We start from the raw sequence: 72,089 nt of genomic DNA, 5'->3' as shown, positions 1-72,089 counted from the left end.
CTGATAGCCCGTTCCCCCAAGGGCACAGGCCCCCCCTGCTCTGTCTTAAGGTTATCCTGTGAAGATAGCTTTTGTGCAAAGTTTGGCGTGCAAAACTTAAGAACTCGTTTCAAAGTGGAGTTCTCCAAACTGGTCAGGATATTAGTGCTCAAATGAGAGTCTGAGAGGAAAATGGAGTTTAGAAGTGTGCTGACAAAAGTTTCATTTCTCAGTGCCCCCTCCACTTTCACATTGTACCATTTGGGTTCCTTTAATTCGTTTGAATTCTGTAATCACCCCCCCCCCCCCCCGCAAGCAGCTCCTTGTAGTGTGAGGACACTTGCAGGACAATACCAGGCTCTTGAGTGCATGACTCAAACTAGGTGGGTCTTAAGTGCATACATAATTAAGGCCTAGTCTAATCAGGCTCATCTGCTTAGGAAAACTTAAAAATGCATTTTCTCCTGTTCTCTTTGTTGTGCCAGATGTGCGGGTTTTGCTTCTCTTAATATCTATGAAAGATATGCCGATCATCACTGAATTATTCATTGCATACATGCCTGATTAGATAGCAGCTCATACTGATTAATAAACGCACTGTTAGCCTTTTGCAGATGGCTCTGTCACCAGCTATTTAAGCCCTGTATGCTCACCTGCATGGAAACACAAAGGGAAATGGCTGGCATGGAACCTGAGTAGAGGTCGCTGTATGTAGCCTTCATTTTAATGACATGTCACCTCTGCAGGGCCTGCACAGTTCGAACCTGTTGACGATTTTTGATAGGTGAAAATGGATGAACAACTGTGGGGAATCTACTGAGGGCCAAATGAACCCTCGTCTCCACCGCTAGCAGCCCCTTCCCACTATGTGCTGGTGGTCTTCTCTTCCAATTTTAAAGCTTGCACTTAGAAGGGGGCAAAAAAAAAAAAAAAACAGGTTAAAAAGCATAGTGATGTATTTTATAAGCAAATACCTCATCATTACATCACAACTATTATTTAAAGTTTTTAAGAACAAGTGCCAAATCTGATGGATAATAGGGTTTCTATTCCCAGTAACCAAAAAGAAGCAATTTGATTAGAATCGTCCTACTGTTGTCGCTCTTTCTTCCACACAAGCAGTCCTGCATTAAAGCAACTGGAGGCCTTGGGAGGCTCAAACTTGATAGCATTTGACCATGACAAACAAACCCTCATTCTCTTCTTTATCTACTCAATGAAAGTGGAACATTGCTGAAATTTTAGCACTGATAAAAATATTGTTTATAAATTTATAACCTTTAATAAGTTTACAAAAGTGGAATTAATGTTCACACAGAACATTCATAGGGGAATCATAGCTATATTATAACATGACACTATATACAGTCAGAACAATTTCTTTTGAGCTTTTTTTGGATGAAAACTTACCAGTTATATCTTTAAAATCAGTAAGTCACAGTTTTATCATTTTCTATGCAGAGAATGCTTAGATCAGACAACTGATCTTGGGACATTGTTGACCACAGATGATTCTTTATCCTTTTTAGTCTAGAAAATAATCTTTCACCTAGGTATGTCCCTGATTTTTATCATTACAAATGAAGTAAAATTAATGGTAAGTTTTTTTAAAAAAATTGGCAGGAGGCTGAGCCCCACTGTCCCCCAGATCATAAGGCCTTGGGCTTCAGCCCATCTGTAAATCCCGCACTACACACAAGTACGTCTTGTAGGTTTGGCTGCTGCTGCATTTCCATATAATCTATTCTATTCTGATAATCATCAACTTGATAATGTCCAAAACCTCATTGTTATGGCTCCTTCCATTTGTCTAAATGTTGCTCTTGATCTAGCACTCTGCATCTTTGCCATAAACCTCACCATAAGGCTTCTGAGACCTTGTGAGCATATGCTGTCATCTCGGCATAGAAGATGACCCCTGAAACCAAAAAATAGCAGAGCAAAAATTGGAGACCATGTTATACACCTGACATATAACAAACACCAGAACAGCCCAAAATATTGACCTCATCTTATACATGCGTCACCTTATACCCCAATATATACAGTAAGTGAAACCGTGGCATTCCCCCAGATTTTGGGGTCTTTGTGAGCATAGCTTGGTCCTGAGCTACCATTGTTAGTTTTATATTAGACTGGGGGACAGGGCAGGAGGAAGATGGATTGTGTGGTTCTATGTCAAATTGACTGCATCCCATTCGGCAATCTTTAAATAAACAGTTGCTTTCTTCCCCTCCTGGTACCTTCTTGACGCTTTGGACTTTAGCTCCCCTCAGCCAGCATGGCTAGTGGTCAGGAATGCCTAGAATTGTGAGCTCAAAGACCTGGAGGGCACCTGGTTGGAGCAGGCTGTCCTGCAAAGTCCTGCAGTCTTCGGGATGCTAGGTTCAGGAGCCAAGATATACATCCGGTCCATAGAACATGAAACACTCAAAAGTCATGAGTTTGAGTCCAGTAACTGCATTGCAAGTCCAGTAACTGCATTGCAAGAATTTGTTTCTGGGAGAAGACTTACAGAATTCAGATCGATAATGGTGGAGACCAAAATGAGGCAGGGAGAGAAATCAAACTTCTGCTTGTTAGCACACTCCTAACTCCTTTCCCCCTCAATTTTCCAGATTCCTTTCTGGTAACTCATGGATTCCCAAAGGTTATATCCCAAATCCTTCCTGACTTGTTGCAGAGACTTGTGGTTCTCCATCTATTATAAAGTATTTCTTTAAGGGATGGTGCACAGTGCCACAGACTATATTTACTGAGAAACAGGAGCACCAATAAACCTCCTGTGCACAACTGGCTTCTTGGGTTTTGTGCCTCCTGCTAGACTTACTTTTAACGCATCACAGAGACATGGCAGCCTGGGCCGGAGTGCCTTGGGTCATCTTCAGGAGACCTCCTCTAGATGCCCTCACCAAATGGTGTTTGGCACTCAGTAACACAGTAGCATCATTGTGCTTAAACCCAAAAGATCTGAATTGCAGCACCCAGACAATGCCTAGTGTGATCTCACAACTTGACCACTGGCTTTGTACCAAGGTGAAATATGGGAATGTAGAAGATCCTTGTTGGTGGACATCAAATACTGGGACAAAAATCCTCTTGATGGTCTTCTCCCCTATTGACAAGGCAGTGGTTGAAGTCATTTGTAGCAAGGGTTGTTGACCTCAAAAACTTACTGCTAATTAGGAAGGAGAGAATGAACTGCAGTGAATCATGAGACAAGAGCTCCCCTCATTAAAAACAGCCAGTTTCCACAATAAGCAACTTAAGAGCTTAAAGCTCCTGCTCACTGTCCATTTATGTTTTTCATTTATAACCTGCCTTTCAAGATAAAATCTTTCCAAGACATCTTACAGCATGAGTCAAAGCCACAATAAGGAGCATTTTAATAAGAGTATCGGGGAAGAATCATTTTAAAAGCCACAGTTCTTCTTATCACCGTCTGTCATATTGTCCAAATGCATTTGTGGTATTGCAGCATGGCATGTTTAGTTCTTAGAAACCAGGCTAAGAAACAATGGGCTGGTTCACATGACACAGCAAGCCATGGTGAAATCCCACTGTTGCGAGTCTCTTGAGGGTTTGGATGAACTCTTTTGGAATCCATCCCTCAGGTGTCCACTCACTTCTTCTCATTCTTGGCCTGGTCCTGCAAAGTGAGCTGAGTCAGGAGAAAGACTGAATGCTCACAGACGCCTGGCTGCACAACCAGCTACCTTGCCTGTGTGGTACAATCACCTAAAGAGTGGTCGCAGGGCATGGGGGAGGGGTGCTGCAAGTGGGCATGCCTGGCACCATTCCTGGTGACTGACCTTCCCTGCCTGGTTCAGATGGCGGGGGTCGCCCTGGGCGCAGAAGAGGTGCTGCTCAGTTCCTGGTGAGCGCCCCATGAGCATTGGGAGTGCTTGCCAGCAACTTGGACTCTGGGCCACTGAGCTCAGGGAATCCGACAGATCCCCACTCCCAAATGGATCCCTCGCACATCCTTAGTCTCATGCATAGTCCGGTCCCAGTTCTGAACTTCCTGTGTCATGGGAAAGAATCTGGTAAGCTTTCCAAGTTTCACTGTGGTTTCTCAAGTTGTCTGATTCCAGGATCTCCTTTTCAACATTGTCCGTAAAGAAACACCATGGAATCTTTTGGCAAGAGTGGCTGCAGAAGTGGACACTTCTAGCCTTTCAATCTTTATTGCCCTCAGCTCCCTAGCTACAGTTGCATCATTGCTTGCTTCATTCCCATTGGCTGAGCGATGTGTCTGCTGCCCTGCTTACTCTGGGAAATGAAGACAATGCAAAAATACATGGAATAAAATGAAGTGGAGACTGGTAGGGAGGGGCTGGAGGAAGGTGGGAGCCAGTATGATCATCACAGTGCTGGACTGGGGACCTTGGAAATCCGAGTTCTAGTTCCCATGTGCAATGATTGAAGGCAAAGGGTGTTGAAGGAGGAGATGTTGGATAAGCTGACAAAAGGAAGTCTCCATGTCTGATTGTTAATACAGGGTGAGGTGGGGGAGAAGACATTTCATGGAGTGAGGTTATAGAAGGCCCGAAAATAATGGCTGGAGGCAGGGTGGAGGAGGCAGAAGGCAGTCTGTTCTCACACGTGCTTTCTGTGGAAACAAATGCATTGGGTGGGTGGGGGACCTAATTGTCATGTTTGCTGTTCCTGTACAAAGTGAAGCCTCAGTAAATCTTCAGCAAGGTGCCGGGGGGCGGGGGGGAGATAGGAGGAGATGTGGGTGAAGCTGCTTTGATGTGAAGAATTGCAGTAGGAAACATGCGTTCTGGGGTCACTCATTAAAAGGCAACTTTAGCTGGGTAATGTAGTGGGGGTGGGGGAAAGGCGGTGGCACAGAGAACATGCCCAAGGACCTTTGTGGACCAATTAGGGTGAGGCAAGAAGTAATGCAATTTGGGACTGGATTACAGGTGTGGCCAATGGGATATTCGGCGAATGGGGCGGCATAAAAATGTTTTAATAAATAAATAAATATTTATTTATTTAATAAAATAAATAAATAAATAAATAAAAGCAGGAAGTATGAGTGGGGAGAATGGGAACGATGAGAACATGGAAACCACTTAATTATCTGTCAGATAGGTTGGGATAAAAAACCACAAGCCCTGGCAATACTGCAGGGTTTGCTTGTCGTAATGTGTGTGCAGGGGTCGGAGAGAGCACAATCCTATACAAACTTCCGCTGTGAAGGACACCAGTTGAGTTCAGTGGGGTTTCCTTCCAGGTGAGTATACTCATAAACAGCCTAAAATCTTTAGGGTGCATCTCAAGGCAAGAACAGAAAGGACCTGTCATATTTTCCCTGGTACAGAATGATACACTGTGAAAACAAATCCATGAAAAAAACATGGCCTGAGGCAGCCAAAGTCCCATTTTTGCCTTTCATGCCCAAGAGGAGTGAATTTTGGCTGTACAACAGAAGAGTGAATCTTGGCTCTACGACGTTCTCACAACTGGGCTTTTGCAGTTGCAAAGTCTTACTACATTGCATTTATATCTTACCTTTTTTTCCTCTCACAGGGAAACCAAGGGGGCTTACATAGTCGTCCTCCACTCCATTTTAATCCTCACAACAACCCTGTGAGGTGGGTTAGGCTGAGAGTGAATGACTGGCCCAAAGCCACCCAGTGAACTTCATGGCTGAGTGGGAACTAGAACCCAGATCTCTCTGGTCTCTGGTCCAGTGCTTGGGTCACCTCTCCACAGGATTGTACTGAGATGCTCACCGCAGGTGTCACATCTGTGAGCTACACTAAGAGTATTTTTGTTTTTTGGAGGGCAGGGCATACAACTCACACATAAAACCAATATATAGAAACCATGTTTCATGTTCTTAAGTGTTTTTCTTTATAATTGCCTAGAAACATGGGAAGCTGTTGACTCATGGCCCATCTACTATGTGAACCAGTTCTGCTATGGATGTTGCATGTATATGGGAACGCCCATGAGTGCTTGGACATGGGGTAGAAGAATCCAGTAGCATAGCATTAGGACAGGCTTAGTATGAGCAAGCTCCCACAGAATAAGACTACGTTGGCTGGGAAAACAGGGAGCTGTGGTCCAATCTGAAGGGTGCCAGGCTGGGGAAAGCTGGATTTAAAAATTCAGAACTTCACAGCCCTTTCTGGTATAACCAGCATGTAATGACTGCCCTCTAGTGGAGCAACGTTGGAATGCATTTATTTACAACCACATTGGTGCTTCATTCTGTGAAACTGAATGATATTCATTGTATATAATTAAGCCTAACCACACATACTGAAAAATAATGATACATATTTAATGCCACCCTTTTCCTGCAAGGAATACAAGGCAGCTTTCAGAGTCACCCTCTTCAATTTATCTCCACAACAATTCTGTGAGTTAGGTTAAGCTCTGAGTGTGACTAGCCCAAAGCCACTCAAGTGAAATTTATGACAGAGTCAGGACTAGAATTCAGGCCTCCCAACTCTCAACCCAACACTCACATGCATCCCACTGGCTTTAAGCTAAATTTTAGAACATTGAAACATCTGAGATATCCAGAGTACTTCTAAAATAATCTAGGCTCCAAGTTATTTACATACATGCCCCATTTTCCCACTAAAATCAATGCAACATGAAATCGCTAACATTGGCTGAATCATGTTTACCCAGAACAAAACCTGGGTGTATTTAGCTTAAAGGACATAACTTGTGCTGGAGAAAGGAGGAGGAGGAGAACTTGAACAGGTTGAAGGCATCAGGGTTTCAAGCTGTAGGGAAATCAATGTAGATTTAGAGAGAGAGCTCAGAAAAACACATGGATTCCACCTGATTCCTATTTGAGGATCACTACTTGGTTGGCAGGACCATGATGCAATCGGAGGGAGGCATCGGAGGGAGGCTCAAGTCCCAGAGCTCCAGGTGAAAAAGCTGCTCTAACAAAGTCTAGGATCAAACTAAAGTCTCTTATTCCTCCAAACCTGCCAAGACTCTGTGGGGATCTAGAATGTCTCTTCTTGTCTTGAGCAATTTTCTCCAGGCTTAGTGCCTATACTCATGGGCTGTCGTGGGATCCCTGGTGTGGAGGATGGATATTACGGGCTGCAGCTGCCCAGCAATGCGAAGGGCCCCAAATCCAGTAGTTTCAGACCCAGTCATGATACTGGAACCTAGATCAGTTTCCAGAATCTCTGTCTCTGGTACTGGGATCACACAATTGTATTGGCCAGTCCCAGTTGGTAACTTAGCAGCTTTCTTTTGCACATCTCTGAGGTTTGTGAACCATCCTCAAAGATAGCCCTGTGTAGAGTGTATTGGAGTATTCCAATGGGACACTTGCCAGGGTTTGGAAAGCTGGCGCCAGGCTCTCTCTGTCTGCATAGCTCCCGGCCAGTACCTAAACTTTTGATCAAAAGTGCTCCTAGACACCAAGGCATCAAGTGACAATGACTGATCTACGTGCAAACCCAAGATGCATGGCTGATCTTTCAGGTGGAGTGCAACCCCCTCCAGCACAGGTTGAACACCTCTCAACTTGTTGATTGAGCTTGTCGGGTGGTCCTCTTCCTGACCATTACCCTGCTCCAGCACTGATTCAGGACACCCACTGCCTCCTCTTAGTTTGATGAAAAGGAGAGGAAGGGCTGGGTCTCATCAGCATATGAACAACACCTCAGGTCACACCTTGAGACCTAAGCTTCTTCGTCGTGGCCTCTGCGCATCACACATATGGGTGCTGCGCCTGCGCAGTGCCTATGGCTGGAAAGATTCAAAGCTTAACAGTTTTGGCGGGAACTCCACACCCCTCCCCCACATGGTATAAAAAGGGCGGAGTGCCCGCCATTTCCTCAGGCTTCTTGCGACCGCCATTCGCTGTGCCTCGAGCCTTTTGTCTCTCAGTTTGTACACGTTTATCCAGTTGCTATTATCTCTCTTAGACGTTACAATTCCAAGTTTTTCCCTCCCTGTTAGAAGTTTTCTTCTCAATTTCCCCCTTTTCCCTGTTAACCCCCCCCCCCCCCAAAATAGTGTTCCTCTTTTTCCTTACTTGCTATCTTCTCTTTCTTCCTCAATGGTGCAGTGTGCGGCTTTACACAAGTGCTCCCAGTGCAGGTCCAAAATGTCACCTACTGATCCACACGATCTGTGCCTTCTCTGTCTTGGAGAAGGGCACAGGACTGATAAATGCGGCCATTGTCAGACCTTTACTAAGCCGGCGAGGAAAAATCTGGAGAACCGCCTGCGCAAACTTTTGTGGGACCAAGCCCTACTCCAGTCAGACCAACTGGCAGGCAAATCTGCTCCTCCGTCTTCCTCTTCCACACCTCTGCCCTGCCCATCGGCTGATGGTGCCCTTTGCCAGCAGGCCAACGCTCCTCTACATCTCCGCATAAACAAAAGGAGAAGAGGAAGCATAGTGGATCGGACAAGTCCTCAGGCCATAAGAAGCGTAAGAAAGACAAGACGGATAAGTCGGCTCGCAAGCCTAAGAAACCCGACCACTCCAGGCACCGTGACTCGGGTTCGTCCACCCTGTCAATTCCGACAGCTGCTTCGGTACCAACACCGACTGGACCAGCCCTCCAGTTGGCCATGCAAGTGACCCCGCCTGGGTCTCCAAGACACGTTGCACCTTCCATCCTGTCCTCCCCTGAGCATCGAGATGTTCCCTTGCTGGGATCAATCTCCGATGGAGAGATTTGGGACTCTCCTCCAATGGCTCGTTCACCTACTCCCCAACCATCACTTGAGCCTTCCCAGAGGGCTGCGCCTCAGCAGGTACAATATCAACAGCGTGCCTCCATCCGACCCTCGGAAGAATGGGTGCAACCACCCCATAAGCCATCTCATTGCAAGCCATGGGATGACTATCCACCCTACAGTTACTACCCGTCAGTGTGTGATCATGCCCTCTCTCTGGTACCGAGAAATGCTCCTTCGACTTTGAGAGCGGCTCAGTCCAGGCGTCCCACTCTTCTTCTAGTCCCCCACCTTACTACGATACGGACTCAGAGGACTCTGAAGTGGCGTCTACTTCACCAGACGTGGTGATCTCTACACTGGGTCCCAGCTCACCGGAGGAACCCTAAGTAACCTTTGGGGAACTAATGGCGAGGCTTACGAGGTCACTTGAGATCAAGGCCTAGCACTGCTTTGATCCAAATACCAACAAGTTCTATAACATTGTCAAGGGTTAACAGTTTGCCGCCATCATTTTGCTGCTGATTACTACCCTTCGCCAGGCAATGATGGAACTGTGGAACTACCCTAATCAGCCTCAGCCTACTTCGTGGCGATACGAGTCCATGTATCGAGTCCGTGAGCAGGATATTCCATTCCTCCTGCGTCACCCGAGACCAAACTCGATCGTCGTGGAGTCCTCTCAAGGATGTGAGTCAAGGGAACACACTACTCCCCATGACAAAGAGGGCCGTAAGATCGACATGTTGGCTCGCCGGATCTATGCCACTACAGGACTTGGCCTCCATATTTCTAATTATGAGGCCATGCTGGCTTGATACCAATATTTTCTAATGCAAAAATTAGAAAATATTACAGCCTCACTTCCAGACCAGCAGAAAGACCTGGCTAGAATCCTCATTAAAGAAGCTATGCAGGTGGCAGTCCAGCAGCTTTCCACAGCAAGACACCATGTCGACTCTGACTCCAGAGCTCTTGTCGGCGCCGTAGCCCTCCGTCACCATGCCTGGCTCCAGAATTGCAACTTCCCAGACGAGATGAAGCACCGGATTGAAGACATGCCCTTCAACAGTTCAGGGCTCTTCAATGCTAAGACGGACCACAAGATGAAGACTATCCATGAGTCGAGGGTTACAGCTTGCTGGATGGAAGTCCCTAATCAATCGCGCCATCTTCTAGATACCAGCCCTACTCGCAATTTGCGGGCCATCAGCAGTTCCAACCCTGCCAACAGTGTCGGAAGCAACAACAACAATCTTCCAGCAAAACCGGCGTCACTCCGATTCCGACAAATGTCAGCATTGATGGAACAAGCAAACCTCTCCTCTCCTCCTCAACCCACTTTCCCCTCTTCCTTTTGGGGATCGACTGCAAAGTCGACTCCCCATTTGGGGGTCCATCACATCTGATCAGTGGGTTTTATCCATCATACAGCATGGATACAGAATTGAGTTTGATACCGTGCCCCCGCCAGGACTGATCCGATTTATGCCTCAGTCATCTGTTCTCATTGACGAAGTTCAGCAGCTTCTTCGTAGAGAAGCGATTCGACAGCTTGCATGCTCCGAGGGGCTCCAGGGCTTCTACTCAAGATATTTCACGGTCCCTAAGCGTGATGGCGGTCTTCGTCCAATACTGGACCTACATGGCATCAATAGGTTCAAAACCAAAAAATTTCGGATGGCTACCCTTCAAAATATACTTCCGTTGCTTAGGAGAGAGGATTGGTTTGCTTCTCTAGACTTGAAAGATGCCTATTTTCACATTTCCATTCACCTGTCCCACAGGCATCTTCTCCGATTCACTGTCGGCTCCGACCTGTTTGAGTTTAACATCCTTCTGTTTGGACTGGCTACTGCCCCCCGGGTTTTTATGAAATGTATGGCTCCGCTGTGTGCACATCTTTAGCTCCAGGGCATTCAAGTGTACCCCTACCTGGATGACTGGCTGATCATCTCCCCATCTAAGGAAGGCCTTCGGTCATCAATTCAAACTATTTGTACCCTCTTGGGCAATTTGGGACTATGCATTAATCATGAGAAATCGTGCCTTACTTCTTCACAGGTCATCGACTTCATTGGAGCCCATCTCAATTCCACACTGATGAGAGCCTTTCTTCCACAAAGTCGACAAGACAATCTGTGTTCATCGATCCATCGAATCCACATGGACAGAGCTGTTCCAGCACTCTCGGTACAGAAACTTCTCGGCCACATGGCCTCTACAGTCTCCACTGTTCCCCACGCCAGGCTACGGATGAGACCACTCCAGTTGTGGTTCAACGGACTGTTTCAACCTCAACGAGACTCACCTCACCGTCTCCTCTGCCTTCTGACCTCTGTCCTCCAGACTCTATCGTGGTGGACTATGTGGCACAATCTGTCCGTGGGCGTCCCATTTCATCCACCCCACCCGACCTTGACTCTGTTTACCAATGCCTCCCTGACCAGGTGGGGAGCCCTATGTGCTGGTCTCCGAACGCAGGGCACCTGGGACCACCAGGAGACCACCAGACACATCAATTACCTCGAACTCCTGGTGGTCTTCAAGGCCTTTGATCATTTGAGGACACTCTCCGGTGACACATTGTGCAAATTGCCTCTGACAACACTGTTGCTGTATTCTATATAAACAAACAGGGGGGACAAAGTCTGCCCCCCTGGCCCGCCTGACGATGCAACTGTGGGACTGGTGCATCCCCAGGGAGATCACCCTCCACGCGGTTCACCTGGCCGGTACTGACGAGGAGGCCGACGCCCTCAGCAGGCAGATGTCGATGAGCCACGAATGGGAACTGGATCGTCCGACCTGCCATCGCCTCTTCCGGACTTGGGGCTCTCCAGACATAGACCTGTTCGCCACTCACTCGAACAAGGTGTACAAGGTGTTCTGCTCTCGTGCTGGCATCGGCCTGGGATCAACAGGAGACGCGCTCATGATCCTTTGGTCCAACACATTCTTTTATGCATTTCCCCTGATCCCACTCATAACAAGGGTCCTAGTCAAGATCGTCTATGATAGCGCCTTGGGGATCCTGATCACCCCCTGGTGGCCCTGTCAACCATGCTTCCCTACTCTTCTCTGTTTATCCGGCAGCACCTTTCTTCGCCTGCCTCTCATACCTCATCTAATAACTCAGCAATGCGGAGCTGTTTGCCACCCGGATCTTCCCTCACTCAACCTGACAGCCTGGCTCATTCGATGAACCACGGGGCCCCTTCGGTACTGACGGATTCAGGGACTCCTACACTTGGCTGCCACCATCCTGATACAGTTTCTTCTTCCCCGATACTGGTAGACTCCTCATCGGATCCGAGCGTTCTCCATCCAGATATTCAATTCATTCTTCAGTCTGCCCTGAGACCTGCAACTCGCCAATCTTATGCGGCCAAATGGAAACGCTTTGCATCCTTTGCTGAATCCAACAATTTTGCCGCTTCTTCAGCCTCTGTTGAAAATATCCTTCAATTCCTCTTGTTGGTCCATCAGTCAGGACTTAAGCCATTGTCCATTAAAGTTTATATAGCTGCAATTTCCCACTACCATGGACAAGTGCGGGGTTCTTCGGGTTTTTCTCATACCCTCATACGTCGATTCCTCAAGGGTTTACAGAACCTCCAACCACCACTTCGTCCAGTTATCCGTACTTGGAGCCTTTTGGTTGTTCTTCAAGCACTCACCCGAGCTCCCTTTGAGCCCCTGGCAACTACTGATTTATGCCTCCTGTCTTGGAAGACTGCCTTTCTTGTTGCGGTCACATCTGCCAGAAGGGCTAGTGAACTCTGCGCACTTCAGATAGATCCTCCTTACCTTAACTTTCATAAGGAGAAAGTCGTTCTCCATACTGATCTGACATTCTTGCCCAAGGTTGTATCTCCTTTTCATATTAACCAGGACATTGTGTTACCGGCCTTTTTCCCTATGCCCACTACACCAATAGAACGGTCGTTACATGCTCTCGATGTTCGTCGCTGCCTTGCCTTTTATAGGTCTCGCATGGTGTCCTTCCGTAAATCTAACCGCCTCTTTGTTAAATACTTGGACTATGATAAGGGCTCTCCTGTTGGTTCGCAGAGACTTTCAAAGTGGATTGTGCAGACCATCGAGCTAGCGTATCAACTTGCCAAGCCTGACTTACCTGTCATGCCCAGAGGGCATTCCACGAGGGCGGTAGCTGCTTCCTTGGCTTTTGCTGCTGACATTCCGATCCAGGACATTTGCAAAGCTGCCACTTGGACTACTCCTTGCACCTTTGCCAGACATTACCACCTTGATGTGCGTGCCAGATGTGCGTGCTTGATGTGGGTGCTCATTTGGCTGGGAAATCCTTTCTTCTGTTCTTCAGTGATGGCACTGCCCACCTCCAGGTCTGGTAAGCTTGCTAATCACCCATATGTGTGATGCACAGAGGCCACGACGAAGAAAGGCAGGTTGCTCACCTGTAACTGTCGTTCTTCAAGTGGCCATCTGTGCATTCACACAACCCACCCGCCAGCCCTGCTCAGTGTTGGTGATTGGGTTTATACGTACTGTTTCTCCTTGATAATGGTTTCACTGATTTTTCTCTTGGGTTCAGCAGTTCCCTGCAATATCTCTCAGTCTTCAGTAGACTGAGGAAATGGCAGGCACTCTGCCCTTTTTATACTGTGGCGGGGAGGGGCTCCTGCCAAAACTGTTAAGCTTTGAATCTTTCCGGCCATAGGCACTGCACAGGCACAGCACCCATATGTGTGATGCTCAGATGGCCACTCAAAGAATGACAGTTACAGGTGAGCAACCTGCCTTTTTTCAGGTAAACTGGAACTCTGGCAGAGAGAAAAGGTACTGGACATAAACTGCACATTGACACTTCATGTCTTCATCTGATCCCATACTAACACCTGGATGGATGAATTCCAGATTTCCACTGAATGCAACAGCATTTCTAAGGGGGCTGGGCCAATTTACAAGTGGGCTTCAGTGATGTAGCCAACACGCCAATCTTCCAGTAGGGACACAGGCATGCAAGAAACCAGCGGTAGGTGCGTGGCTGTGGAGAGGAACATGCAAGAAGAAACAGAAGATGAGTACTTTGAAGAGAGATGTGGGAGTAGAAGCAAACAGTGTTAAATCAAAAGTCCTCCTTCTAGGGTTCCAGGATCGACAAATTCTGCCTGAAATGGGTAGAATGAGTAGTGATAGTTCCAGCACCCATTTCTTCACTGAAATTGAATAAAGTGGAATTTGAACTCCCTGCCACAAGGACTTCGCTACCAATATAAAATCGTATCAGTAATTGCTATCTGATAATGCCAAGCTGCACCTCCATTCCCACCATTCTGTGACTGGATCCACCCCTGCACTACACTGCTTATTTTCAGCACAATCCGGAAAAAATGGTGTTATTATGGGCTTTCACTTGTTTGAGTGGCAAGATGCTCCAGGGTCAGTGCTACCCCTGCTTTGCTTCCTTCTGTAGTAGAAATCGTGGGAGATGCCTGTCATTTGTAAGATTGGATTTATTTACACATATGCAAGACAGTTGATAGGCGAGCACTCCTAGTGCCACTGCTGTCCTGCACCTGGTCAAATCCCCAGAGATCCTTCACAGTTGCAATGAACTCTCATCTGTCTGTTTCTGTCTTGTGTGTCCTACTTGTTGCACAAGTAAGCCTTAAGATGTGCCCTTACTTTGTGCACAGATGGTATGGGATTGAGTCACCCTCCCCAGATGGCTCTCACATTCCAGGGCTGATGAAGAAATTATTCTCTAGCATAAAAAAATCAAAAACAAAGATAGTTGTGCTGATCCACAAAATGGAAAATGTGAAGTACAATTGGGGATTCCTGATCCTAGTAAAAGTATTGCTCAATTGTGAATTTTGGAAATTCTTTCACAATTAGTTCTGATGAATATCTTGGGCTATTGGCACAGTATTTCCCCAAGAAAGGATATGGTGGCATTGTCTTCGTAACATTACAAAATCTTTTTGTAGTTGTAATCCTGCCATATGGCTCCCCTGGGCCTTCAAGATAGTTTACAACACACCAAACATAAAAATGAAACCAACATTAATCCATAATTATCACATTCACCAGAAGCAAAACAGCCCATTAAAATAACATTAAGTGAACTTCTTTCTCTCAGCAGCTGACAATAAAAAGTGCTCCCAGAAAGTTGCCAGCATAAAAAAGTTTGCCAGTGAAGAGGAACAGAAACCTTGTGGTGACCAGCTTGTGGTTCCTTCTTCCTGTTTGAAGAACTCTGAAGACAGTCAGCGTTACGTTCTGAAGATGCATGATAGAACTAAATTTTGTTTAGCTTTGAGCCACTGTAGGTGAGGTTAGCTATGAACTGAGGTGCATAAAACTGGTTTACGCTGGAACTCCCTGGATTGCACAACAGGAGCATTGTCATAGTAACGGTTGGTGCAAGGAATTGTGCCTGGCAAGGGTGATGACAAAGTTCTCCTGAGGTTCAAGGTGAAAATGTCCCAGCTATCTAACCAGACACCGTATTTTGATTGCTACAGCAATGGCCCTGAATCACAACTGTCAGGCAAACTTTCAAGCACTGTAGAAGTAGCTAACATATAGGGGAGCAATAATCTGTGGACCTATGGGTACCCTTTAGAACAATAGAAAGTAATGTAACAGTTCAGTAGATGTAAAACACAGTTTAAATTTTTTTTTCAATTAATGTTATTTAAAAGATTTCTAGATTGCCCTCCATCCAACCAGGATTTTACAGTGGTGTGTATAGCCTCCTCTGAAACTCTAATCATCTTTGTTTTCTATGGTATACTTACTAACTTTGAATTGCAAAAGCAGCACCAGCCTCACAGAATGAAGATTTCAATAACCAATAGCAGTATTTTTTAAACTTGTAGTTAATGTGAAACTGGAGAGGCTTGCAGGCTTTTTGGAAGACAGGATTACAATTCACATTAATCACAAGACTTTATACAAGGCACTAGAAAATCCCAAGATGAGAAGGCCAGAAATCAGAGGTTAGACAGAAGAGCTATTGGAAGGACCAAGGGCTCCCATTAATAAACAGCACAGCCAGAATCTGATTAAAACTATAAAGTATTTCATGAAACCAGTTCAGAAAGTGATAACTCTAATCTGCCCCCATGCCTACTTAAGTAAGGAGTGCTTATAACTGGTGCTACCAATAGCAAATCTCTTGCTACCTTAAGCTGTCATCTTATACATATTTGCCTGGAAGTAATTCTCATTGAACATGGTCAAATTTATTTCTGTGTGGACTTGCATGTGTACACTTTCCATGTGCCTTGTTTCCCAGAATATTGGCTTCTGCAGAAAAACATGGCATGCAGAGAATATACACTTTGCTTCTCAGCAGAATGGGCCTTTCCACATTCTACCAAATAGCTATGGAGACCTCACTTCTGCAGGGAAACAGGGAATGTTCCCCTTGTGCACCTGCTTTCCCAGCAGAATTGCTGGGGTTGGAATGCAGTCTTCCAGGAGGTTCTAGCAGGGGCAATGTGGCTTATCACCCCAAATTAGATTACTTGGACTGCCTGAAACAGTTGCGATACCTTACCACATAAATACCTCGGAGAACTACAATTCCTGTGACCCAATATGCTCCTAGAAAGGGGAATGTGTCCCTCAGTCCTCTGAGATAGCTCATCCTTGCTTTATTATGACCCATGCTTTCCTCTGCATTGCAAGCTGGCACCCCATGGTTTATTAACCAGACTTGCCAGTTTCACACCTGGACCACAGTCAGTATTGCTCAACATCCAATCTCTTCTTCAGCTGCCTCATTCTCCCCCATTTCCTTTCCTTGCTGCACCATGTTCCACCACTTCCCTTCCCTCATCACCAATGTCATCTACACTATAATCTAAGAGAATAAAATAGTAGTCTGCAATTGTGAAATGCAGAATTAGGAACAAAAAGAAAAGGTATGTTTATGTGGTGGACAGAGGGGAGGGTGAAATAAGACAAGCACAAGTGAAAGAGAATCTTATCAAATCTCATATATTAGCAAAATACTATCTTTTGAGACAACCAAATAACCAAAATCATAATGTGTGCAAGAAAACCCCTTAAAAGCAGTTAACCACATGCCATTTCTTAGCCTGGTTTAGTAAATACCAGTATTTACCAGTAAATGACAGGAGTAAAGTTTATTGAATGCAATTTGGTGCTTAATGGCACAATTGTATGCTAGTTTACACAACATAAAGGCCTACAACACCCAGGAAACCCCATCCCACCTTCCCATTAAGGATAATAGTTGGCAACCATTTAGAGATTATTATTTTCAGTATCTGTGTCACTGTCCCATCATTTACCAGTAAATGACAGAAATGAATATAACCCACACTTACCAAAGGTTCTTGTGCATGGCCTTGACATTTGCCAATGATAAAATTCACTGACATTTCCTGCCAGCTTCCTAGAATCTTAAAATCTAAAAGCTTTATAATTCGAGAAGATCATCACTAAATGTCAACATTCACTGAGGTTGTTCAGATCAGTGCACTATAAGCATCCATTGTGGTTTCTCAGTGAAACCAGGAAAGCACCAAACCATCAATGGTCCTAAAGGGGTGTCGCCACCTGGAAATCGGTGTGGGTGGGAGGCAATGTGAAAACCCAGGAGGGTTGGATTTAACGTGCAGGTCTGAAGTCCTGCTGCCTTGCTTTTCCATGAGCCACATTCAAGACCTGCAGTCAGGCAAATGCCTGCCTCAACCACACTCTTCTTTACTGCAGTAATCCCATATGACCTGCAGTTTCTTCATTCCAAGTGTAACAAAGGAATACCTCTTAGAATGGAGCTGCAAGTTTTTCCTGTCTTTATCTAAAACATTTTTTTAATGTGAGTGTGCATTCCCAGTGGGTTAGATCCAGATTTAGTCATCTACGTCCCATTAATTTCAGTAAGACCTACATGGGAATAATTTTGTCTGGATGCAACTCAATCTTATCTACAGATGGTAATGCCCTTGTCTCAGAACCTAAGATACACAGTAGCTACAACTCACTGACTGGGGAATATTGCCAGGAAACTGCCACATCAAGATTGGCACCACTGTTAAGACAGCCTTATGCTTCCGGAGAAATCGGATTCCAGTTCATCGGTTGTCTCCACTGGTATATTGCTCTGGCTTGGATTGGATGAATACGGCCATGGCGACTGCCATGCAATTAAACTATCTGGAGTCATACTGCAATGGCACTTTGCTGGCTGCAGAACACTCCCTGAGCAAGCAGGGCTCGACTGGGGAAAGCCTGCGTAGGAACAGGGCTGCTGACTGCAATGGCAGGCGAAATGTCCGGCTGCTTCGGCACCAGATGACTGAGCAAAACAAGGCCTGTTGGGTCCAGAGCAGCTCTGCATACAGCTGTTCTTCCGGAATCCTTGATGAATGCGCAGTTTAGCAATGAGTGGCTTGCCGATGTTAACCACCTGCCTTTCTTCCACAACATCATCTACTCCTGTGTATTCATAGTGTAGGCAAATCAAGAAGGTTAAGTCTTCCTGTGAATTAAAAGGAGATAATAATAATGATGTCACTCTTATGGCATAGGAAAAAATCTCCAATCAGATCAAAAGCAACATGACTACTGTGATCAAAATGCTTTTATCATTTCATTGAACTAATTCACAAGTTTGACATATAAAGTCTCTTTCTAATGTCTTTCTGTCACCTCATTACACCATATTCAACATTAGCTTCTAAATATCACAATATATAGATATTAGAAGCTGTGGTTATAGGCAAGAATAGTCAAGGTTATAGTCAAGAATTTGCATTAAGAGTTTGTTTTTCAGGTATGTATATGTAACTTATAACCATTTGCATCACAGTAAATTAAAAATTCCATGATAATTTGTTTTGCATGCTGACTGAACCAACTGCACCACCCATTTTATCAGAAGTAAACACAAAGGTGGGTATGTCTCCCTCAATATATCCATTTTTAGCACAAGCTAGACCAGAGTAACAAACTTGCACCCTCCCCAATATTGCTGAACTACAATCTCTGTCAATCCTAGCCAGCACAGTCCATGGTAAGGGATGATGGAAACTGGAGTCCACATCTATAGGGTTGCAAGTTGCCCACTTCTGTGCTAGATCAATTCAGAACACCTGCAGGCTCAGGGCCTTCTGCTCACACCTCCAGTACTGGGCTGGCTTGGCTGAGCCCCTGTTGCATAAGTAGTAACTGAATACTACCAGTGCTGCTCTCAGCTTGTAAAAGACTTCACATCATACAGGTAGCTGATATGAATCAAAGTGAGCTTGCAAGATAGAGGTATCATGAAATGACCTTTAGCTTCTGTAGTGAACTTATTCTAGTGTAGAGACAATGTTTGGGCAAGTCCTTTGAAAGCAAATAGCTGCCAGTTTCCTCAGGAGTCCCCTTATTTGCCTCTTTAGGGTCCACATCCAAGTCCTGTTGAAATTTTAAAAAAGCAAAAATTAACCTTTCCAAGTGATTTGCAGTAGATTGGAAGAAATTTCTGATTTTCAATCATTCAGCGACAAGGGAAAGAGAACAACTCTGCCACCCTCCAAATTATACTGTTGAAATGAAGAAACCATGAGAATAATCAGGAATCAATTTTTCTACTATGTGTTCCATTCAGTTCTGGGACTGGGAACAAATGCCTAGGCCCAGAATGGAAGTTGGGTACTTACCACAAATTTTAATTCCAATTCCATGTGCAGGAAACATCTGTCAAGGGTTAGCTCCCCTCACAAAAGAAAAGCCACATGTGATCATGTCTTGCACCTTGGCCCTGGCCTAAGGAGGGATCCAAAGCAAATCCTTACAGAATGTACAGAGGTGGTCTCTCATGAAGAGTGCAGACAACACTGAAACTCTACCAGATGGGAGAGCTATAAGAAATAAAACTTTGAAGGAGAATAAACAGTTCTAAAGGGCTTACAGGATAGATAGGTGAGAGCTGAAAACTATCTGCAAGTTCCAGTTAAGGAATTGGTGCACAACTGGAGAAATGATCCGTTTTACCCCTGTAAGGAGTTGTTTAAGGTACAGGAAAGGCTTGCGAAGGACAGAAGAAATAAGTGTGAATTGCCCATGAAGAGTGTTTGCCTTGAGACCCGTACCTAGTCCTGTTTGTAGGAACACAAGTAATTGCTTGATTCCTACCATTTAAGGATCTAAACATTTCCTGCTTCATCAAATTAATGCTGTTCAGATTGTTTCAAATATTTGATTAGTGATTAGTTTCCTGAAATGTAGCCTAGTGCTTACTACGTTGGCCAAATAGCTTAAGAAGAGGAAGATGCAACACTCAGTAGCCAGGCAATTAGATGTAGCCATTCAGGGTCTGGATGCCACACTGGGCCTTGCATAAAAAGGCTGGAAGGAACCAGGAGATGATTCTTCCAGGTACAGAATTTGGGTGAACCACAGCCACTTGGCAGCCAAAAGTGTGCCCTGAGTGCTTGAACCTTGATCTTGAGAATCCTGGCCTGGAGTGGGAAACACGTGGTCGGCCCTTGAGCCAGGAGGTAAGGAAGGCAGTTGTTGGCTTCTGCTACTTCAACCAGGTGTTAAGAAAGTAAGTGAAGTAGTTGACTGTGAAGCAGTTCATCTGAAGTGATAGCAAAGCCTCTGGAATACTGTTGGCTTGAGGGACCACTTGCCTTGATCAAGTCATTGCTGACTTAGGAAAGCTGGCTTCTGTGTTGAAGGTCCCTGATGTTTTCCACAGCGATGTACAAAAAGTTGTGTTCTGCCCAGAGGGGGAAGGAAGAGGCCTTCTTGTGTAGTGACTGAGATTTCATTCCTCTTTGGTGACTTCTGTGGACTAAGGCTGTAGCACTATCCGTTCTGACTAGGAAATGAACAGTGTTTAATTGTGAAGTGTCTTGCTCCAACCAATTGACAGTATGGTAACCTCAGACCACATCTCTGGAATGATAGTTACAGCAAGAGTGATGGATATAGACTTTGCAAGGGCAGCTCCTTAAATGTTACTTGTACTGTGAGAAAAGGAAAACCACAGGACAAATCCCTTGCTCAGCCAAGCAAGCTTCAGTGGCAGCCCTTAAATGCTGGACTTATCCAAGACAGACAGAATAGAATTCTAACTTGTTGCTAGGCAACATTTGAAATTCCTTCCCCTACACAAACGGGGGGTTTATTCCACTGAACTGTGGCCCTTGACTACATGGAGAGTCTTGGTTTCTACCTTTGCTTTTTCTCTAGACTACACATGCTGTCCTTAACTCTTCAATCTAAAAATCCTCACTGCAAAGTCCCTATCTTCTCTTAACATGCTCCAATACTCAAGGGGACAGCTCTGACGGTCAGCCACCCACCTCTTCACAGACTGGCCCGTCATAGCAATGTTGCAACGGGTGTGCCCTTTGTGATGTTCTCCATCAGCTGTTTCGACCAAGAGTGACTCTGATGCACTGTTTATGGATTATTTCAGTCTCAAAGGGAAGAACCTGCCACTGCAGTATTCTAAAATCTAACCTGGCCCTGGTAGGATCCCTAAACAGGCTTTGATGAGACCCAGAGGTTGAGCAAGCAAACAAGGATGACTTAAAATTTGCATGTTTTGCACATTTACCCTTAGTGGAAGTAAAGTTTTGCTATGGAAGTTTCTTTCCGATCCAGCTCTTGTGCTACATGGCAGAGCCCAAATGTGTGATGCAGAGAGGCCACAATGAAGAACTAAGTTAGAATTTGATTCTGAAGCAGATGAGATTTGTGAACATAATGTTGTGTGACTGAAAAATGAGCTGAGCAAAGGCCTGAAGGGATAAAAGGAAGGAGGAGGAAAGCAAGCTCATTGGTTAGAGAACCTTTTCTTATCTCTCTTTGATGAATAATTCATGGTCACATTCTTGTCTTTCATTTCCACTAAAATGGTAAGGAATTCTGAAGAGACACGATCCTGTTCTAGAGGATATGCTTACATTTCCCTTGAAGTAAGTATCCATTTTCCACTGATTGAATCATAGTGAATGGCTGGATTCAGATAACATGACAAGCTATGAGAGATTTTTTGCCACTGTTTGTCTGTTGTCTGATCTGCCAGTTGTGGTATTTCATCATGGTATGTTTGATGATAAACTATGATTAGAAATAGAGGTTGTTAGATGGTTTCTCTGTACCACCATGGTTTTCTATGTTGTCTGAACCCAGAATCTGCTTTTCCACAGTCCAGATGTGCAACTATCACACAGACCTCTGGAAAGAGTAGCAACTGCAGGAGCCACTCTAGCTTCCAGCCTCTATGTGTAGAGGAAGAAACAGGCAACCAAAGTAGGAAGTGATGTACTTTGGGATTGAATTTCAGGCCCGGCAGATGATGGGATATGTTCCAACAGCAGGAGGACTGAACAGGGAAGCTGGAAACCAAGATAACATTGTTTTAGACTGTTTTAGACTCAAGGGACCCCCTTTGGTTTTCTTTGGGAAGCCACAATGAAAGAAGCACTGAAAGAAAAGTTTTTCTGCATTTTTTCTCCACCTCTCTGATCAGGGAGCTAAACCAATTCCATTCTAATGCACTGTGGTAGTTTTAAACAAAGTTCATCATGCTGAGAAGACTGTTGTTTAACAAATCTCCCTGTGGAAGAAGTAGTAGCAACTGGGAGGGATCGTTGTGGTCTCATATGATTGCTTAGAAATGACTGTGTTTGCAGAATGCAGGCCATGTCATCCTAGGCAAATGAAACTAATTGCTGGCAGGAAGTGGACAAGTGGCTCCCAGCTCCTGACCCCTCCAAAGCTGCTTCCATGTTCTTACCAACTTTTCTGGATTATCTTTGTCCAAGGCAGGAAAGGTGGAAAGGCCACCCAATCCCACATCATCGAGTCACACAAGGACCCCACTTCCATCAACCTCTGTTGGCAAGGCTGTGGGAAGAGCAGCGGGTGCAATGAGCACTTTGGTGCTTGCACTTTGGTGCTTACAGAGTTTGAACAACTCTGATTAGCCTCACTGACCACTACCTTTCTTTTCCTTTTCCAGACCTGGAGTTCTTCTTGCTTGTTAGGGCCATCTTGTGGTGAAAAAACAGACAAGCTAAAAAGAAAAGAGAAAGGCAGCTTGTCTTTCATTCCCTTTCTTTTTGAAAGGAAGAGCAGCTGTAAGAGAGAAAGGTTTAACCAGAAGGATTGACTGAAAGATGAAGCCCAAAATAGGAAATGAGTGAGGAGGGGATAAGAACAAGCTGTGTCTCGGGTAAAGGTGAAGAACTCACTGGTGGGAGAATAAGGTGCCCAGGACCAAGGCAAAAAATATAGCCACATGTTTCTTGCCTGTCCTGGGAAGTGGGAGGAGTTAATCTGTGATAGATGGCTCTTTGCACCAGATGGAAATTCCTTTGTTCTAACAGTGTTTATTCTACAGTATTCAATGTATCAGGCTTCAGTTGAGGGATCTCTAGTCCTAATAAAAAAAAGTAGAACCCACAAGTCTGCCCAATCCTAGATTAACAGTAATAGGGCTTTTGCACCCACGCCCTCCAGCCACCCCCAATCATTCATGTTTTATGGTCAATATGTGTCATTCAGATTTTTATCGCCTTCTATATCCATACAAACTTTTGACTTTAACTTACAAGGGGAAAATCTGTGACATAAGCATTGCAAACAGTTATTTCCTGTGGTTTCTTTATGATCCTTGTGTAGATGATCATGACATTGGAGAATTCTGCTGCAAACCCAAGCTGAATTTGAACACCACATTTAAACTGAAGGTACATACTTTCAGGAAGCTCTAGAAACAGACACATTTTGATTAATATTAAGACAAGCCTATTCTTTTTTAAAATTAACTATGCAAATTGCATATTCCTCATTATTCATTATCTTCCCTAAAATTTCAGAATTTATTTCAGTAGCCAAAACAGCTCTGCACTTTTACACTTGCTACTGGAAAGCAGACTGAATCATTCTTCAAGAGTTCCTCATATATCTTGCACTATTTTAAACAGAATTTTACCTCCTAGGAGCTACACACTGTTTGCCTTCCCCACTAAAGTATGAAGTACCTCAAGGAAATTACTTCTTACTTTACATCTGGAGCACCCCCTAAATGAATTGCAAGAGATAATCAAAAGAGCAAGAACCAACAGAGAATGAAAGGGGGAAGGGAAGCACTAAAGCAGGCCATTTGCCTCAATACTACTGGTCTGTTCTCACATCACACTGAAATTATAACCTTACAGATTAAGGTGAAATGATGAATTAACTAACATGGGCAATTATTGGGTTAACTCTGAATTGGTTAACTAATAAACAACCCAGAGTTTCTGGGTATGCACATCACAAAACAAGCCAGGAATTGCTGAGTGACATGCAAATTACATTTACTCCAGGGGCTGATCTCTGGGATTAGAACTGACACATGTTGGGTTAAACGAAAAGTGACAGAGCAAGAAAGGTGAAAGGGAGGTGAGTGTTCAACTGTTCTATGCAACACAAGTTTCCATGTGAAAAACCAAAGTGTATCTACTTCCATTTTATCTATTAACTTTGTCTTTATAAAGTAAAAATAATGGACTATAATGATGATTATCATTCAGATACAATTCTTCTTAACCTGAATTAAGTCAGGCTAAAGCAGAATGATGACAGTTTTGCATACAATTTCTCTGTTACGGAGAAGCAGTAAAACATAGTAAAGACTGTTCCAAAGAGGGAAAAATCAAACTATACTATAAAAAATAGCAAGTGTCAATTTTCTAGTGGGCTTAAAATCTTGTCCTAAATGTTATCATTTTTTTAATCTTTTACACAAAGAGTTCTTTGGGGAATGTGATATTTGCATGTCCAACTGGCCTGGAGACAAAGGATAGGTTAAAAAGGTCTAGCTATGGTATATCATACCACTGACCTTTCACTAAGCCAGGAAAAGAAACCAGAAAGGTGGTACCATGTTCCCTGTGGTTTCATGCTCTTCATTTTGATCCTTCTCTTCCCATATATCCTCTATTGCAATTTCAGTGCAGTTACATTTGAGATAGATAGCCCTATTATTTCATTACGTGCTGGAATATGAGGGGCTACAGATTAACTAGTTAAAACAAGGTATTTCTGTATTTGCAGTACCATGAGCTTTTGCCCACTGCAGATTCCGTGCCAATGTCTCTGCTGAAGTTACTGTTTGCTGAATAGGATCTGTTAATGCTCTCTTCTCAGATAAACTGCTGCGAATCTCCAAAGCCTGCTTGCCTTTGGTAAGGTGACACTTGCCCATATCTAAAAATAAAAGATGCAAATCATTTTCTAGGAATCAAAGCTGCTGAAAATTCTAATTAAAGCACCTACATTCCAGCAGTGCTACCAAGTTGCTATGGTTATAATTGTGTCAGCGTTTCCATGACAAACTCAATTTCAAAGAGGCATTTAAGCCTGGCTGTTCAAAATTCAGTACAGTCTGGAACATACTGTGCAAGTTCTTTTGCATGAGAATTACCATCACCACCAACACGCAAACACATGCACATTTAACATTCAACATGTCTCGAACGGAAAAGTTTCTCACTCCATATTTTTAATCCTTTTTCTCCCTTATATATCTCCCACATAAGATATATTGACTGGGTTTGCAAAATCACCTGGATCCAAAAGGTGCACTGAATTCTAAGCAGTGTATCAAAAGGCTGCATTTCACGGGATTACAGGACAAACTGTATCCTTGTTGAAGAGACAAATGGAGCAAAGGTTTCCTTACCCGGATTCCATCATGGCTACGTAAATAGTAGCAACAGAGCTAACCCTAACTAGTAGCAACAGAAAATGGCCATGCACCTCAGTGCAACTTCCACTGAAAGTAATACAGTGCATGTGGGTAGCCGCGGGGACACATTTCTTCTTTAGAGGAAGAGCTCTGGGTGAGCTCCCAATCTGACTGGAGAGATGACATTGACCTTATCATGTTTACTACACAATCACCAATTTTCTGAGATTATGCAGGGAGAAAGGCCAACAAGCTAACTTAAAAAAGGCACCGAAGTAGCAGCAAACCAGGTAAAACAAAGGCTGTGGATGGATGCAAAGAAAGCATGCACAGTAAAAGCAGCATTCTGCACCCTTCCACCATCACCACTTCCTGACCTCTGGAAAAAACAATCTTGGTGTCAAAAAACAGAAGCACATAAACATTCAACTTGGCAGTAATAACGCCCGAGTGGTTTTGGACTGTTTAACCTGAAAAATCCGCTGTGATTTAGAGCAGAGAAGTGACAGGTTCTGTACATACCCATTTAAACTTTTCCTCATCAGCATTTTTCTACTGACATATAAGCTGTTTTCACCCTGGGGTTGCAGATGCTTCTCTGAAATGTGCATTTGTATGCTCATGCGAGACACACAGGCTATAGCGGTGGCAGTAGAGTGGTAGAAAAAATTTCATCCTCTCTGCATGTGAATACTACAGTGCTGCAAGGGCATTTGAGATACAGGAAGGAAGCAGGCGAAGGAGGAAGGATATGAACAACCCAGGAATGAAGTAAGCAAGCCATGGTTTGTTCAGTCTTCTGCCAGACAAACTGTGGGTATAGCAATAAACCACAGGTTAAATTAACCATGGGTTAGTTTATGCATAAATTAGGGGCTCTCTCACCTTCAGCTACACCATCAAGCAGCACAGTAATCTTCTTGTCCTCTAATAAGCGTTCCTTCAAAAATTTCATGAAAATCCCATTGGCTAATCCAGACTGTTGAATTTCAAAAGCTTCTGCTCCCTGGCACCTTTAAATTATATAAATAATAACAGAAGTGTTAGGTAGGTAGCAAAGTAGCCATTAGTGCTCACCAGTATACATGTAAATTTGAACAAGCCGCTGTTATTTAACTTAAAAAAATATAGATGACACTGAAATTTCAGTTCAGATTTCATATTAAAGTGCACACAAGGTATATATTTACAAGATTTTTCCCCATTTGGTAACATTCTAATTCAGGGTCACTGTTTATATAGATTAAGATCTAGAAATATTAATGCTTGCTCACAAATGTAAAATATGGTCGGTTTGCCAGGAAGCAAGCCTTTAGCAAGTGGGAACTCTAATAATTCTAATAATAATTCTAATAATTCTCCTTTAGCCAAAGGACATTTCAAGGCAGTAGAGTAAATGCGGCTGTAATCCTTTGCAAACTTACATGGCAGTCAGGTTCACTGAAATCAGAGATTCTTAGTTCTGAGTGAATGTTTAGGATTGTGCTGTATGGATACTACTGCTATTGAGCGTAAGTGCTGTGTGTTGCGAAAGCAACTTAGAAATCATAATCTCTGAAAAAAGACTATTGGTACTTACACTGAAAAGTTCTTGGTAGGCATTCCACAATGGGTAATCCCCCCTCCCAATGTTCATCAAAAGCAGGGACCATCTGACTAAACATCTGAGTATTCCATTGATCCTGGGTTCTTTGTTGCCAGTTCTGCCAATGGCTGAACCTCAGGAGAAAAGTGTACAGACAGATCTCCTGGCTGAAGTAAATGTTAGATGCACAGAGGGACAGAAAAAGTAATGCAACTATCAATGTGCCACATGTTTCTTGCCTGTCCTGGGAAGTGGGAGGAGTTAACCCATATCTGCCAACCCACTCTGAGCAGCCAACCCACTCTGGCTCATTGCCAGTTTAGGCTGTTGTGATATACAGATGCTCCCATTATCTCCTTTTGAAGCAGAATAGGTTAGTAGTTTAGAAGTCAACACATTTTTCTGGGAATTTAAAGATGATAAATACATCAAATGTACACATTTAAACTGATTATCCTTACGTGGCATATCCAAAAACAATGTTGGCTGTAACCTTCAGAGCATCCAAGATGAGAATGGTATTGTCGTATTCATTCCTTCAAATAAACATAAGATTCAACATCAGAAGAATAGCCAGAAAATTTATTTTTCAAATCTTGCCATTTATTCTATCTCTTCTTTGACACAACCCATCAGTCATCAGTTAAAGCAGGACGTCAAACTGCTTCCTCCACAGTCATGTGCCACCCAAGCTGCAGAGTTTAACATAAGACTGCCTTTAGCAGCTTGTTGTCATGATCTGCTTGGAAGGAGGAGGTGGGGGGAAATGGTCTCTGAGATCCATTATGCTGCTATAAATGTGTTCTCAAGAAAGTTAACATGGCTATGCTGACCATAAGAACAAATTCAACTTTTTGTGAGTCTTGAATACAATTACACAGATTTTGGATTATGAATGCTATGCTTTAACAATGAATGGATTTTGGAGTTAGTTTGAGTTACGCTGAACATGATGATGTTGTTACAAATCACTTAAATCCAGATGGCTTGAAACTTGACACGGATGTTCTTCACAACTGTTTGTTTTAGCCTGTCTGTCTCTGCTGACTATCCAGCATAGTTGAGCTATACATTATGCTCACCATATAAGACTAATGAGATCTGCCTATTCATAAGACTAGATCCATAAGCAAGGAGAGCTGGGGTGGTAGAATGGTAGCTGAAGCCATGCACAAACAAAGAAAAAATGGGATATACATAACTAATGAATAAAGAGAACCCATGCTCTCTCTGTGCAACTAAACCTCTCCACCTTCCACTCATAACTGGATGGTGGTGGTGGGGGGGAAATATTGCTGTGACAAGATAACATCTACAGAAAAGGCTGGCTGTTACATTGCCTTCCCTATCAACATGATCTGAAACCTTCATCTAGTGGAGTTTCAGTGTTCTGAAGAGCAGCTAAGATCTGGTTGCATCTGGTAATCAAAATGAATTATTTGAAGCATGAGGCACAAACCCTTGAGCAGGAAGAAACCATATCTGACTTGAACCACCACTGTGTATTTTGTTCTCATAGGTTCTGCAAATTGATCCAACGGAAAAGTAATCTCAACTTATTTTGCTTTTGTTTTGAACTCCAAAACCTAGAGAAGAATCTTATAAAGGCTGAAAGGCTGTGACACTTGTGTACAGCAACTTAGTAAGAGTTCATCTTTCAGCTATTCAGCAGGTTTCCTTCTGTACAGCCAAAAAAGCTGCACATCTTGCAGCTTGGTTTACCACCAAAGAACAATTATCTGAAGTGATAAAAGCAGTTCATACCTTTTCCTGCACATGTCCAGTAAAAATACATTGAGACCAGTATCCTTTTCTTGCATCAGTTTGAGAATGTTTTGTACACATAGACAGTTTGCAGCTCGGTAAGGATTTGGGGCATCGATAGGAACCATAAAACTGTTACCATAGTTTTCATAGCCATGGCCAGCATAATATAATAAGCCTGAGAAGGGAATGAAGCACATTTAAAATACAATTAACAATGCTTTTAAGTCAATTCATTCATTTAAGTTACAAAGCCAACAAGCAGGCAGGCAGAGATAGAAGGAGCAATAGTCTGGCAGTTTCTTACAACCGTATAACCACACTTGCCACAAGTAAGAAAGGCCTGGATGTCTTAGTCAAACTCTTGTGGCTTTAGTGAGAAGACAATGAGGAGACAGGGTCAACAGCATTTTTTTCAAATTTTGCACTTGCATTCAGAAATGTCATCTTCTTGTCAGTAACAAATTTATGACAATATGGCAAGAATTGTTAACATTTATTTGTTCATTCAATCTCTATCCTGCCCATTAGCCAGGATGATTCTCTGGGCAGCTGACAAAATATAACAACAACATACACACTAAACAATATTAAACATACTGAAACAATAAAATAACCACAATAAAACACTGGAAAACCCCACAGCAGCCACAAGTCAAATAAGCACAGTAGCACTAAAATACAATTAGACTGCTTCAGGCCTCTTGGTCTTGAAACTGAGCTTGGAATGTATATATGGATTGTTTAGTTAGAAAAAATGCAAGTAAGGGGAAACATGCCATAGATGTTCAAAAGTATACATGGTGTGGATAATTTGGATAGGTGGGCATTTTCCCCTCTCTTTCATAATACTAGAACTCATGATCATCCCTTGAACATGACTGGTGGGAGATGCAATGCAGATAAAAAAAGTTCTTCATCAAACAACACATAGTCAAGTTACAGAAGTCACTTCCATGAGTCGTGGTGATGGCCATCAATTTGGATGGTTTTGGGAGCTGGACAAATTCATGGAGGATAATGCTATCAGTCTGGAGGACAACATGTAGGAAAAGGCCACTTTTTCTCCTCTTGACACCCAGTTTTCAGCACTGTTGTTCATTTAGTTAAACAAGTACATGAAGTATATTGTCTCTGCTTTCCCTCTGAACAGTTTAACTTTAAAGCCAATAATAATAAATTTCTTTAGGACACAACCCTGTGCATGCTGAAGCAGAAAAAAATCCCACAATTCCCAGCCATGTTGGCTAGCTGGACAATGCTGGGAGTTGTAGGACTCTTTTTCTAAGCATGCATAGGATTGCACCTTAATCATTTTGGAATAGCTGAAGCCTGTTTTCTTTCACTCTTAGGCTAAGAAAGAGGCATTTTATAGACCCTGTCAAGTCCATAAATGGCTGTGCCACTACAATTTTAGAAGTGGAAAGTATGTTGGGATTGCCATTTGTCATCACTTGTAACTTTTAAAATATTTTGGTTCAATGGAAAAAGAACTCAATAAAACAAAGGCAAATGCCACATACTTTTCAAGGCCTAGTAAGTGAGCAGCAGCAACAGTACAGCTGCAACTGACCCAAATGTGCCCGACAAGCTACTGCAAAGAAAAGGGTATGACAAAGTACCCGTCTGCCGTCAGAAAGTCTGCAGGAGCTTTCACTGCTCCAATAAATCTTTCTGTCAGTGTGACCCCTGGCTCAGATGTATAAAGGGCGAAAGGCATGCTGAATGTCAGATCCGCCAGCACTAAATGAATCAAGCATTAGGTATCTGATCAATGGGAAAACCGGGCTATGCAACAACTTCACCTTGTCCTGGCATCTATTCCAGGGACACCTGGAAACCAGTCAGTGGAAACCATTGTTTGGCCTGAGTTATCAGCCTCCTCCACCCCTGCCACCCCAGAACAATATGTTTATGAACACTGAAAAGTAAGTACAAATTAGGTCACACAGCTTTGTAACTTAGGAAAAAAGTTGACTGACATGTCAAGGTGGGGAGAGCAATGACTCAACATGTGCTTTGCATGTAGAACTGCCAGAATCAACGCACAGCATCTCTGGTTAAGGGATCAAGTGATGAAAAAGACTGAGATCTTTGATAGCTGCTGCTAATCACAGCAGATAATACTTGGCTAGATGAACTCTGTATAAGATAGCTTCTTTATGTTCATATAGAGGTCATTCAATTTAATATCAGACAGGCTGGGAAAGATTCTTTCCTGAAATCATGAAGAGCACGTTGCAGGAGACAGCACAAGGCTACGCAAACCAGTGATCTGACTCAGCATATGGAGATTCCTCAATTCCCTTGGAACTTTGATTTTTTTCCACAAAATGATGAGAGCAACCAATATTAATGTATAATGATTTTCTTAGATTTTCAGAGTTTAAATTCAAGGCAATGTCCCCTCCCCTGTTATTTCAAACACCAAACTACTGGTTATTAAACCTGTGCATCTCTCCCCCATTCTAAAAGGCTGAAATGCATCTGCTGAAGGTCCTCATAGGAAGGGCTTTAAGTTACACTGTTGTTGCTAATGTTGGCTTTAACCCTTTTCTCTACAGCTCTACCACCTTTGCCTTCAGACATGCCTATTACTGGAATGCAACCCCACAGTGCTTTTCTGAAACTGAATTCTCACCCCACGGTCTACACAATGAGCCACCACATCATGGCCTGTTGTGCCATATGAAAGCAGCCAGGTTGGACTGATGGTATGGCTAATGAGCCACCAAGGATGCACAGGATATTTTAGGGCTGTGGGTGTTTTGTTAGCTGTGTCACCAACCTGCCTGGCTTGGCTTGTACAATACAATAAGCTACATAACACCCCTGCCTTGACTCGCTTTTTAAAAATGCCAGCCAGCACATGACAAGAACCACTGATAAAGTAATCCATAGTGGCTTGTTGTGATGGGCAAACAGTCCCACTGTACAGGCTCAGGAAAAAAAAAGATATTCAACTTGATCAGCAGTCATGCCACTGGCTCTTACCATAGACTCCTTTGTCCAGAAGCAGTAAGAATTCGTCTACTGCATTTCGCATCTCAGGTTCAGTAAGATCTAGTAAGGAAACCACTTTGAAGTCCAGCTGCCTCAGCAAGTTGGTCAGCTCATAAACATCCACCAATGGAGCCTTGAGCTTGGGGTGATTACAATAGCTCATGTTGCCCATCAACAGTGCAACTTTGTCTACAGCTGCAACCACAAAAAACAACACAACATAGCATGTTTCTGTGTAAGGAAGTGTGTTCACAAGCATGCAAATCACAAACTGTATCATCCATACTTGGAGTCCCTTACATGCAAGTACTTCCCATGTGTAAAACATGTAGTCTACATGTAGCTATGTAGTCTTGGAGGACATGCTAAGTTTTATCACTAAGGTTACAAATAACTGAGACTATATACATCAAGAAGCATCCCAGTGATCTCACACATGATGAAAAAGATGTCTCGAGGTTCCAAGTACAGCAACAGACCTAGGAACATCCTTTGTCTTCAAACACAGGTAAACAGTGAAGGCTATGAATGACAGCTGCCTTTGAGCTTCTGAAATCTGAAACCCATGATTGTTTCAGTCTTGTTTAAACCCATCACCAGTCCATATAGTCATATATTTATTTCAACTTTCTGGGACAGCACTTTCAACAACAAAATACATGAAAATATTCTGAAGAAAGCACCGTCATGCAGTCTGTGGTGAAAGGGAAGATGGTGGTGTTTTATTAAAGTTCAGCACAATTTTATCTATTATACACATGCACACAATCAATCTCTCTATATATACACACATTTGGAAACAGCACATTTAGGGAGCAATCCTATACATACTCACCTGGGAATAGGCCAGATTAACCTCAGTGGGGCTTACTGCTGAGTAGATGGATAGCAGTGTTAGAGAATTATGAAGGGATATGTTTGTTATCATGAAAGAATAAGAGAAGCAAATAGAATAAGGAAATGTCAGAGCTTCAGTATGATTATGCTTCTTTTCTGAAAGGAGACTGACCAGTGAGGTTCTCCAATTAGTCACACAGTTAGAAGGAGGTGAGAGTGAGCAACTAAAACTTGAAGTAAAGGGGAGATATCTTCAGGCAAGTTTGCCATCATGACATCCCATCTGAGCAAAAAGGCATGGAGATTGCATGTTGTGTGAAAAACCCATAGCTTGCCTGTCAGGCCATCAGGCTCACCATGGGCTGGGTGCTCCCTTACTCCCACTTGCTGCTCCAACAGGACACTGCAGCAGGACTAATTTATCTGCTCTCTTCCACTATTACAAAACCTCTTACCCTCAAGACCAGTCTTTTTTCACACATTTTACCCCACTTCTCCCATCATGAATTCTGCCTTCACAGCCATTGTTCAGAACCTCCATGTTGACAGGCCCTTCAAAGATCCTAAGCAGCACGTACAAGGAGATGTTAGTGGCTAACATGCAAATTTCTTTAACATATATGGCTAGATACTTGGGAAAGTGTGGAAATGCATCTTGTTCCCTTTTCTGGGGAAAAGAAGTAGTGACAGCTTTAAAAGGGTAAAGAGTGTTTCTGGCACCCTTTTTCGTAGTCTTTGACTAAGGCCTGATTAGCTACCTGGGTTTGCAATCAAGTTAAAGGCACTTACTGTGGAAAATATAATATACTGTGCCTTGAATGATGTTAATTCCTGCATGATTAGGGCTAATAGCTGTCAAAGCAGTAACTGTTATTTTCATACAGAGGATGATACCAAGTAACAGAAGAAAAGCCCTCAAGTGGCAGCTCTGAGCTGGTAATACCAGTAATCCACCTCTTATACCCCAGGACAAGGCATCATGTAGCCCACCTTCTCTGCAGCCCTTCAGGGGCTTTTAGCAATCAGTGGTTACTCTCTAACAATTTTCCATGATGGCTACTGCTCACCCCCACTCTCCTCAAAGCAAACCTTTCCTTATTTGGTTACTTTATACTGAAAGCTTTTTGTAAGGAAGGGCCATTGCCCAGGACCATGCAAAGCTGCTACCATTTGGAAGAGACAGTACTGAACTAGGTAGCTTGTCTTTTTCCTTTCTGCACTTTGCTGTAATATAAATGGTACTATGTAACACAAATGGAAACTGCACTGTTTTCCATATATTTACAAGTGGTTAGAAGAATTGTGAGCATTAGCTATAAGAAAGAAAACTGTATCTGGAATAGTTTGATACTTTTAAAGAGATCTGGACATCAATCAATCTTCCTATTCTATTTAAACATAATGGCCAGATTTGGATGGAGTGCTTAGCCATGGTTTATGTTAACCATGGTTTATTTTTTCAGCATGAATCATCTTGTAAAAAGAATGTGGCTTTTTCCTATTTCTACTTCATTTCTCTCCCATCCATTCTGCCAGTCTTTATAGAAAATGCAATGGCTCCTGGAGGTGAAACAATAGCCATAACTATGGGCTATCAATTCAGCCATCATGCCATCCAATGGTTACCACAGACCATAGTTAGCAACTAGAGCTGAAACTGTTTTTTAAAATTGCAGTTTATCAATTCAGACAACATACTTAAGTGATGGTTAAATTGCCTTGATGTTACCTCAACTGAGATATAGTATTTCTTTTTTACATTTGATAACTATATTCAGCTATTCAGTTCAACAGACAGGCACGCACACACTTTATTCATATATAATAATATTTATCTGTTTTCCTGGAACAATCATGAGTTGATTTCTTTGCCTTGGACTTAATTTACTGTTTATGCTTGCAGCTTTAAAGACAAACACATCATTTATAGGTGAAATACAATCTGTCAAGCTTCATCACAATGAAAGCCATTTTAGAGAGACATTTACAAATGATTAGACACTGGCAAGGTTTCAGTGACCACCTGTTGGAGTGGGTTAGTACAACACAGTCATTAATACATGCCTATTTACACTGACAGCGCAATGTCTTCAAGCTGTTCTTATCCCAAGAGAAACTATAAATTAATAAAGCAATCTGCAAATTGTCAGGCTTAATATAATCAATGGCAGCATGAATCATGCTTCCATTTGAGAAAATACAAATCAGTCTTGTTACTGGAAAATCCTATGCTTTTATTCTTGCACTTTTATAAAAATCCTGAACTCAGATTCCAAACACTAAGTTCTACTTTTGAGTAGGAAGCATTCAATCCTTGCTTTCATAAATAGTTTTATAGTCATGTTGATTATTATAGCTTCAGTACATGCCAGTGGACCTTTATACTCTAACCTCAAAATTTAAGACCTTTATGTATGTATACCCCAGTAACTCCTTCCCCAAGGACGATCATCTGGTGCCTACTTCATGATCTTTAAGTTGGCATTTTATTCTCTATGGTATCTTCATGGTTTATACTTTAAAACAGCATTTGGAGGATAATAGATTTTAAATCACTGGGACTGAAACTTTCATTTTACACTTTTAATTGCTATTTTGTTTATTGTGCCAATCATGAGCAGTATCCAATGGGGCTGCTGTGCTCCCACCAATTCCACTGTGCACAAAGGGCTCAGTTCTTCATAATACAAGCCTTGAAATGTGCCCCAATACGAATAGACTGGGACAGGTCAACAGAGGTCCAGTTTGCAAGCTTCACCTCCCTGCCCTGTTCTCTCATTTTCAGTTTTTACAGGCTTGGTAAAAATCTGAATGGGTGACTTAAAAGTTGTGAGCCACCTAGAGAGCTTCAAGTTATGGGCAGTGTAGAAATATAATGAACAATAATAATAATTTTAAAAAATAATGATGTGTACTACTGGCATCCGTGCAGTCTTGGATACTTCCCAGTCTTGTTTTTATTGTATATTTTATTACTGTGCTGTGTTAAATTACATTGTAAATCACGCTGGCCTAAATATGAAGGACTGTATAAAAATACTTCCTGGACTCCACAGTTTGTATGGTACTCATAAAAAAAGATGCAAGAATGCCACCTCACAGTATGTTCTATGTGTGCTTTAATACAGAGCAACATGTCAGTATGAGACCCACACTCGCGCCAGACTAAAGTGATATAATCCTAGGCTGTACAGCTTGGCCTTATGTATTTCACAGTCTGCGCACCACTCTCTCCCCAGCAAAGAAATATCTTCTTCATTTTTTCCCAGGACTCATTTGAGAGGAGGGAGAAGAAGTGAACATAATCACAAGAAGTCTTGTTCTCCTTCCTCCAGATCAACAAAATTAGGAAAGTTGACCTTAGTCATCAGGTAGGCTGCTAGGTGACCCTTGCAGAACCATCACCCAGGTAGAATATTTCCATTTAGCTATAAAGTGGACCAGCCCAGAGTAAAGTGTTGAAGGTGTGCTAATAGCAAGACGAGTGGCAATTGATGAGGTACTATTTAATCTATAGCAAGAAACAGCCAAAGTCCTTCCACTGTATAAATACCTTGCTTTAAAATAACTGAGGAAGTCCAGCAGCAAATACAATAAACTTCCCACTGCACTGACCTTTCAATACAGCATGAAAACCCAGCCATCATGCAAATGGTTTGCATTTTGCTGTGCTAACAGAATGCACTGACCTTTTGTTGTTTAGGTCTATACTTTAATCCCTTTGATAAAGAATGTACTCTGCCAAAGAAAGAATCTAATTCCAGTGGAACCTTTCCCAGAATGAGTTCAAACACCCTCTGCAGAAGGCCAAATCTCATATATGGCAAGGAAGCAAGAAATTAACCTTGCCTGAAAGAAACTTAAGAAAAATTAAGCAATATGAACTCACTATTATGTTTAAGCCTATTTCAGATGTCTTTATTGTCATCTTCAAAGAATTATGAGGGTATCAGCATAAGACATGAATGTAAACCTCAGTACTTTCAGAAACACAGATCAATGATTAATAACCCCTTAAAAAATATTGGAGTAGCCTTTGCTGTTATTAAGCAAATTCCCACATACGATGCAAAATGGGGGAAGCACTCCAAAGCATGGGGACATAAGGGTTCCTCCTGCAGGTTCACTAGAGTCATACAATGACAAGAGATTTTGGTTAGGGTACAGTAGATACTGCCTAGATGTGTAGAAATACCTACCTGGTAATACCCAGAATCAAAGTGGTATTCAAATCTACAAGACTGTTTTCTCTTTTTGTTCACAGAACTTTCTAGCCCTAGCACATAGTACACCTCCTCACTACAGTATGTGTTACAAGATACAAAGAACAATCAAAACAAAATGTTGGCGAGTCATCCTATTGCAATCAATAAAATAGGCAGTTAAGTACTGAGAAACCTGTTGATTTCAAAAGAACTTGGCTGTGACCATCTTTCACCAGATCGTATGCATGTTTCTAAAGAAGCATTAAACTACTCACCAAATTGTCTTTCAGTTGACTCTTCTTTAAGAGCTGTTTAAAAAAGGGAACAGAAAAGATACAAATTCAAAACTCCCAATGTAATTCACTAACATTAAAGACATCAAAAAGTTCTCTAATTTGGCTCCTCCAGCTTTTGCTTACATGTTAAATGTCTCTGGATCTCCCCCACTCCATTTATAACACCGTTTGCAGATTTTTTTTGTGTAGGAGGACATTTCTCTTTTGCTCTCATTTAAGACAATTTAAAACTAAGTAGGCTACAATCCCTAGAATATGGAACCTTCTACCAACGTTGCTGGGTAGAATCATTATATTATAATGCTTTTGAAATGATGGGAACTTTGATAAGTTAGTGTGAATTTAACACAGGGAACAAGAAGGGGCTTTTGTTCAAAAGGGTACAGATGGAAATAAGAAGGCTCACTAGACATATGGAAAGCCTCTGGATCTACCCTACAACAGGTTAGAGTCAAAATCCAGGTAGTCAAATATAAATCTAGAACCAAATATGGCACACAAGAACAGCTGTGAGTGTTATGGCCTACGGTTGACATCCAACATTACATGAGCAGATCTACATTCACTCTCCTGAACAGATTTGCAGAGGTGGCAGGGCAGAAGGGAAATCTGTTCAGCTGACAGATGCTGTTCCGTCCGAGATAGATAGATCCTAAATATTTTCACTAATTCTAAGACATGCTGCCATGATTTCTAGTTAATTTAATGCTGTAAAGAAAGTTAGGAAACATAATTTTCAGGTTCAAGGTTTCTAGCATCAAGATGTTGATGGCCTACATAAATATAGATTGCAATTTGGATAAAGAGGCTAATAAGCATCCAGTGTGTAGACTTTCCAAAGGAAAATCAACAAAGGTATATTTAAAAGGTTCCAAGTCAAAGACATGATCACAAGAAGCAGTCATAACCTTGTTCCTTTCCCAGAATCTGAAAGGCAAATCATGTCTTATCCAGGTAAAGCACTGAGGCTCAGCACCACTTATGATACTTGCTCAGTTGATTTGATATATTCAAACTTCTGGCACATCCACAAGAATGTCCCCAGAGGCCTGCAATATGCAGATTAGAAAGCAGTGTTTTCATTCTTCAATTCAATCCATCTTTGCAATTTTCTTGAATACCAATGACTATGCCCCAGGAAGAGAGCCCAGCCAATTGTTTCTCCAACTATGACTGGGGTATTTCTAGACGAAAACCTCTTCTGAGAAAAATGGGAAAGTATTTTGTTTGTTGAATCACTCATGAGTAAATACAGTCTGATGATTTCAACGTATTATGCCAAAGTCTTGATCTGTCCTGGCTGTGTTGGGCTGTAACTAACCACATCCCCAGCAACATACATGGAGGGCACCAGGTTGGGGAATGCTGATACACGTGCACATGCATGCAGAAAGAACCTTGCTTGGCATTTGGTCAAAAGCAAGTATGCACTCCCTTAGCCAGGGAAGGATTGACATGACTTTTAAATAGACATTTTAGGTAACTAAATGCTGGGCACAATCCTTAATGGAGTCATTATTTGATACCGTGGATTTACCAAACACCTGATGGTTTACATCATGGAATCATCATTGTAACTATTTTACATTTGGCCAGTCAAAGCTAAATTATAACTCGATGCTGGCTCCAGGATAACCAGCAAAGAGACAGATTCTGTTTCATGCTATCTTTCCCAACTATTTGCTGGATACGCTTATGCATGAACAATGTATGGCTGATGTATATTAGAAGAGCTGATGGTAACATTCTGGCCGCGCAACAGGTGGCATAGGAATGACAAATCCAAATCGATATTTGTTTGCTTGCCTGACCCTCTTTAGCTTTCAAGTGCTTTCTGATTTTACAGTATACAAAATGGCATAGGAAGTCCTGATTAAGACATGCAGATGATATAGAAATTGCTTTGGAAGCATTCCGTATTTTTACTAGGAAAGAACCGGATGGAGAAAAACAAGAATGAAAACAATTTGTTTCTTCAGCAGCACATAATGTACAAGGTTTCTTCAAAAACTTTCCACACTTTTTTCAACTCTATTAAGAATTTCAGAAACAAATTACATCACTTTTCTACATAGTCACCTTCCTTTGCAATAGTTTTCCCAGCATCATACCAACTTTTAATGCCATCAGCAAAAAAATACATGAAATATATTTATAAAATATAAAAGTGAGGAAACTTAAGACCTCTCGTATATTATCTATTATGTACAACTAAAAATTAAGGTGTACTTACCTGGCCTTCCAAGGCCACTTAAGTCCTCTAAAACAGAATATAGAAAAAATGAATACATATTTATTAGAAAAACATAAAAAAAGAATTCAGAAGTAGGATTTTGCTATAACTAATAGAAGTTAAAGACAGAAAGATATTGTTTAGTGGTTATATTTTGTGATGATCTCTTAAATATGATGCATAGGTAAAGCAGCTCCACAATACAAAAAAAGGAGGAGAAATGAGAAGGCCATGCATGAATATGAAACTGTATTGCATCAGCATGCTGTATAGCACAATGATTTATCACAGCATAGGATTCTATTTTAGTGACAAATCCCTAAATCTTGTAGTGACAGAATCACACAAATTCCCAACATGCATTTGAAGCTCTACACCATCCAGCTGACATTACCTTCAGTGCATTCTACTGCAATAGATTTTCCACCTTGGGTTTCAAGAAAAAAAAAGAATGCTGGAATGAAGTGCTCGGTAATGAATACAAATGGGAAATAATTGTGCTGCTCACAATTTATGCACATAGATTTAAAAGCTTATAACTAATAATTATAGCATAATTAATTATGATGGAACAGCATAATTTAGGTCAGGAGTGGGAACACCCAGCCCACATGTGACTCATTCACTCCCAAAATTGGGAAAATTTGTGAGGTGGTTAGCAGGGAGTACAGAGTACCCAAATGACAAAATTAGTTTGCCTGTAAGCTAAATTTCACACTTTGGATGGATTTGCATTCATTAATTCATTATTTGATTTCTATCCCACTTTTTTCTTACAAACTCAAAGCAGCTCACATCTTTCTACTTCTCTCAATCTTATCCCCACAACAACCCTGTGAGGTGGGTTGGGCTGAGAGTCTGTGACTGGCCCAAAGGGAGAATGAAAATGGTCTCTGGAACACTCACAGTTGCCCACATTTGATTTAGGTGCCAACTGGACAACTTACGATATAATGCTGCATTACTATCCAGCCTTCCATTCAGTTTAGTATGGTAAATCTGTCATGACTACCCATGGTTTAAATAAACCCTGGTTAGCCTTGAACAAGGGGGAGCGAGTACACCAGCTGGCTCCCAGCCACTTAGGCACCTCTGCTGACTTAAACAACTGAGGCACACTCTGTCCCTAGGTTGTTGTCATGATTGAACCTAGAATTATTGTAGGAAGAACAACACACACTTGCAAGTCATTGTTTATTCTTGGTTTACAAATGTGGGTTGTTCCTCCTCTGATAACCCATGATTCTAGCAGGAGTGATCAGGTGGCTAGCATCCAGCATACTCACTTCTGCTTATTTCACAGTCCTTCCTACATATTTCATCTGAGGTATTTTTAGACCCCAACTGGAATTCCATTACATTTACAGGAAATTTTTTTTTGCCAAATACTATTTTTGGTTATTTTTATCATGGTGAAGTGTGTTTAAAATACTGAAACAGCCAGATCCAGAATAAGGCTAAATATCAGTTTAAATGCACATTAATTCCCATTTTTGCATACTGAATAACCAACACTTCTGATTCTGCAATGTATATTTTCCAATACAAACAAAACAAAACTTATTTTTTGAACCAAAGAGGCAGAACACAAATTTAAGCTGGCATGAACTAGAAAAAAACACATAATTTTAAATACTAGTATTTAAAACTAGTACTGTTTGTTATTGGGGTCAGCCAAGACACATGCTACAGGGAAAGGCAAAATAGCTTTTTTTCCAGAAGATGCATTACTTGTCCCCCTACAGGAATGCAGTCTTGCTGTACTTGTCCTTTGCTGTTAGCTGTGGGACATAATTGGCAGGCATCTTCAGCTGGGACCCAGGGCACGAGGTAATGGAGGCAGAAGAAGCCCCAAGGCTCACTCAGGTAAATGGTGGTGGACACTTGGGAAGACATAGTAGGGTCAGAGACAAAGGCTTAGTTGGGAACAAGCATGTGTCTGATACTGATGAGTTGTACAAGAGGCTACGGCAGAGTCAGGAATAAGTGAAGAACAAGGCATGGCAGAACCAGGCAGTCAGGAACAGGGAAAAATCATGACACAAGCCATTGCAGGACTTGCATCAGCTGACAAACCGGAAAGAAAAAGTAGCTACCATAAAGACTTGTTTTTGTGGCAAAGCAGTATGGTCTGAAGGCACACAGGGCACCTACCATGATGGTCTGAGCTTGGAGCAGAGACCACCTGGGAACTTCATGCAGCCACCCTGCATATAATAAATAAAGCTGAGTAGGACTGGGTACTCTTTTATAGAGCTTTCTGTGCTCCCTAGATGGTCTGCATGATTGCACTGGCTCCAATCCTGCAGAGACCTATACGACTGATGCTAATCCTACAAGTACTCACAAGGTGAATCATGCTACTTGGTCAGGAGACCAAGGCGAGCTACATGATGCTGCAGATCCTGATATCGGCATACCTAGAGGCAAACTATTAATACTTGATATGATACAAAAGCCGCATCAATCTGCTCTACCTTGATTTAAAGTTCTTGTTCATAATTACTCAATTTCACCCTCCTAGTAATATGAACATTTTACATGTGCATTGCACTCAGGCACATATAATACTGTGCTATATGTCTTCATTCATGCTGAAAACTAATGAAAATGAAACCAAGTGTAAATGAAAACAAAAATGGCAAAATGATTTAATTCAACGACCATATAGTTTATAAAAATGTCCTAATTTGGTTAATATTTTGTTTAAAAAATCCAAAGGAGAAATAGACTACAGACACACACATACACATGGCTTTTCCAGTATGTATACAAGGTTTTGGAATCAAGTTACCTTGCACTACATGGCAACATGTTTAGAAACCTGATTAGTGGTGCAGAGAGTTGCCAATCTATAGTGTCAGGTTTCTCATATGCACATGATGTTGTTGGCAAGTATGTTTCAGAAATGACTAAGCTCAGGGGAACACAGAGGTTAAGCAATTAGACAAGCTGATAAACTTATGCAAGTGAAAGAAGTCTATGCCAGGCATGGACAGAAAGTACATCATGGTACTCCCGGTAGATCGCTAGGGGTTTCACAGGACATCAGCAAGATATCTAATTCCCAGTTGTTCAATAACAGCAGCAACAACACAATTTTTTCCAACTAACTTAGGCTAAAGAAAGCTTGGGATACTCAAGTGTGGTCTTTACATGAAAGAGTTGTTAGCTCCGTTCAGTTCTGATAGCGAATGCAAACTCCTTAACTCAAATAATATGTCCTTAAATAATATTCAGATGGTAAGTTCCTTTGAGTCAAATTCTTGAGATGCACAAAAGGTAACACAGTCCCTCAAGTGTCACATGAGCTGTACTTAATCCAACACCATTTTTACTTGTTGTGCTGAACTATACACCAAAGTTAGTTTACTATCACACTCATTGCTAATCTTCTTACCTATAATGACTTTCACTTTCCTGCTTTCTTGACTGTCTTGATCATTGTAAACACGGCACCAATATGTGCCTTGATGTTCAGCGTCCACACAGGATACCTTTAGGAATACCAGAACATATTCTAAGAAGATATATTTAAAATGCATTCTCAGGCATTACATCATTAGCACGATATACATTTAAATAATGGCTAACAGCATTCCGTGCACTTTGGGGTTTAATCATGCCGGCCACATGACCACGGAGACTGTCTGCAGACAAGCGCTGGCTCCCTCGGCTAGGAAACGGAGATCAGCACCGCCCCCTAGAGTCAGGCATGACTGGACTTAATGTCAAGGGGAAACCTTTACCTTTAATGCTAGTGAAACTAGTTTTAGTGCTCTAGAACACTGAGTTTTAGATCCAAAGTTCTCCAGCTTGAAACATAAAACATAAAACATAGTTTTCCCTAGGGTAGGGGTCTGTGCATATTTCAGAATGGAAGCAAGGTCCCCTATGTTTGGATGCTCTTCCACTCAAAACAAACTTTAACATGAAAAACAAGATGCTGTGAAGAAGGCATTCTTCCCTATTCATTTCCCTGAACATAGAAAACTGGCATTTATTTCTATACCTTTCACTCTCGGAAGGGAAGGGAAGGGTTTTGACCATCTTACCTCAAACTTTTCCACCAGGGGGCAGGCTGGAAAGGTGGTGCCAGCGATGAGTGTGGGCTGGCAAGGGGGAGGTGCGTGCGGGTGCATGTGCTGAGGCAGGCACGAGGGTGGGGGTGGGCACGTGCCGTAAGGTGGGCGCACAAGGCAGAGATCATTTTCTCACGGAGATCACTTTCTCCGAGCAAGCAAACTGCTGTCTCCCTGCACTTGGGGTGAGGTGGGCGGCAGCGGCGGGTGCGCACATGGGTGCGGGTGCGCATGTGGTGGTTACAAATGGGTATGGCGGGCTGGATCCAGCCCCCAGGCCGTAATTTTAGGACCCATGATCTTAACCATAATCTTAGCTGCAGCTTCTGAATCCAACTTTCTTGAACTGTTCTCTCACTAGGACTGCCTTAAATTGGTTGCAAGAGGAAAAAGCTGTTCTATTTCTTATATGAATTTAATGGGGAAATAATTTACTAAAATAGGACAATGACAAATGAAACTATTACCTTATGAAACTAGTAATAAATTAGTAGAGGTCATTGTGTTGGAGGGTTGTATCTACTTATAAGATTGGACACATACTTTATATGTATAAAGCCCTTGTGTACTGTTTCTCTGCCCACCCAGTTCATAGCTTTGGAAATAGGACACCGGCAATTAAACTCCCTTCTGAGTTTAGTATTCCAAAGAGAATCATGCAAACATTATCAGCATGCTACTGACAGAGCACTAGGAAACTAAAGAACATGTTACTTTATAGACAGAATTTCAAAGTTTCAGATAAAAAAAGAACTTATTTAAAAGAGGCTTTGAATTTAAATTTGATAACATTTACCACTTAATTCACAATCAGTATAGCTCAAGGAAAAGAACAGTAACACTCACCATATAAAGCTTTTTATCCCCATTCATCAACGGAGAACCATTTCTGTACCACTGGTACTTGGGCATAGGGGTTCCTATAGCTCCACATTGTAGAACCAGGATTTCTCCTACCATCAAGTTTTGGGACTGTGGATGAATGCAAATATGTATTTTCTTTTCAGTCACTTCAGGATAGTTTCCTTAAAAGAAAAGAAAAACTGAGATCTTTTTAGCTGTTGAAGGTGAAAGTATAACTTCATAGCAAACACAGGTCTGGAACCCAGGCTGCCCTTTCTCTGCAGCAAACTCATAAGGGGAGAGAGGCAAGATTTAATTCTTCACCAGCTGACTGCTTGTCTTCCATGGACACACACTTCCCTCTTGTTCAGCCACTTTTCCAATAACCAGGATTCTGACACGTTCCTACATGGGTCCTCAAACTACGGATCTGGCCTGCCATGCCCATTTGGGCCTGCCAGGCCAATGTGTGCCCCCACCGCCCACCTCACCCCACACGTGGGGAGGCAGCAGTTTGCTTGCTCAGAGAAAACAATCTCCAAGCAAGCAAGCCACTGCCTCGTGCGCCCGCCTCGCGGCGCGTGCCCACCCCCGCCCACACCTCGCCTCCCCTTGCGCATGCCTCGCCCCTGCCTCAGAGCACCCGCGCCAGCCCACGCCCACCGCTGGCACCACCTTTCCGGCCCACACCCAGCACCGGCAGCTTTCAACTGGTCCCCTGGTGGAAAAGTTTGAGGACCCCTGCTTTAATATATCAGGTGTGGAAATAGATTAAGAGTGGGTGAGAGGAGTCAGATCACACATCTATCAAGTCAACATTGCGTTGCATCATTGTATCAAGTCACCATCTCCTGATTGCGTAATGGTAGGTCCACATAAGCCCAGGAATGTATTTGACTTTCATACTTCAGTATATACCCTTTGGAATATGGCTAATGTAATATAACATATAGCACTAAAGCCACCTTTTTTTAACTGAAGTGAGCCTCTAGAAATATAACAACATACTTAAATTATCCAATAGGCATTTGATTTCAACAGACGTAGTTGATAAAAGATTCACATTCTTTTTTTTGCTGAAGAAACGGAAAGAAAATGGAAAACCACATAGCACTTGGATTCTCCTGGAACACAGCATTATATTAAAAAAGGGAATAGTGGTACAAGATTTTAAAACATGTAAAACATTTTAAAGCATGACATTCCTACTTAGTGGTTTGCCGCATGCATATCCTGGGTAAGGTGCACTCATGCAAGGCACGGCTCCCCATGCTGTTTCAGCTGATGATTCAGATGTTAAGGATGAGACTGGTTTTGGAAAGGCTTAAACTCCAGCTGTGCTTCAAGGTCCTAAGATCCAACTGGAGGAAGATTAGCCCAAAGGCATGACAGACCGGTCAACCCAGCTGTGGGCATCTTGAGGAACCACAGCCTGAGGCAGGAGACATCAAAATAGGAAGTCTCTCTGATGGAAAACAACTTCTCCCTGAAACACTAGACCCGGTTTCTCACCATCATCACTGAAGGGAAGCCGAATGAGGGGCACAATGGCAGGAGCACGGGTGTGCCCGTTTTCACAGCAGGCCTCCTCCAAGGTTGAGACACAGAAGGGCTCATAAAGGGAGCTTGGAGAAATGGCAGAAATGGTTCAACACTTCACTTTGTGTATGCTCAGAGACTCATATGTAACAATAAAGATAACGAAGCAAAGAAACACTGGTGAGTTTGATGTTGTTTGGAGGGCAAAACATGGAATGTGGCATTGCTCTAAATTCAAGGCTGTTGCTTCCTTAATGGAATCAGTCTATCCCTTGGTTTGGTCTTCCTTTTCTCCTTTTGCCTTTGCCTTTTCCTAGCATGATTGTCTTCTCCAGAGAGTCTTGCCTCCTCATGAGGTGTTTGCAGTACAACCTCAGTTTTGTCATTTTTGCTTCTAGGGAAACCTGTGGCTTGATCTCATTTGGGACACACTTGTTTGTCTTGTAAGTCCAGGGTATTTGCAAAGCTCTCCTCCAGCACCATGTTCTGAACACATCACTTTTATTCCTCTCAGCTTTCTTTTCTGTCCAACTTTCACACACACAAACACACACGATTGGGAATATAATGGTGTGAGTGATCTTGGAATTAGTCTCCAGTGGAATAGCCTACTTTTTATGATTTTTTCCTAGTTCCTTCATTGCTGCCCTTCCAAATTTCAGTCTTCTTTAAATTTCTTGGCTGCAGTCATCCTTTGAATTGATGGCTGAGCCAAGATATACAAAACCTTTTGCAATTTTGATTTCTTCATTGTTGGAAGTAAAGTTCTGTAATTTTTCTGTAGTCATGATTTTTGTTTTCTTAATATTCAATTGCAGTCTTGCTCTTGCACTTTAAATTTTTACCAATTGCTTTATTTTACCAATGGAAGTGCAGGTGTAATATAGATTGCTTCAGGAGTCAAAGCCTTTGTGCTTTTTAATGCATACAGCAGTCTGGCTTTTTTTCATTATGCAGTGTCCTCAGTAAAATTCTGGGCTACTTCCTACAAAAATAGCATGATGTACTAGCTCATAGTTTAATAAGTATTCTTTTTTTGAGGACTCAAGATAGCTTAGTGATCTTCAGCTGCTGGAAACACCATTACAAGTCATAAGAAATATATGCCACTTGGTCAGGAGTTATAAAGCTGTGGACCTTTGACATTATGATAGGCAACAAATTAAATATAACATTCCCAGGGTACTATAAACTGGGAAGTAACTGAAAAAGTTTACAGAACCAGAAATACAAGTCCAAGAAATCACCAGCTTGGTTAATGAGCAGAATCAAGGAAGCCATTAGGGAGAAAAAAAGCCTCCTCCAAAAGATGGAAGTCTTATTCAAATTTTAAAAAAAGAGAGAGAGAAAGGCCCACCAGACTGTAGATGCAAGCAAATAATCAGATAAGCAAGGAACGTATAGCTAATAACATCAAGGCCAACATTAAAGAATTCTTTAAATATATCAAAAGTAGGAAAGCAGCTAGAGAAGCAGTTGGACCATTGGACATTAACAGAATTAAAAGGCACACTGAGGGGGAATGAGGAGATTGCAGAGAAGTTGAATAAATTATTTTCTTCAGTTTTCCCAGCAAAGGATACAGAGCATATACCTATTCTGGAAGGGAGTCTGGGGAATTAAGACTGATAGTAGTGACCAAGGAAGCAGTTCTCAACCTTATTGACAATCTGAACAACAGCAAATCACCTGGTCCAGACCATATCCATCCTAGAATCCTAAAAAATGAAATAGCTAACCTTCTTACCAAAACATTTAATATGTTGCTAAACAGTCCTTGTATCAGAGGATTGGAAAATAGCCTATTGAACATCAATTTTCCAAAAGGAATACAGGGGAGATCCAGGAAATTACAGGCCAGTTACCTTAACATCCATTCTGGGTGAACTGCTTGAAAGCATCATTAAAGATAGAATCAGTAAACACACAGGGGAACAAGCCCTGATGAGAAAAAGTCAGAATGGCTTCTACAAGGGAAAAACTTGTCTCACAAACATATTGGCACTTCCTGAGAGTGTCAACAAGTAGGTAGACGGGTGATCCAGTAGGCATTGTTTACATGGACTTCCAAAAGGCTTCTGACAAACCCTCATCTGAGCAAACTAAGCAGTCACAGAATAAAAGTGAAAGTCCTGTTATGGCTCACAAATGTTGAAGAACAAAAGACAGATGGTGGAAATAAATGGTAATTTCTCCCAGTGAAGAGATGTCACGAGTGGAGTCTCGTATGATTCTGTATTAAGACTGATTCTTTTCAACCTGTTCATAAATGATCTAGAATTAGGAGTAAGTACAGAAGTGGCCACATTTGCTGATGATACACTGTTTAGAATGGTCAAAACCATAAGGGATTGTGAGCTGCAAGGGATCTCACCAAGTTGGGGGAATGGGCATCGAAATGGCAAATGCAGTGCAATTTAAGTGTAAAGTAATGCATGTTGGGGCTAAAAATCTCAATTACAAGTACATGGTGATGGGAGAGGAACTAATAGTGACTCAGGAAGAAAGGGATCTTGGGTGCTAGTGGACAGCTCAAAAATATCGGCCCAGCGCATGCCTGCTGTGAAAAAGATGAACTCCATGATAGGCTTAATTTGGAACAGAACAGAAAATAGAACTGCCAAGCATTTACTCCCCTTGCACAAACCCTGCATACAACCTCATTTAAGAGTATTGTGCTCCATTCTGGTTGCCTCATCTGAATAATGACATTATTGAATTGGAAAATATACAGAAAAGGGTAACAAAAATTATCAATGGACTGGAGCATCTCCCTGTGAGGAGTGGCTGCAAAACTGGGACTGTTCAGCTTGGAAAAAAGGCAAGAATGAGAAGACATGATAGAGGTGTTTAAAAATTATTCACAGAGTGAAGAAAATTAGAGAGCAAGGAATTTGTCTTGCATAACTCTCAAACATGGGGTCATCTATGAAGCTGACTGGGGGAAGGCTTAGGAAAGATAAAAGGAAGAACTTCTGCACACAATGTGTGGAACTCATTTCCATGGGAAGCAGTGATGGCAACCAATCTAGATGGTTTTTAAAAGGGACTGGACAGGTTCAAGGAAGTAGAGTCTATCTGTGGCTACTAGCATTACTATGTGTTACCTCCTTCACCAGAGGTGACATGCCTGGATACACCAGTTGCTGAGAAACGAGAGCAGGTAGATATCTTGCACCTATCCTGCTTGAGCGATCCTCTGGGCAGCTGGTTTGCCACAGTGCATATGGAATGCTGGACTAGATGGACCTTTAGTCTTATCCAGTATGGCTTGTCTTATCTTTTTATGTAGTAATACAAGGACAGATATAGGAAGCTGTTCTAGAGGCCTCTGCAGGCAAATAATTTTTTGAGTGAAAAAATGCTCAGTTGCAGCATTTGGACATAGAAAATCAAGAGTCTAATTCCCACTCAATTACGAAATTCTCTGTCTGGCTAGAAGCAAGTATCTCTGCGCCTCTCGTTCCACCCCATCTCCTTGTCCCTAGACCATGGGTCCTCAAACTACGGCCCGCGCGATGAATCTGGCCCGCCATGCTCATTTATCCGGCCCACGCCACCACCCAAGCGGGCAGGAAGTGGTGGCTTGCTCACTTGGAGATGGTTTTGGACTCGTTGGGAGATCTCTGAGAGAGTGAGCTGCCGCTGCTGCGCGCCTCCCCCCTGCCCGCCGTGCGCGGGCTCACTGCTGCCTTGCAGAGCGGGCAGGGAGGCGGTGACTTGCTCGCTTGGAGATCTCTGAGTGAGCAAGCCACTGCTGCGCGCACCAAATGCTGCCTTGCGCGTGCCCAACGATGACTCACCAGCCCACGTTCCCAGCCCCCCCCCCCGGCCCACACCGGTCGCACTGCCTTTCAACTGGCCCCCTATTGAAAAAGTTTGAGGACCCCTGCCCTAGACTATCCAACAGGCTATGAGGCAACACAGTTCTGAAGAAGTTTCTTGAAGAAAGGGTAGCATACAATTCTAACAATCATTTATTTGTATGCCAGAGGCACTTAATAAAACATGTCTAACATTACAAAAGGTATAACAAAAATGAAACCACAGAGTAATTCAACGGTTAAATTAATTAGTTAAATCTGAACTAAACTACACCAAAGGTCTTCATACCAAAGAATCATTTTTTTTGTTTCTTATACTGGTCCTATACTCTTTTCAGCACCAGGTGAAAACCTTTTTCTTTGAATGTTATTTTAAAAATTAGGGATTTTAGAAGTTAACAGACTCTCTTTTTTATCTCAATTATTTATATTATCTTTTTCTTTGAATGTATTTTACTTATTTTTAACTCTGTATTTTTATTACTATTGATTGTATTTATTATTATTATTATTTGACTATTGTATTATTGACAGTTTTTATTACTGTTGTGATTTTAAGCTTGTAAGCCATCCTGAGATGCTGCTGTGAAGGACGGGATACAAATGGTTTAAATAAACAAACAAATAAATAAATATTTATTGTTATCCAAAGTCAGAACTTTGGCACAAATTTTTGAAGGTGTTTAAGGCACATTCAGGTTGCAGCCTATCAACAGTATTTCCATATTGGTAATACATATAAAGAATACACCCGTAGATGGTGTAGCAGATCTTCAGTTTCTGAGAGTCCACAAGTACACAGTCATTAATCCTAAAGGATATAGCTACTGATATTTTTCAAAATAGTACAGTTGTAAAAGCCTAAGTCATGAAAATATAAAACCTACAAGGGCTTTCACATAGTTACATTTACAAAATCCATAAAAGCTCAAAAATGACTTGTTTCTTCATCATTATGTTTTGATCAAAAATCTTTTTTCACAATTCTAAGAAATCAAGGAGATCCTCCAAAACTGAGTAAGATCAAAGGTCACTGAGTTGATTCAATCTGGTATGCAAGAATGAAGGCTAAAATATAACTTAGATAAGAAACTTACAGATGCATTTTTTCTCCTTTTCAAAAAATTAAGACTAGCACAGTGCGCTTGTGCTGTACTTAGAGAAGAGACCCATTTCTCTCTGAACTATGTTGCTGGGATGTCTTAAGGTAATACAAATATTTTCCAAAGGAAAGAATTTTTAATAATTCGTACTGGTCAAAACTTTTCTTACTTACCATGATAAGTTCCTTGCATATCACAAACATCCAGTTGTGCCCATTGGGTGAACTCATAGGAAGAGTCACTGTTCACTCGGCATATGTAAAATCCAGCATCCTCTGCAGTCACTTGGTTGATCACCAGTTCTGGGGAATTCCCATGTGGAATCTGAGTTGAGTTGAATAAAAAAGGATGGTTTAGCACAAATTGCAACAGTGCAGGATAAAACACCAAAGCACCTATTTTCCATATAAGAATGATTTAAGCCAGCCACCTAAGAAAAAGGACACCTTGCAACCCTCACATTTTTCAATTCATTCTAACAGCTTTGCATTTCACCCATCTTCCAAGGAACTTGGAGGTATCCCATTTATCACCACAACCACTCTGTGAGGCTCATAAGGTTATTAGGTGAGCTTCAGAATTAAACCGATTTGAAAGACATGAATGGAGCTTGAGAATTAATTCACAGCAGCCTATTTCTGCTTAATGCATACCAGCAGCATCTAGGAGGATCTGCAAAACTACCCTTGGCAGGTTGTGGTGTCATGCAATGGGTAACAAACCATGCAAAACCAATAGGTTATAGGGTCCTAGATGCCTTGCTACCATGGCAAAAAGCCATGCTGTCTGGGTTCATGTGACACAACAAGCTAATCCCCTCAACATGGGACTGGCACAGGCAGAAGAGTGAATAAGCCACCATGGCTTATTAGACATCCTGCGATCACGTGAACTAGGTCAAGGTCTCTCTCCAGTTCAGGTGCAGTGGAGTGGTTAAGAATGAAGAGGTACAACCCTAATGTTATGTTGAGATCTTAAGTATGACATAAGAACAGTTGGCCAGAATTGCAGGCACAAGTGTTCACCAACGAAGTGACAATATCATTTGACCTCACAGACTTGTCATTTTACCAACAGATGGCTGAACTTGGAATGGATAAGAAGTTATGCTTCTGCTCAGCCACAAATTTGCTAGTCATAGGCAATCATGATAAGTTTCCTATCAATAAAATGGCACAGTTGAGAATATGGGTGGTATGAAAATCACTTTCCACATTTCTGCATCACCAAACATTTGTGCACACTAAATATCCCCCAGTTAACTCTCTGGGCAGTTTACAAATTTAGAAGACATATAAACAGTAAAATAATCAGATTTAAATAAATAATTAACAATAAATCCAATGCAACAATATTAACAACTAGATACACAACACAGCAGCAGTAATAAAGTATTAAAACAACTCTTATCTATTAAGTATCTGGAAAATAGAAAGGTTTACATTTCATACAATAAAAACTGCTGACTTCCTTTCCCACTAGGCTCACTTCCTCCCACGTCCTCTTCAGGTTGTTGAAGTGGATGTGAAAGTAGGTGGTGGTGGGAGAGGAAATCAGGTGTTTAGGGAGGAAATCAGTGACACAGAGAGAAAGCAAACTTTTGCAGGGGTCTCAAAGGTCTACTGGGAGTGCTGGCAGGTGCTGCATTGGTGATTCCTGATTTATAAGCCCCAACCTAAGTAATTATGAGCTGGTTTAACCAGCTTTTGGCATCAGATTTGAAAAATGGACTCAAGCTGTTTCAGGATAACAAGGGCTTTAACCCTTTCCATAGAAACAAAAACGACAAAGCTGAAGTTGTCATACTTTGGGCACACCATGAGAAGGCAAAGCTCCCTGGAGATGGCAGTCATACTAGAGAAAGTTGAAGGCAGAAGGAAAAAAGCACAACCAAAGATGCAATTGACTGACCACAGAAGAAGCCACAGTGTGGGATTTACAAAAGCTGAACAGGGCTGTCATTAATAGGCCATTCTGGAGAGCTTTCATTCATAGGGCCGCCATAACTCAGAGATGACCTGATGGCACCTAACAACAAAACCTGGACTCAAGCTATTTCAGGATATTTTTGCTATTTTATATCATTTCCAAGGATTTCAACAATCAAGATCAATAAAGTGAATCAGTTAGGTGTAAAAAATTGGCAACTGCCTAATAGTTGTGAAAGACCCCACAGAGCTACCCTATTAAGAAAATGGTACATGCGTTTCAGAAAATGGGTAACAGGTAATTTGGCATATCAACTTAAGCACAACATTGATTTAAAGTCAGGTTATTATTTTCTTTAACAATTGATGGCCCCACTGAATCGAAAAGAGAGTAATCATGTTACAGCACAAAAGTTCCTGGATAAAGGGAGGAGGAAATTATCACAACAGCCCTTGAACAGAATATTGGTACCTCAGACCTTGTAATAATCAGACGTTTGGAATTCTGCTGAATATAAGGTGATTGCTGTCTTTAAGCCTTAACTTACAGAATGTACATTACAATTTGTGGTATTGCCAGGTCACTAGGACCCCTAGTATCTCATAGCCATTCTTTGGCGGACTTAGGAGATGGGCCTCATCTCACTCAGCCTTTAGAAAGACGCATCTTTTTAAGTCAGCTTTTTTTAAAAAAAGAATTTTTTTTACCATTCTTAATGCTCAGGTTCCATCACTTAAAAACCAGATGCACATCACATCAAAACAGCACTGTTTAACCTGGCTATTTAAGTGACCAACCATTTTGCTATGAACCTGCCTGAGTATTAGTATTACAGAAGAGACCCCTTTGAAGGCCCAATTACACCAGAGAGCCATCTGTCAGGCATACATGGGAGGCCTTTATCCTGTGATCCACCAAGTTATAGGACATCCTCCCTTCAGAATTATGATTTGCTCCTACTCCCTTAGCCTCTAGAATGGGTATACAGGCACCTCTATTCACTCCTTTAAAATATGTACTCCGTAATGTTTAATTTTTTTTAATGTTCTTGTTTTATCACTGCAGAGTTTTACTGTTTTGAACTGCTGCACACTGCCTTGATACCTTTTAAATAATAAATACATTTTTAAATTTCCAGTGAAAATGCACAGGACTACAGCCCAAAGGTGATCACACATGTCCATGCAATATAAATACTATGATTATTAAACTCTAGGCTTAAAAAGAAATTACCTATTTAGAGTAGGCAATGATTGAATGGTTCTCAAAAACAGTAAACAAATGCAGGTAAATATATCATGCATGTTTTTGTCTCAGTTTATCTTGATCAAAATTAAAAATGATGTCAATCATAAATCATTTAAATTTTCCCCTGAAATAAGTGGTTGTCAGCAATAAGATCATAAAGCAGTGGCAGGTACTTTATTCACATTTACTTGCCATAATGGAAATGTCTCAGCCCAGAAGGCAACAATTAATATCCATATTTTAGTTGCATGCTACTAACATAAATTCTGCATTTTTTTCATGAGTGCTGCTGTTATTCTGGAACAATGATCCTCAAAATGTACAAAATGTGAATCAAAGTTTATTTTAAAAACTGTAAGATCTGAGAAACTATCTGGCCTTGTGAGATGTGTCTGTTTTCTAATTCATTTCACTATCATCACATTTTCAAAACAGCTACAACCATAAGGACTGGAAAAATATTTTTAAATGTGAGCTGGAATTTTAAGAGATTCTGAGATGGAGAGCACAGAAATCTCCATGGGTCTTATGTTGTCTACCCCTCCTGTAAATCCAAAGAGGAAAAAACTGCATTTTCAGTCCAGTCCATGGATCTTCTCCATCTTGCTTCGGACTACGAGTGTGACATGGCTGTCAGAATGTTGGGCCGGGGACCCGGATGATTTGGATTTAGTCTCCACTCAGCCATGAAGTTCATGGGGTGAACTCATGCACAATCAGCCTTATCTATCTCACAGGGTTGTTGTGACTCTAAAATGGAGAGGGGGGCTATGTAAGCTTCATTGGATTGCTTGCAAAAGGGAAAAAGTGGGATATCATCATGATCATCATCATCATCTTAGTATGTTTACCATTTTGCCACCTTTAAACCACTGATAATATAGAAGAGGATAACCAGCTGCCCAGCAGCTCAGCTTCACCATCTGTCCAGACAACACTGCGTGAGATTCTGGTTCTACTACTATTTTTATACCTGTAAAAAAAAGAGAAGGCATTGTACAAATCATGCTTAATACAGAAGATCAATTAATTTACATTAGATGCCTCTTCTTTAACATATCAACTTATCTAAAAGTTTGCTATCAGTTATTCCACTCATAAATCCTAATCAAATCAAGAGAAAATAAATACTTTACTACTTGTTAATAATAATAATGAAATCACTATATAAAAAATACTGCATGTCTGAGAAAGCAACTGCCAGTCAGAATGGAACACGAAACTACACTAGATGGACCAACATTTTGACTCAATATAGGTGGCTTCCTCTGTTCAAGAGCAATAGCTGTACTGAAATTTAAGACATAAACATTAAGAAATGTTTATTTACAGATCTTGAATACACAAAGGCATTTTGGCTGATTTTTTCCTACCTTCCTCTCACTTAGCAAAGTAATTTTCAATGTTCATAGCATTCACATGTTTGGAAATGGAGAGGATGAACATTTTATTCAGACACATTACTAGCTATGCACTTTAGGCCAGATTTAAACTCTCTCTCATGACAAAAGCTCAGGAGTGTGAATCAGGATGGGAGCACAGTAGTTTAACTACCTCCTTCAAGAAGCAAAGTGTAAACAAAAACGCTAGTACTGGAAAGTATTCAGAAATGGGCATAGTCCCAGTATGGCTTAGATCAGGGGTCTCAAACTCAATGTACCTGGGGGCCGCTGGAAGTAGAGGCTGGGTGAGGCTGGGCCGCATCAAGTATTCCACCACTGCGGTGGTGGTGGGCTGCTCATCCCGCGTTGCTCCCGGAGGCCAGCCCGGGCGCCGCCGGCGCTTTGAAGGCCGCAGGGCCCCTCCCCCGTGCCCCGCCTGTCCCCACAATTGGCCCGCGGGCCGCGAATTTGAGACCCCTGGCTTAGATCATCTATATCTATGAACTTTTATAACTGTGCATTCATTTAGCAGTTTCTATTTCCCTAAATCAGTTCCTGCTATAAAAAACACTGTAACCTTGACAGCATTTCATTAAAACTTCCATATAAAACAACTCATAAACCCAAGAACCAATGGAAAATAACTATGCTATTCCTCTTTACTTGCAGCCATACAACCTGTCAGAGAATATTTCCTGTATTTAAAATTTTAAATCAAGAAAGTAAAACTGCAATGCAGTTACTTGACCTGCTATATTTAGACTTTATTAGTAAATAGTAATTATCCCCCTTTGCTTTCTCAAAACTCACACAGGCCAAGTGTTACTTAGAGTTCTCAGATGCATCAATTAACTAATGATTTTGTGGGATTTTTATGCTACAGAATTCCCATAAATATCAAGCAAGGGAAAATGCCATTCTTGTTCAGCAACCTCACAAGGTGACAACTGGCAACACATCAGCTGCATTCATCTGAACAGTCTCTGGCTGATAATTAACCTAATCCTTTGTGTACTCCTAGATTTCTACCATAGCTACAGACATCTTGCATGCCATGTTTGGGCACTTCTTCCCTATTCTGTTGCCAGTCATACTTAATTTGTAAGTGGTCACTTCCAAATGATGGGCATGTGAAATTAAATACAGAAAAGAGCTATCTCAAGTTGTTCTCCTCATCATGCCCACCTGTAGCAATTCTATACTAAAACAAGAGTCTTGCACAATGCCTCTAATCCAGTGACTGGAAGTCGCACGTAAGATCCAAGCCACCCTAGCGAGTACTTGCAGTGCCTGCCCACACCTCAACCTGGCAAGATGGCTACGGTTGCTGCTGCTGCTGTTCCAACCCATCCTAAAAACTTATTTGGCTTTCACTTGCTTATGGCATCAAAGTAGGGGTTTGAAAGACTCCTGAAAATACTTTTGGCCTATGTAGAATTCCAAGAGCTAGTCACTTAATGGGAAGGTTCACACAACAAGACAAGCCATAGCAGTTTTATGACACTGTTGGTTTCTCACGCCATCCAAACCTGTTGTGGCATTTGGAATGTCTGTGGCATGTGTGGTACGTTTGGACTTTAGCAACCACAAAACGCAACAGTCTGTTCATGGTTTCTCCATATCATGATGGCTTTTGTGTTACCCAAACCCAGAAAGCAGAACCCATCATGTGCAAAAGCCACAACCAGAAAGCCACTTGGCAAGATTAGTTGTTGCCCCCTTTGCCAAGTGGCTAGCCACAGCTTTTATGCTACAAAGATCACAGGTGCCCCAGATCTTCTTTGGGGCAGGAGTGGGCAATCAGTGGGCAGCACCGTGGAAAGGAGTAGCACTACTCAGCTTCTTCCCTCACTGCCCCCCATTCTTGCTCCCACCCCATGGCACTGAACTGGGGATGCCTTTCTGGCAAATGAGGGAATAAGCTGAAGAAGGGTGAGCACTGCCTCCCCCTCATTACAGCTACTTGCAAGACAGGCTGATGGATACCAGGCTAGGGACACCGTTTTCACAAGCAGAAGCAAGAAAGGTGGGCAAGCAGAGCAATCAGCATCCTCCAACCAGGCACCACCAACCAGCTGATTCCCCCCCCCATGCCATGCACAAGGTACTTATCTCAGGCATGTGGGGGCAAGGGGGAGCAGCTTCTATCTGCAACACTACCCAGTGATTTACACACACCCCTGACAAATGCTTGAGCAGGCACTTCTGTCAGGCATCTCCTTCCTGTTCCAGTGGTCCTCTCTGGACAAAGAATAAAGGGTGCCTGATAAGCTCCCCCATCTTCTCTGCTGTGCTTCAGGGCAGGGGCTCTGTTTTCACAGCAGACACTGTTAGCAGCAGTGAGGAGATGAACGCTTCTGGCAAGCACAGCTGTCAAAAAGGGGAGTCTGCTTCCTTCCTGGGATACCGCCTGGAGGATTGAGAGGGAAGGAGATGGCAGGAGAGGGAAGAGTTACCTACATGAGCCTGACTGAAGTTACTTCAATGTGCCTGACAAACTGTGGTAACTGCACATGGTTGTTTGTTGTGACATGCACATCCACCCAGTATGTGAAAAGCAGCCTCTGAACTTTCAGAGCTGTAAAGCAGGGATGCACAACCTGCAGCCTGGAAGCCACATGCAGCCCTTTAAGGACTTTACTGTACTCCATCCTCCGAGAATCCTGCCTCTACCAATTTCTCATGACTGAACTCCCTCTCCCAGAGCTGCTGTCACTTCTAGCAGTAAAAAAAGAACGGCTGCTGTGTGCATGCATGTAGGCACACATGCACATTTGTGCATACATGTGCACCCACCAGTTCTCAAGCCAGCATCACACGTGGCCCTTGGAGTGAAAAGGATTGTATTTTATGCTTCAAGGATTCTCTCCAGAGAAAAATTAAGAAGTCTGGACAAATATAAACAAAACAGACAAATGGAGATGAACAAGGGTCTGTATGATTTCAAACTCTTTTGCAATTATTCCCATGTTAGAAGGAAGACTTGAAACTCTTAAAAGGCACACCACCCAAGTGGCTTTTAATGTTTTAAGCATAAGGTATAAATTATCTTTAAGAAAGCATTAAGCCCGTCACAGAAAAGTGATATATTTTCAAAAACAAAACTCACTAGGAGGACTGAGACACTGAAATGCCTCACTATGTTCTAGGGTCTGCAGCAGTTCTGTCAGTTCCTGCACAGTACAGCCTCTTTCACCCATTAGTTGAAGAAGACTCCTGCTGGGACTTCCTTCAGGCTCCAGCACCTGGAGAGAACATTGCTCCAATTCCAGGGAACTGAAAAGAATTGTACCATGTTAAAAAAATGTGCTGGTATGTATATTTATACATATGATTAATTACAGGAATTAAAACTACTCTCCAGTACAATGTAACTGCAAAAAGGTTCTTTTACCAAGAAATGTCACTAGAACCAGGTATATGAACATGGACTTCACAACTATTGATGCAAAATATTGCCTCAATATTACTTCACGATTCCTTTAAATAAGGGCATGACCACATGGCATATCAAGTAAACATTACTCTCTAGTAACAGTGATGACCAAGGTTGCTTAATAGTAGAACCTTGTGTATAAAAAGTCAGATCACATGGGATGACAATCCAAGTGTAAAACAATCAATCAACCTGGTTTGTAGTGAATGAACAAGTGTGCAAGTACTTGCTGCCCCAGGACATTTCTGGCTTGTTTAGTATAACATGTGAACCAGGGATTCTTGCCTGTTGGGACAAAACGAAGCCAGACCTGGCACTCAAGCTTGTCTCTGATATGCCAGAGTTCCTAGTTTACGTGTAATACTAAACAACCTAAGGACTGAGTGTTACTGTTTATTTAGTATGCACCAGTACACTGCTGCATTGTAATACATGAAACAAACCATTCTGTCTTAGCTTTCTAAGACATGCACTTCTATTTCTAAGACAAATCTAAGATTCTAAGAGTTCTAAGACAAATCTACATATGGTAGATTTACTGCAGTGGCTCAAACAATTGAAAGACTCTGTATCAACCCAAGACTTCATAGAAACTTCTGGCATCAGCCAATTGCCAAGTACCAGATCAGTGCCCCCCCCCCCCCGAACAACAGAAAGAAAGTAGGATTCACTTGAACCTATACATAACAGAACACAGCACTTCAGGAGACATCTACAACATTTGAATTGGCTCACTAGCCATCCCTGATTTAGGTTACCAGTGACTTGTTTGCCTCATCCAAGTCCTCTGCAGGCAGGCCAGAGGTGACTTCAGGTTTTTCAGTGTCCTTGGGCAAGCCATCTCAGTGAGTCTTTCTTCTCCCTGCCACTGTTACGAGGTGCTATTGCTTCTTTTCTCTCATCCTTACTTGACTGACAGCAGAGTCAGTGAGCACATAGCTTATGGTATTTCCCACTCCCATTGCTCAGCACCACCATTGCCTGGACAGGAGCAACAGGCAGACAAACAAGCTAGTTGCAGCAGTGAAGAGAAGCAGCAGGTCCTGGAGACTTTTGTCAGTGATTCTCTGCTGAGGTGTGGGAACACAGCAGGTGCCTGACTATGCTCACCTTTGATGTGGACCCTGTAGGGCACTCATTCTCAACAAGGGTTTTGAAACCAGCAGATGCAATGCAGCTTTGTCACCTCTCAGAGTAGCAAAACAAGACTTTGTTGACAGCACCTGGTACCCTAGATCTGTTATTGTGAAGGCAGTCTGATCTAACTATACATCTGATTTTACTATCAGATGGAAAGTGGTATAAAAATATAAAATAAAATTATGACGTTGGAAAGAAAACAGAGGGATCTCCATATTCTTGGAATGGCAGTCCAGAGAAACCAAAGCAATACTGATTTGTTCAGTACTGGGCTGATCATTTTATTATACTTAAAAATTGTTGTGAACAACCTAGAAAGCCTTGGCTGTTGAGCAGTATATAAATTAAATAAAAAATGAAGCAGGTTGCCTGGAAAATGTTGAAGCAGAAACACTTCCAGTGAATCAATTGTTGCCCTAAATAAATGGAAACAGCATGTCTAGCTGACTTACAATTGTAAACAAAACTAATAAAGTATTAATTGTACCTGCTGTTTAAATATATGGATTATTTGATTTTATGAGTCTGAGAGAAAATCAATAACATGTATTTCATGCTGTTTATTTGACCAGATTCAAAGCTTTACTTGGAAATAACTTTTACAGGAGTATGTAGGAATATTTACGACACAACAATTCAACAAAATAGTCTTAATTGCATTGTTTAAATACTGAGAGAAAAATGAAGATAGTGAAAACTAGCAACATTCTAAGTTCAGTGTGCCTGAAGAGCTGCAAACAGAAATATATACCTTCCTAGTTATACTCACCTGAAGAACAGGTAATTATAGGCTTGAGTTTAGTTTTGACTAGTGTTGCATCAATCCTAGTTGCTCAATTAGATCTAAACTGTTGTGTCCATTCATTGTTACTGATTAATTTGATGAAACAACACATTCCAAACAGGTAAACTGTTCACCCTGCATCACTGGTTTCGTCCCTTGGAGCCTGATCTGTCCGCTGGTTCTATCTGGTTCTATCTCTCACAGAATAGCAGACGAGAGCTCCTTTTTGGGGATGACAATGTAATAAACTAAATTCAACCGGATGTGCAGAGGAAGATTCAAAACTGTGCACAAGCATTCATTTGGGGCTTAATGGGAAGACCTTGGTCTTAAGCACAATGTACCACTTAGCCAACATTCCCCAAACTTCTAATACCTGTGATACATTCACCTACCCCAACCCACCTAAAATTGGAGTTATTTCACTTTTACATCTGAAAGGTTTGCCTTTCCAGTGAAGAAAAGGGAATTATGCAGTCTTGGATATGCCCATTCACCCTGTTTTTGCATGAGTCACTTACCTGGACATGGCCAGAGCAGTGTCTTATACCACCATGCAATGGGAAGCTTCCTTTCACAGAAGGCAATTTTGCTATATGCCTGAGCTATATGCCAAAAGTGATTGTAAGACTGGATCTTAGCCAATGCAAAATTGTACCAAGATTAGCTACCTCCAAGAGCTGTGCAATTCAGAGTTTTGGCCAGAGCCTTAAGAAGTTTCTTTCAACATACAGGCTGAGACATACAGTATAGGACACAATCATGCTATTACAAGGGACAACCTCTATGAGAAGCGAAACCTGTTTTCTCAACTCAACTACAGTATCTTTGCCACATAGAAAATTAATTAGATATATCAACGCTATGACACCCTTAAATATAGGCATCTAACAAATCTAAATTTGAAAGGTACCAATTAAGAGCAACTCAGCTTATATCCCTGCTTAACTGTGGAATGCAATCAGCCTCATAGAGTCACTGTGGAATAAAATGAAGTAATTCATATGGGTACCACCATTAGCTCCTGGGGGCAGAAGCGGGAATGAGAGGATATTAATGCAATAATTTATCACTTTGTGTCCTGACTTTAACGCTGCCTATTTGCCCATACTTTATACCAAAATTCTAGCATCCTTATTTGTTTTTGCCAAACTATTGGTTTAGCCTAAAATACAGACACAGGAAGCTACGAGATCAGAGACTCTACTCAGAAGTTGACAGAAGTTCCCCAAGACTTTCATGTTACATGCTACCTGATTGTTTTGATAACTGGAGGTACCACTGATTGACTTTGGAGACTTCCAGCATGGACTCTACTTGTCATGAACATCTTTCTTCTCTCTTTCCTGCAGTTGAAACTTTTAGAATCACAGTCCTTTATTGGTGGTCAGCAGATTTAGAAGCAGCATAAATCTGAGTAACGATACCGTAGAGTAAGTAGGAGTAGCTTTTGCCTATATGAAGAGTTGAATGCAAACTGAAACAATCCCTTCCTTTCCTGAAAGTTCTTGACTCACTACTTAAAAGCCAGATGGCAGGAATGTCTGACATTACTTAATTGGCCTACCTGTTTAGCCTTTTCACAGGGTCAAATAATTCCTCTTCTTTTTCTACCCTTCCCTGTTCTTACAGTATCCCCCCACCCCTCCTTACCCAAGATAGTTTGGTTCTCACACACTAGCCCATAGTATTGCTTGGTAAACTTGACAGTTCACTCCTCCTCTTCTTCCTCAGAGTCCAAACTAGTTAGCTGGGAATGCTCTATTTTGAGAGAGCAGAGATTCATCTCCACACTGAGTTATGGTGGGTATTTGAAGGTTCACCCATCCCTTCTGAACGTTCTATAAAACTTTCAACCTTACGCCAAATCAAAAATGCTTATTGGGTATTTTCAAATCCATCTCAACCCTTCCCCACTAACCTGTTTCTTCCACACCTGCCCATCACTCCTTGTTTCTAGTAATCCCACTGGGGTAATTATCTGTATTCCAGACCCTCAACATTGACTGCTCATATGCAGATTTCTTCCCCACCTTTTGCAGACAAAGTACCCATACCTAGCTTTAATCTCCTCAGAATTCTTCAGGGTATGCCAGGTAAGGAATGACTTGTCCTATCAAATGCTGCCCAGTGTGGAACATTTCAGTTACCTAAGCAGGACAGCAACCTTCCTTCACTTGCAGGGCTCTTATGCCCTGAATATTAGTGACAAATAGCCTTTCAACAGGTAAAGGTATTCTATTTCTTCACTTGTTGAATTTCTGCATAATTTCAAAGGTACAAAAACCCTGTCAAAGAATAGTGGGGGGAGAAAGGTGCCAAACCCATTCTAAACTTTCTTGAAAAAAAAATAGCCTTGATGGATCAGATCAAAGGGGAGCTAGTCCAATATCTTGATTCCCAGAATGAACCAGATCCCTTTAGAAAGTTCATAAGTAGAGCAGGATATGAGGGCATTTCTTATCTTTCTTATCATTGTTTCCCAATGATCAGGTCTGAGCTTGGAAGCAGCATTGAACCATCATGACTAGGAGCCAGTGATAGCCTTTTTTGGCCACCTTGATGGCTGTTATTCTGGCAGAAAGGCATGATATCTATATGCAGATGCATATAAATACATGCATTTTGGGGTGATGCACTTCCCCTTTTGGAAGCATCCATAAATGGCCATCCCAGTTGCCCCCTCCCCAAGCCTGCCAGGTCACCATATACCACCTGTGCTCTTTGCTGCAACCTAAACCTCAAAGCAGCTTTGCGTAACCTGAAAATTTCCACTGCCTTAGCCACAAAAGCAGTGCTAGATCCTCAAAGATCTGGGGCTGAGGCCTACAGATCAAAAAGTAAAGCACACTTTTGCATCTACCACTGTACACAAGCTCTTAGTTTTCCTGTGTGCCTTACAAGAGCATGTTTTTGAAGTGCACCTCTATGGGGAGAGGAAACTTGATTTTACCGGGCCGGGGGAAATTAAAGCAGAAAGTAAATAAGAGAAGCTGCAGTAAGAGAAGCACCTATGGGCAAACGGCCAGCGAATCCAAGAGGGTCAGGTGTGGCGGGGTTCATCAGGACCCCCAGACCTTTATTTCAGCAGGTGCCCAAGGCCACCTGGGTGTGGAGTCGATGACTTCCCAGAGATCGGGGCCCCCCACGAAAGATGCGGGGCTCCAGCCCTAAAGGGCTGCTCACTAACCCTGCCTGTGGACAATCCTGACCGGGGGTCCCAGCCCTAGCGGGCTGCCCCCTAACGCTGTTCAGCAATCCCCCCGCCCCCGCCAACGGTCAGAGCATCTCCCCGAGACAAGCCGCACAAACGGAACCCCTTCACACGCGCACCGACACACCTCTCCGCCCGGCCCAGCGGCAGCCCCTCACCTCAGCCTGACCCCGCCTTGGCTCCCGGCTAGCTGGGCCAAGTCCCTCCAGCCTTTGCCCGTATCCGCCTGGTCCAGCAGGTGGCTGAGTTTCCTCAGCAGGGGCTCCGCCAGGCGGTTTATGGGCAGGGGGGCGGCCGGCAGCGAGCACGCCATCCCGGGAGAAGGAGGCTTCCGCCGCTCGCTCGCTCCAAGAAGCCGCGCCGCGCTCGCATTTACTGCGGTGCTTAAGCCCGAACGATTTTGCGAGGAAGCAGAAAGGAAGGAAGAAACTCTGCCGGGCGTGTTGAGGGCGGGCCGGGGGTGCGGGAGGAGGAGACATGGCCGCCGCCGGGCGGGCGCAGGAAGCCGCGGAGGCGGGGGGTTCCCCTTCGTGGCAGGAAGCCGGGGGGGGGGGGCGCGAAGCCGGCGTCGCCTGTCGCGCGGGCGGTGGGCGGCGAGGGCGAGGCTCCCCCCGGCCGAGGCCCCGCCGCTCCGCACGCGCTGCTTCGGCCTGGGCCCTCCTGTAGGTTGTCCGCAAGACTGGGCTGGCGGGAGATTGTCATCGCTGCCCGGAGTGTACATGCCTGTAAAATGGGGGAAGAGGAGGGGATATGTAACCTGCCTGGAGGTTTTTGCAGGGACAAAATAAAAGTGGGATACCAAAATAGTAAATAAATTTTAGCAATGTGGCCAGACAGCTGACATACATACATAAATACATTATATAGCTTTCGTATATCGTCCTTCATTAAAAAGTCCCAGCACGGAAAATTATTGATCACAATTATTGATAACTTAAGAGCAACACCCACCTGCCCATGTGCCCCAGCAACTGGTGTCCAAAGGCATATAGCCACTGATGCTGGATGTAGCAAATAGACAGTCAGACCTAGTAGCCATTTACAGGCTTCATTAATTTCGGTGGCTTTGACTACATCCTGTGGAAATGAATTCCACAGTCTAATTAGGTGAGAATAAGTATTTGGTTTTTCTCTGTACTGAATTTCCCATCAAGCAGCTTCCTGGGATTACACTGTTGACTTCTTGTACTGTGGGTGAGGGAGAACAATTAAAATGGCATCATAGGTACTTCCATATATTAAGTCCAACTCTGTGCTGTCAATATGGCAGCTCTTAAGCCACTCTTCCTGAAGAAATCAGGGATTGAGCTTCTGCATGCAATGCATGTGTTCTACCACTGAGCTATGGGTGCTTTTTATTCCTTGTCTATTTATTTATTTATTTATTTATTAAAACATTTTTATGCCGCCCCATTCGCCGAAGTCTCGGGGCGGCTTACAACATCGATAAAACAATAAGCTAAAATCCATATAAAATAATCTTAAATAAAACACACATTATAAAATAAGCCGCCCTGGCCAGATAAAATTCAATTATATTTAGCATTTAAAATGTTGCTTAAATAAAAAGGTCTTAGCCTGGCGCCGAAAAACAAATAACGACGGCGCCAGGCGGACCTCTCTGGGGAGCGCATTCCATAACTTAGGCGCCACCGCTGAGAAAGCCCTTCTCCGAGTAGCCACCCTCCTAATTTCTCTCATGGAGGGCTCCCGGAGAAGGGCCTCTCCCGCCGATCTCAGGGGGCGACTGGGCAAATATGGATGTAAGCGCTCCTTCAGGTAACCAGGACCCAAGCCGTTTAGGGCTTTATAGGTCATTACCAACACCTTGAATTGGGCCCGGACTTCAATGGGGAGCCAGTGAAGCTGACGGAGAACTGGCGTCATGTGAACATAACGTCCAGTCCCCGTCAGCAGCCTGGCAGCTCTATTCTGAACCAATTGAAGTATCCGGACCATCTTCAAGGGTAGCCCCACGTAGAGCGCGTTACAGAAGTCAAGACGGGAAGTCACCAGCGCATGAGTCACTGTTGCAAGGCAGTCGTACTCCAGGTAGGGGCGCAGCTGATGAATCAGCCGAAGCTGGAGGAAAGCGCTCCTCGCCGCTGTTGTCACCTGAGCTTCAAGTGAAAGCTCCGGGTCGAGGAGCACTCCCAAGCTGCGGACCTTGTCCCTAGGAGGGAGTGCAACCCCATTCAGGACAAGGTTCAGGTCACCTTCTCCGAAGCCCGAACCGCCATCCAACAGGACCTCCGTCTTGTCTGGATTGAGCTTCAGTTTATTGGCCCTCATCCAGCCCATTACCTCGGTCAGGCACCGGTTCAGTACAGCCACTGCCTCACCTGGATTGGTGGAAAACGAGAGGTAGAGCTGGGTATCATCAGCATACTGATGGGTCCGCAGCCCACACCTCCTGATGACCTCTCCCAGCGGTTTCATGTAGATATTGAACAGTAAAGGGGACAAAATGGAACCCTGCGGTACCCCATGGCAAAGCTGCCATGGCGCAGAGCCATAGTCCCCCAACACCACCTTCTGGAATCGGTCGTTGAGATAGGAGCGGAACCACCGCAAAGCGGTGCCTCCGACCCCCAATCCCGCCAGCCTATCCAGAAGGATACCATGGTCGATGGTATCGAAAGCCGCTGAGAGGTCCAGGAGAACCAACAGGGACGCACTCCCCCTGTCCTTCTCCCTGCACAGGTCATCGTACAGGGCGACCAAGGCAGATTCAGTACCGTACCCGGGTCTGAAGCCGGACTGAAATGGGTCCAGATAATCAGTTTCATCCAAGAGTGCTTGGAGTTGTCCCGCCACCACCCGCTCTAACACCTTGCCCAGAAACGGGATGTTGGCCACTGGTCTATAGTTAGCGGCCATCCCTGGATCCAGTGATGCCTTCTTCAGGACCGGTCGGACTACCGCCTCCTTTAAAGGGGCAGGCACCCGACCCTCCCTCAGAGAAGCGTTAACCACTTCCAAGATCCAGGTTCCAATCCCGTGCTTGGAATCCTTTATTAACCAAGACGGGCAAGGGTCCAAAAGGCAAGTGGTAGGACGTACTCGTCCAAGCACCTTGTCCACATCATCGGGCCGCAATAACTGAAATTCATCCAATAATTCTGGACCAGACGGCAGCGTTGGTGTCTCCCTTAAAACCTCTGAATCAATAGTGGAATCCAGCTCGTGACGAATCTGAGCGATTTTCTCCCTAAAATGCTCGGCAAAGTCGTCACAGCGGGACTTTGAGGGTGGAATCAGCTCTTCCTTTGGCCCTGGGTGAACCAGGCCTTGCACCACTCAAAAGAGCTCCGCCGGACGGCATTGTGAGGAGGCAATGGAAGCGGAGAAGTGTCTCTTTTTCGCCGCCCTCACCGCCACAGCATAGGCCCGATAGTGGGCTCTTAAGTGTGTTCGGTCAGATTCATCCCGTGATTTCCTCCACCTACGCTCTAGCCGTCTCCCAACCTGCTTCATTGCCCTCAATTCTGGAGTGTACCAAGGGGAAGAGCGGGCTCTGCCCGGTGGGAGAGGACGCTTAGGAGCGATCGTGTCTACAGCCCTGGTCATCTCCCCATTCCACAGTTCAACCAGAGCCTCGACAGGAGCACCTGTCTTGTCAGCCGGAAACTCCCCCAGAGCCTTCAGGAATCCTTCCGGATCCATCCGGCTCCGGGGGCGGACCCACACAATCGGGTCTGCACCCTTACAGAGGGAGATGTCGCTCTCGAGCACAAACCTCACTAGGAAGTGATCTGACCATGACAGGGGAGTCAAGCATAAATTCCTCACCCTCAGACCACCCTCTTCCTGCCCCGTCGAGAAAACCAGGTCCAGAGTGTGTCCACGTTCATGGGTCGGGCCGGTGACATGTTGAGACAGCCCCATGGCCGTCATGGAAGCCATGAAGTCCTGAGCCGCCCCGGTCAGACTAGCCTCGGCATGGATATTGAAGTCCCCCAGGACCAGCATCCTGGGGGTCCTCAACACCAGGTCCGAGACAGTTTCCGTCAGCTCAGGCAGGGAGACTGTTGGGCAGAAGGGTGCACGGTACACCAACAGAATCCCCAATCTGTCTCGGTCGCCCAACACCAAGTAGAGACACTCCAGCCCTGGTCTTGAAGGGACAGGAAGTCCCGTGAGAGTGATGGAGGCTCGGTAAACCAAAGCGACCCCCCCTCCCCTCCCCTCCGGCCGTGAACAGTCTACTGCTTGATTATCAACAGCTTTCTAAGCAGTTTAAATAAAAACGCATAAAATACAGTTTAAACCCTTATAAAAACAATATAAAAAATACATTAAAGTGTTACAAAAACAGGAAAGCAAAGCAGTGCAATTATATGGCAAGGAAAGCCTGAGTGAATTGGTACCTCTTCAGGAGGTGCATATACCTATGTTCTTCAGGATATTTCGTTTCTCTTCCAACAGTCAGCATTCGTGGGAAAGAGAAGACACAGACAACCTTCCACAGTGTTTATCTTATCTTACTACTAGGGTGGGTGTGGACTTAAGAGCAAGCTGTGGGCTGCCTCTTTTGCAAGAGATGGTGTGGCTGTGAACACGAGTTGCTGAGGAGCTTGGGTGAGTGGAGGTCTTGCATCCATCCTGCCTAAGGGATCATATGGACAGCTGGTTTAGCACCATTTGTACAGGGTGCTGGACTAGATGGACCTTTTGTCCAGTGTGACTTTTGTAATGTTCTTAAACAATTTATTTTTTTCCAACTGGACCTGGACTATGGAATTGCCTGACCTATGGTATAACACATAATGCCACCCATGTGTATGTTTAACTTAAGTAAAAGGAACTCATCCCAAGGAGACTGCAATCAAACATTTTAACAAATTAGGAGGTATATAAAGGGTAGGTTGGGAAAGACAAATATACCTGAAGAGGGAGGGGTAGTCCTATAGAAAATGCATAGAAAGGGAGAATATATACTCCCTCTCACAAAAAAGCTGTTCTAAATCATACTAAGTTCTTACTGGGTTGCTTTTTGCCTGTCTCCACACTTTTAAGGTGTTTTTTTTTTTTAATTCAAGTCTTGTATGAGCTGCCTTCATGGCTTGCCCCTTTGCTTCTGCCCCACCCCCATAAAAGTAGGGGGAGGCTTTCTTTAAAAAAAAAAGAACAAATTCGCAAATACTTTTAGGTCAAGTTGCAACCTAACTCTTTCTGCCTGTTACCTTGTCTATAAACTGCCACTAATCTTAATGGGGCATAAAGTCCTCGAAGGATTTATTTGCAACATTTACTTGAGCGTAAATCCTACAGTAATGTGACTTTTCCAGAAAAAAATGAATTGGTTAATTTCCATAGGGCAATTTTATTTTTATTTATTTATTTATTCTGTAAACTTCTATGTCGCCCCATTCGCCGAAGCCTCATTTCAATTTTCATTAGAACATTTTCAATCTGGAGAACTTTCCAATGCAATCTTAAGATTTTACACTCTAGGCCAGTGGTGGCGAACCTATGGCATGCGTGCCATAGTGGGCACGCAGAGCCCTCTCTGTCGGCACCTGAGCCAAGTCACCTGAGCATTGCCCCAGCAGCGGAGAATCAGATAGCAGTGCACATAGGGGTCATGTGCATGCTTGGAAAGGAGTAGTGGCACCAGGCGATGATGTCATGAGCCGCGACTCATTAGCCGCAATTCATTCAAGCTTTCACATGGCCTGTCAGTGCGCTGCCAAGGATATATATATATTTGCTTGGACTGGCTGTGAGTTTTTTCTAAACTACAACCTCAGTTTTCAGTTTTTATTGCAGTGTTGGCACTTTGCAATAAATAAGTAGGTTTTGGGTTGCAGTTTGGGCACACCGTCTTTAAAAGGTTCACGATCACTAGGTTCGGATTAGAAAAATGAGGTGTCCTGGCATGATTTTGATGGTTGGAATGTGTTTAGAATGGGCAGAAATGATGAGCTGTGCAGAAAAAGCTACTCAAGGAAGGCTTTTGTAAAATCGTCCTCTTTTCTATGGAACTTTAGCCCTATATTAGGGTTAGGGGAGTGCACCAGGGTAGGGTTGGGGCAGTGGTGGTGAACCTATGGCACGTGTGCCACAACGGGCATGCAGAGCCTTCTCTGTTGGCGTGCGAGCCAGGTCACCCCAGCAGCCGAGTATCAGATAACAGTGCACATAGGGGCCATGTACGTGCTCGGAAAGGAGTAGCGGCGCCAGGCGTCATGACTCATTAGCCGTGACTCGTCTGAGCTTTCGCATGGCCAGTCAGTGTGCTGCCAAGGATATATGTATATTTGCTTGAACTGACTGTTGTTTTTTTAAACTAAAACCTGAGTTTCCACTTTTTATTATAGTGTTGGCACTTTGAGATAAATAAGTGGGTTTTGCGTTGCAGTTTGGGCACTCGGTCTCTAAAAGGTTCGCTATCACTGCTCTAGGATATGGGGCTACAGATACAGTTCTTTTTTTATTTGTGGCTCTCATTTATTTATTTGAAAATGTCATAATTTGCATTTTTCAAGGGGTTTCCAGAGCAGTTTACAAAACCAAGATAATAGACACAGGTAGAAAAACAATAGGAAAATCATTGCCGTATCCCATTGCATTTCATCATAAGAACTTGATCCTTTATCTTTTCTAATCCAGGTCATCCAATGAAGGCTAACATGTAATTATTTCAATAGAACTTTGTCATGTCAACCAGCATTCACGGCTCCTGTGTGCTTTCTGATAAGCCCCAGAGTTCCCAAATGGGCATTCTCATCATTTGTTTTAGTACACTTGAAATGCTCCCACTAAAACAAGAATGCTGAACTTGAACTTTTTTCCGCCTGAGGGCTATATTCATTTTGGAGAAGCTCTCAAGTGCCAAATTCCAGTAGTGGGCAGGGCAAAAGAACCAGGATTAACATTCCAAAAATACCAGGTTCTTGTATCTTAATGCTTCTTCCACCAGTAACTAAGGAAAGGCATTTCAGCTTTTTAGAACAAAGAAAAATAATACTTGGAAAAGCCAAAAAACCACCAAAGTGTTAGACGAGGGCACGGCCTTCTGGGAAGGGCCAGAATAAGACCCCATGTAGCATTTCAGCCTGAAGCTTGACACCCCTGCATAAAATGCAGTACATGAAACAGCCTGCACAAAATCCTGACAGTTTTATTGTCTTCTAAAGTTTTCCCTCATATACTTATTCTCTCACCACCAATGCTCCTTGTAAAATTTAAATGCCCTGTTTCTTTCCATCTCACTGTCTTTCCCCTTCCTCATATAGTCTCAGACTGCAGAATGATCCTGTTCACCCACTCAAAATTACACAAGCAACCATTGTTGCTCAGCACCTTGGTAGGTTCCTCCACCCAGACTCTCATTCTATCTGACTTGCTCAATGCAAACAGAAACTTTGTCCACTGATTGCTGTCTTTTTTTCAAATACCACATAAAAAAGACAAGTAGTTGTAGCTCTACTGGTTTCCTTGCAACCTGTTCTAGCTTCACTCTCTTTCAAATACTTCATTTCTAAAATTAGAGGTGCTACAGCTTAGCCTGGCCTGTGTCCAGTCCTCTGACCTGGAATCCTCCGTAGCTATCCTACAAGTGTGAAATTACTCACTTGCAAAAGAAATCCACATTTCACATGGTCAGGGGAACGTTCACATTAATTAATATGCCTCAATTTTGCACTGTAGTAGTGGGGGAAATATATTAGTGGACTAAATCTCTGTGAGCCATTGGCCAGGTTAAACTTTGCCCTGCCCCAGTTGGTTTTTATGTACTACCATGAGGGTTCTCAGCGGATTTTTTAACCCTGGATGGCCAAGTTAGGCAATCTTTTTGGCTGTGGAGACTTTTTTTTATCCCTTGCCTTGCCTTTTATACAAAGGCTGTAATAGTTTCTACCCTTCACCCCACCGGGCTTGGCCGGGCTTCAGTTTAGGACTAGTATTCCAACTGCACCGTCAAAACCTGTGCATATGGAAATTCTTACACAGAAATATATTGCTCTGCCATATCTTACTATGCACTCTCCCTTCTCTGAATGCACAAAAAGAGAAAGAAATGGAGACCATAATTTCCACTGACATTCCAAGCCCCTTTAATAAAACTCAGTCTTTGGTGTGTCAGACAAACAGTGCCACTTGCAAGCAGACATTCAGTATGACAAACCTATGTTCATTGCATGTCAACAAGGCATGATGCCAGGAAATCTGCACACCATGAAGAGTGGGGCCAGCAGGACAGTCCTTGTTATCAAGTACTGTGAAGGGCTTTAGAGGCTTTTGCTTCCAGGCCAAAGGAGAAGATG

General features: G+C 42.8%; 1 protein-coding gene across 2 annotated transcripts; it reads right to left on the bottom strand.

Annotated features, from left to right (window-relative positions):
* Window positions 1–16,686: 16,686 nt before the first annotated feature.
* Window positions 16,687–64,244, bottom strand: MALT1 (MALT1 paracaspase). Of its 2 annotated transcripts, XM_044431544.1 has the most exons (17): window positions 63,975–64,244; window positions 58,352–58,518; window positions 54,712–54,833; window positions 50,857–51,007; window positions 44,221–44,399; window positions 42,693–42,789; window positions 39,687–39,719; window positions 39,293–39,319; window positions 37,039–37,071; window positions 31,713–31,916; window positions 28,719–28,896; window positions 27,416–27,490; window positions 26,255–26,382; window positions 24,739–24,888; window positions 23,247–23,404; window positions 18,964–19,089; window positions 16,687–18,169 (listed from the first exon to the last, which is right to left on the bottom strand). In XM_044431544.1, exons 1-17 carry the CDS (start codon window positions 64,127–64,129, stop codon window positions 17,723–17,725), a joined length of 2,430 nt encoding a protein of 809 aa, XP_044287479.1. In that variant the 5' UTR covers window positions 64,130–64,244; the 3' UTR covers window positions 16,687–17,722. The 2 variants fall into 2 exon arrangements, with proteins under 2 accessions (XP_044287479.1, XP_044287480.1); XM_044431545.1 differs by lacking the exon at window positions 39,687–39,719 and having other exon boundaries at window positions 63,975–64,167.
* Between the last annotated feature and the right edge of the window lie 7,845 nt (window positions 64,245–72,089).

The sequence above is a fragment of the Varanus komodoensis genome, unplaced genomic scaffold (assembly GCF_004798865.1).
Source record: "Varanus komodoensis strain SLA01 unplaced genomic scaffold, ASM479886v1 scaffold22, whole genome shotgun sequence".
Lineage (NCBI taxonomy): Eukaryota > Metazoa > Chordata > Lepidosauria > Squamata > Varanidae > Varanus > Varanus komodoensis.
The sequence above is the reverse complement of the archived record's forward strand: the minus strand, read 5'-3'. Positions and strand labels throughout refer to the sequence as shown.

What these genes read in the sequence shown, in the direction of transcription:
- MALT1 (XM_044431544.1), bottom strand. Translation starts at nt 64,129, where the DNA reads ATGGCGTGCTCGCTGCCGGCCGCCCCCCTGCCCATAAACCGCCTGGCG. An exon ending in GGTTTAAAGGTGGCAAAATG is followed by an intron (nt 51,008 to 54,711) that starts GTAAACATACTA and finishes AACTCAACTCAG; the next exon opens with ATTCCACATGGGAATTCCCC. An exon ending in GTTCACTACAGAAGCTAAAG is followed by an intron (nt 18,170 to 18,963) that starts GTCATTTCATGA and finishes TTTAATTCACAG; the next exon opens with GAAGACTTAACCTTCTTGAT.